The 72,089-nt window shown below is 37.3% G+C and overlaps 1 protein-coding gene across 1 annotated transcript; it reads left to right on the top strand.

The window, feature by feature from the left end:
- Positions 1 to 13,646: 13,646 nt before the first annotated feature.
- Positions 13,647 to 58,294, top strand: LOC150075972 (LETM1 domain-containing protein 1). The gene is made up of 9 exons (XM_090387133.1): positions 13,647 to 13,736; positions 19,048 to 19,211; positions 24,296 to 24,408; positions 30,961 to 31,043; positions 34,902 to 35,088; positions 42,517 to 42,618; positions 48,038 to 48,181; positions 50,491 to 50,587; positions 58,118 to 58,294. Exons 1-9 carry the CDS (start codon positions 13,654 to 13,656, stop codon positions 58,195 to 58,197), a joined length of 1,053 nt encoding a protein of 350 aa, XP_090243259.1. The 5' UTR covers positions 13,647 to 13,653; the 3' UTR covers positions 58,198 to 58,294.
- Positions 58,295 to 72,089: the final 13,795 nt, after the last annotated feature.

Consider the following 72,089-nt stretch of genomic DNA (forward strand, 5'->3'; position numbering starts at 1 on the left):
GCAACAATAAGCATTACCTAGAATTCGAACTCGAACCGGGATTATCTGTTTTTCTGCGCCACGCGTACTTATCAGAACTATTTCAGGAATAACACGAACAGATCTATTTGGGAAATCTTTAGGTTAATGCGACCAAGAGGAAGGCATTACGTGCAAGATATCACCAGGCTGCCACAAGATAAGGTAGGATGAGAATATCGAGTAACCGGCGCACACTTCGTAGAGGTTACACGTACGGTCAATGTTCGGAACTGCTAGTGTCTACTCCGAAAAATCTGGGTCAGCGATAATAATCGTCATTCAGAAGTCGCAATGTCGTCACAGTGACCTTAGAATGAAATTTTTTGTGCAAACACACCCGGATGACACACTTCCAACGAATGATTCATCGAGCTCTCTCTGTTTCACTGTGGTGCCCTCTTGGAGAAATAACATGTATTATTTTAATCGATGTGTTGTCGGTAGAGGCTCTTAAACTTTATTCGACTCGTACGTCCATCTCTGATATTCTGAAATCTCCACACTCCCCTATAGAGAAAAATAAAAAAAATCATTTTATGTTTTAAGAGTTTTAACACAAAAAAAAAAAAAAAAAATACTAGCTTATTTATTTAAATGACCTGAACGTCAATTTTAAAAAAATGTAGAAAATTAGCATTAGCATTAGTAGAGGCATATGATGCAAGAAAGCAAGCTTATGCAGCATCAGCCAAAAAATAAAAAAAAAAACTTCCACTTCACCCCTCCGTTCGTTCGAAATACCTGTCCAGCTGAGCCTTAAACTTATTTAGGCTATCAACTTCCACGACAAGGGATGGAAGTCTGTTCCACCAACCAACCACCCGCTGGCTGGCTAAAGGCAAATTTCCTCACGTCTGTCCTACATCTGTCTTTCCAGAATTTGAATTTATACCCTCTCAGGTGATTATTCTGAGCAAGAAGAAAAATCCCATCAGCATTGAGCATGCTTAAACCATTCAAGGCTTTATACACCTCTATCAGATCACCTCGCTGGTGCCTAGTCTCCAGACACTGTAATTTGCAAAATTTAAGCCTTTCTTCATAAGAGCACCCCTTTGTTCCATTCACTAATCTTGTTGCCCTTCTCTGTACTCATTCCAGCAGCTCTACTTATTTCTTGAAATGAGGCCTCCAGGCCTATATACAGTACTCTAGATGTGGCCTGACCATTGCCTTATACAAGGCAATAATCACCTCCTTATCCCTGCTAGAAAAATTCCTATATATCATTGACAAGACACCATGAGCTACTCTTGCAGCCCGTCTGCACTGCTCAGAGAACTTCATATCTGCCTGCACAATTACCCCCAGGTCCTTTTCATTCTCTACCACTGTCAGTGTAGTACCACACAGTTGATACATTGTCCTGGTGTTGCTGTTTCCCATATGTAGTACTTTACATTTGTCAATGTTAAACTTCATTTGCCACCTCTCAGCCCATCTGCTCAACCTTTCCAGATCCTGTTGCAGCAGCATAGTGTCAGTAGTGTCCTTAACAACCCTGCCAACCTTTGTATCGTCTGCAAACTTCGACATTAAGCTTGATATACCATCATCAATATCATTTATAAATACAGCAAACAAAAATGGACCCAACACTGAACCCTGAGAGACTCCACTAATAACATTAGTCCACGATAAGCAGTGTCCATTGATTACCACTCTCTGTCTTCTCCCCCTCAACCATCCCTTTATCCATAGCAGCAATTTGCCTCCAATGTCACACTGCTCCAATTTGTGCAGCAGTCTTGCATCTGCAACAGTATCAAAAGCCTTTCTAAGATCCAAATATATGATATCAAAGTTATTCCCAGCATCCAGTTCCTTTGTGGCCACATCACACTATCCAATCAAATTGGTCAGGCAAGACTTTCCCTTAACAAAACCATGCTGTGTCCGAGCTATAACTGAATTCTTGTCCAGATGATCCTGCAGTGCTTCTTTACCCAATGCCTCCATTAATTTTCCTGGAACAGAAGTTAAACTCACAGGTCCATAATTATTTGTGTCAGCCTTTGATCCTCCTTTGTGAATTGGGGTCACATTTGCACACCTCTAGTCTATGGGTACCTCCCTCGAGTCCAAGGAAGCTCTCATAATTATGGCTAAGGGTTTGCTTACTTCCTTTGCTGCCACCTTTAATATAACTGGATAGATCCCATCCACCCCAGGTGCCTTTCTTGTGTTTATCATCAACAATTTCTCCTCCACTTTACTCTCAGTTATTACAAGATTATCCAGCTTACTGCCAGAGTTGAATACAACTCTGGCATTCCCCTCCATGAATAACTCTTCATGTTTGAATGTAGATGCAAAATACTCATTCAGTTTGTTAGCTACCTGAGCAGGATCATCAACAGTTGAACTACCGATATCTAGTGGACCAATCTGCTTCATCCCCTTCCTTCTAGAATTTACATAAGAAAAGAACTCTTTTCTGTTTTTCTTTGCCAAAGATTTCTCGTAATCTGCCTTCGCCTGCCTAACCTCCTTTGTAGCATGGTTACAGACCAGCTTAGATCTATCATAGGCTTCCAGGTCACCCATTAATTTATATGTATTCCATACATTTTTCTTCTCTGCCATATGTCTTATTAGTTCATCTGACATCCATTTAGGCCTAAACCTTGAACAATATTTCTTAGTTGGTATGTAAAGCCTAGTAGCTTCCAAGATGAGTTCTTTGAATGCTTCCCATTTTGAATTTGCTGTTGGTAACATCATCAGTTGGTCCCACTGTATAGAATTTAAATACTGTCTCAGACCATCGTAGTCGCCTTTACGAAATCAAAAACCCTTCCCTTTACCCCTGATGGTTGTTACCTCTTTGAGTAAATCCCACTTCAGCACACTGTGATCAATGCCACCTAGTGGTTCCTTTATCTGCAGATTCTTAATGAACGAAGAATCACTACTGATAATCAGATCAAGACTATTATTACTCCCTCTAGTTGCCTCCCGAACATGCTGATGTAGAAAATAATCATCCAATAAATCCACAAAGGCCTTGCTATTGTGTGAGTGTCCAACCCACAAATTCCAGTCAATATCTGAGAAATTAAAATCCCCCATTATAAGACTCTCTGATTTACTGGCCCACTCTATTTCCCTGTACAGTTTCTTATTATACTCATCAGAGTCAGTAGGCCTATAGCACACTCCTACTCTCAATTTGATCTCCCAATGCTTATGTCACACCAAACTGACTCGACATTGCACTGCACTGTCCACCGATGTCGACTGGCTTCACTTCCTTGGATTTTATGTGTTTCTTAACTAATAGCATAACCCCTCCTCCCTTCCTATCCAGTCTATCCTTTCTGTAGACATTGTACTCCCCAAATTCCAGTTCTGCATTCCTTATATCTGTGTGACACCACGTCTCTGATATCCCAACAATATCCGCCTTTGATGTTTTGAGCAATACCTCAAATTCATCAAATTTATTTACCAAACTCCTAGCATTGGTGTACACGCAGGTATACATGCACCTGTTCTTTTTCTTAGCTACCCTAACACAACCCATGTGTTTACTTGTACTGCAATGACTTTCAGCAGTCTCTGAAATATCCTGCATCTTGTTTTCCAGGCTTCTGCTCATTCCAATAGAAGCAGTGCAAGAATCACTTTCACCTCTACCAGTGGCTACTCTTAATCGATTAGTCCTTGTATCTCCCCAAGCTAGCAGCTTTCCGGCCCACCTAACACTGCCTCGATAGCATCAGCAAATATTCTTGCACCCTTTCTATTTAAGTGTATCCCATCCCTGTAGAAGCAGTTTCTCCTATTAACAAGTACAGACCAGGCTGAAAAATATTCTACCCTTTGAGCCTTGCACAGTCTTTCCAGGCCCGAATTGATCGACAAGGCTCTCATCATATACTCCCTCCTATTGTGTCTGGGCAGAATTGCAGACACTATCAAATTCAACCCTAATTCACGACTTTTTTTCAACTGTGACCTGTACTTGTTAAGTAATTCCGCTGGTCTCCTACTCTTAATATCATTAGTGCCAACGTGTACAACTATATCACCTTTTGTGCCCTTAAGAGATGATATACGCTCTACAACGTCATCAACCTTTGCCCCTGGCAGGCATACCCTGGTCCTGTTCCACCTCTCCTTTTTACAAAGCATGTTCCCCGTTTCCCTGACAATAGTCACCAACAACTACTAGTTCCTGTGGGACCAGCGCATTCTGCGTTGGAGGTTGCTGCTGTGTTGCGTGATGACCAAGTGCAAGCTCTGGCGTTGATGTGGGCAGCTGAGAGCCTGATGGGCCCTCAATTTAGATTCTTCGAGGGCATCCACCCTGTCCTTCAAGCTCTCATATAGGCCCATAACAACGCTGAGTTGTCGCCTGATTTCCTTACACTCCTTACATCGTGCACACACAAAGACATCCCCCATGGCAATATCATGTCCAGTACCCGATTGTTCCGCAAACATCAAGCAAGCTGTGCATTTTAAAAGGCTGTAATTCAGAGGGCAACTGCTCCCCTCAGTTCTCCTCTGAGCCACAGCACTCCCATTAGCTTGAGCCTTTTGCTTTGCTGCTCTGGTCTGAGTCTTGATTTCGATTTAATTTCAATAAAACTTCAATTTCAGTACAAAATTATAACCCTAAACTTGTATCCCAACACAGCCATAACGCTATATATATTTTTCAGTATCGAGTATTATCTACGAGTTCCATTTATATAACTTCAGTATCAAGTTATGTATTAATTAATTATGTTACGTTTGTAATCTAAGTCGTTTATGTATTTAGTTGAAAAGTACAATTTAATTGACAATGAAGTTTAACAAGATTAATAGGTTTTACTGATTAATTGACAATATTATATTATATACTATATTATAGTATACTATACTATAGTATACTATACTATACTATACTAGCTCTATCTAGTTCGGGATATAACGTTGTGTCGTATAACTTCCAAATCTCGCTGTCTCAATTAACTTCCAAATCTCGCTGTCTCAATTAACTTCCAAATCTCGCTGTCTCAATTCAGAATAAACTAAGGATCCTGACTAGATACACTAAGTGGCCAATTTAACGATGCACCCACCTAATGAGCAGGCCTCGCCTCCTTTATCCCTCAAAAAAGTCTGAATTCCTCCTGGCATGGACTCAACAAGGTGTCGAAAGTGTGCCACAGTCCAATAACCAAAAGTCGAGAAAGGTTATTGAACCTGTCTCGATTTGCCCGAGACACTGACGTACGTGTAAACCTCCAAGAAGGTTGAAGTTTGCTGCTCACTACCACGCCAACATCAACGTCACTTAAATCATTCGTCTTTGCCCATTCTCGCTCTGAATTGCCCACGTGTACGACCCTAAGTATCTGTCCGACTGCTTTAGATTGCATGGTACGAGCAAGTGATGCTCTTAGTGAGGGAACTGCATTTGATGAAAAAGGGTAGGATAACCTAATATAGTGGCCACTCGATGAATCTATTTTAGAACAGTTTCATCCAATACATCCTTGTTAACTTGATACAATTAAGGTCCCCATCCCAAGAACTGTCTCAATGCAAAGACAGAATTGTTAAAGAATGCGATAGATTCCTTCAAGTTGCATTCATTACAACTAGCGGACAAAATTCTTCAACTCGTATAAAATATATCCACATTATTACCACGAAACCTCGTTTCTGGTCCAATACAATTTGGGTGAAACAGTTCTTTGAGTGTAGGCTACCAACGATGCACGTGACAAACCTAAACGTAGCCTTGGTTCGTTAAGTGCATCGCTAATGTCGTATATCATTAGTAAAAATAAGATATTTTATTTAAGGAACCCTTTGTTTGTTGTAAGGTTCCATATTGTCTGTAAGTTGTAAGTGTTCTGTGGTCGATTTTCTCGTTGGATGAAAAACCAGAGTTTTCGGAGGCAAAAACCATGCTACTCTCGCCTGAAATTGACTACCTCAGCCGCGTTGTGAAAAAGACACATAAAAATTCCTCATGTCATCGACGGAACTCGAACTCGGGTCTTTTCCACCCGGTGTGGAGAGGACAGCGATTCTACAAACTGTGATACCCTCAAGGGCTGTTATTAATTACGTAAAAATATATTTCAATCTCTGGAACCATTGCCTTCTGTCTACTACTGGTGTGTATCCTTTGCAATAGTTGATTGCGGGTGTCCCACTCTTTCAGCTTTCTGAGGAATGGACATGTTTGTCTCAACCTACTCTTGGAGAGATCTAACTCCTTTTCTCGTTCCCTTCTATTCTATCTCTAGGCCATCAAATATTCACGCTTTTTATATCCTACTTTGAACTTTAGTTGTCCCAATATAAGGACATTGCAGTTTGCATATACACTGCCATATCAAAAGTTAGGGGACATCCCCTCTGATTTCAGGAAATTGTGTACAGTTAAAAAAATCAATTATTTTTGCCGATGAAGGTGATTAGTGGGTTCACCTTTTGTGCGTTTTACTCCTCGAGAATTAAACCTTCCCAAAGAGATCATTAGCAACGTGTTGAAGGAAGTCTAGAGGTGACATTGGGCCCAAGAAATGCATTCTGAACAATAGCATTTTAACAATTGTATATTCTCATTCAAGGAGCTACATACCCAGATAATTAGATGCGTGGAGATCTTTCTCAGTTAGAGAGGCAGCAACATGATGAACCTGTAACTTGGTCAAGTTAAATTATGGCATTAAAAGGAACAGGATCTGAAACGCCTCAGGGCCTGATAAATTGCCCATACAAGCATACATACACTCCGCCTAATAGTTTAGAATCACGTTTCATTTTTCTTAATTTTCGAAGTTTTTATTAAAAGAAGATCAACTTGTTTACAATTTTATTAAAAAAATTATGTATAAGATTAAAAAAAAAACAAAAAAACTGAAATAATGTTTTCAGGACAAATGAACAACAGGACGACTGCGGGTAACAACGGAAGCACAAAATAAGACCATAGCACTGAATTCTAAACGTAATCGAAGACTTACTGCACCTAAAATCCGAGCTGAGTTCAATGGGAACAGAGAAACTGCAGTGTCTACAGAGAAACCCTTGGTGTAAAACTTTGTCTTAAACAAGCAGGACTTCATGGTTGAAAATCCTTATTAAAACCTGAAAATCGAAATGATTGGTCGAAAATCAAAATGAAAATGAAAGATATGATAGAGCCCTCAACATTGGTCAATTGAAGAGTGGAAACCGTACTGTGAATGAATAAATCCAAATTTGAAAATTGTGAATCCAAGTGTAGGGTTTATGTGAGATGATTAACTGAAATAAAAAATGCTGTCAGGTGTTTAGTGCCTACAGTCATGCAACGTGGTGATTCCATCATGATCTTGGGTTGCTTCTATTTTCCTGGAGTGGGTAACATTGTCATAATTGAAGCAATTTTAAGAACAGAAGACTATAAAAACATAATGCGATATTCTCTGGACTTCAACTTTGTCGAAGAAATTTTATATTACAACAGGGCGATGACCCGAAGCACAGCTCTGAGGTGTGCACGGACTTTCTAGCAACTAATCAACAGGATGGGATATTACCGATTATGGTGTGGCCACCCGAGTCGCCTGACTTAAAATCAATAGAGCTTTTATGGGATCATCTAAATCATCAAATCCGTGAAGTCTGCCCATCTTCACAAAATTATTGGGGAATCTTTCAGATCACTTGGAATAATGTTAGTCAAGACAATATTATAAAATTAACCGCCACTATTATGAAATGAAAAAAAAATTAACGAAAACTGTTGTCATACGCTGTGATTCCAAACTTTTAAGTGGGGGTGGACACTGAGTAGCCTCTTTATAATGTTCGTCTACCCTCTTCATGAAATAGAGAGCGCCTTCATTAACAGTATCTTGTATTCGTACCGTGCAATATAAAACATGCAGAGTTGCTGTATGTGTGCAATTCAGAGTAAGAATGGACAAGACGAAAGATTTAAGAGACTTTTAACATCTCTTGATAGTCAGTGCCAAACATGCCATTATGATTATCTTGGAAACTGCAAACCTGCTGTGGTTCTCATTAAAACTGCGCCTTGGATGTATCGAGATTGGTCGAATAACCAAATGACATAGAACCAAATGGGTTCCTGTAGTCAGAAACAGCTCGTTGATGAGTGAAGCCAACAGAGACTGACAAGACTTGTGCAATACAAATAGAAAGGTTACAGTCATGAAAATAATAATTCAGTGTAATAGTGGTAACCAGAGAGGCATTTCAGAATGCAAAACTTGTACTTTTCCTCGGATGGAATAGCGCACCCGACGACCCAATCGAGTTCCACTTCTATCAGCAGAACTGAAGGTGCAGTTACAGTGGGCTCGGGATTGGACAGTGAATGATTGAAAAAGCGTTGTCTCTTTCGACAAATCGCAGCTCACGCTGATAAAGAGGACCCGAATAAACTCTGTGAGACCATGGACCCATCCTGCCATGTATCAACAATCCAGATTGGCAGTGGGATTGGATTGCAATTTTTATATAAGGCATCTAAATAGTCACTTAAAGACAAGTTTATCTAGAGTTATTTGCAGAAGCCAGAAATTTGTAATCTAAAGGCAATATATATTAAGGTAAACTCTTTAACAGAACACATTGCCTTATGCATAAAGTAAATATTAAAAGAACCTGGTGTTACTTCTGGATATAGAGGAAGCTTTTGCCCGTGTATAGTTTGATGCAACTTTAATTCTGTACGTAATAGGGTACTTTGCTGTCGGAAGTTTACGGGATTATTTATGTAGCAAACACTTTCTCTTAAATGGTCACTGCTCTAGACCAGTAGTTTTGGCTAAGGGATTTAACACTGCTTAGGCTGCGCTCTTCTCCATAGCAGTCTAGCCCCTTTTTGACACACTAAATAGCATGCAACCAATCAGAAGTGTTCCTCTGCCATCACGCCACAGTATGATAAATGGGTAGCACTAGGATGATTTGTCGACAACATTGCGCAATGTTGGTTCAGCTCAAGGCCAGTTTTTCTCTGTTCAGGCATTTTGGACTATGTTAAATTTTGAGGAGGTATAAACAGGAAACCAAGTTGATATTGTATGGAGGAATCAGATCCTACCATAAATCAGGCAAACCGATTATATAATACAACTTTCACCATGCCTGGCTAACTCGGCTATAGCTCGGCTATAACTCGTCTTGAGCACCCAAAATATGTAAATATGTAAAATGTATACCAAAAAACTACCAAACTATTATATTTAGGCCACCCGAATAATTAAATTCATCTGCGTGCTGTGTCTGTTAATTGCGTGTGTTCTATGGTCGATTTGTCTGTTTGCTGGACGAAAAACCCAGTGCTATCTCCGCCTGTGACCGACTAACTCAGCACAGAGTGAAAAAAGCCATTGAAGTTCCTCGCGTCATCGACGGGATTCGAACACGGGCCTTTTCCACCCCGTGTGGGAGGACCGTTACGATACCACTGTGCTACGCGCGCAGACTGTAAAATGTATAAAAAAAAAAAAGCAGTAAAGTACAGCCATTATCAACCCACTGCAGGATGCAAGCCTCCTCGACAATTCATGTTGAGAGAAATGGACTATAATCTGCAACGCTGGTCCAGTGCGGGTTGGCAGATCGACCGTATTCAGGGGCTTGAACCCCGGTCTACTCAAAGAGCGTGTGCTACTGCACTCCCGCTCCTGACCACTCGACTACGGAGTGAATATATACAGTGCCTTTATACAAAAAAGAGCTTTTATTGAGTCATTTAATATTTTTCTGAAACCTTTTGCTTTTATGACGGCCTTCAATCTTCGTGGCATACTCTCAACCACCTTTTTATAAATGTCAGGTGATATGTTCCTCCATTCGGCCTTTAAGGCAACCACTAGTTCGGCCTTGTTCTTTGGGCGATCTCGACGTGCACGTACCCGACGATTTAATACATCCCAAAAATGCTCGATAGGGTTCGGATCAGTACTCTGGGCTGGCAAATCCAACTTTTCCTTATCCATGTCCTCAGACCACTCCGTTACGACCCAAGCAGTATGGCATGGCGCGTTGTCTTGCTGATACAGGTATGTATTGCCATAATGTTGGAAGTACATAATTGTCCAGGCTGTCATGGTATTGCACAGCATTCATGGTTTTGTGGATAACGACTAATAGGCCCAAGCCAAACCATGAAAGGAGTCCCATACCATGACACTGCCTCCACCAAACTTCGTTGTTGGGAGGATACAATCAGGAAGCAACTGTTCCCTGGCATTCGCCACACCAGGAATAGCCATCAGACTGGTAGAGTGCGAATCGTCTGTCCATGAGAATGTTTTCCACTGCTCTACAGTCCAGGATTCGCGCTCCTTACACGATTTTAATCGGCGTCTAGCATTCGTTGAGGTGATCAATTCTGTTGAACTGTTGAGGTAATTCTGTTGAATGTGTCATCTTGCATGCTCACATTTGTTATTATCTGTTCGAAGTCCAGTGTGCATATTTATATCAGGTTCTGTCACCTGTTGCATGCATAGGACCTGTTTTCCTATCAATGGAGGGTAGTGTCTAGATATTAATGGTAGGGCAGTGTGTATGTGAAAGGAAAATTACAAGCATAGCTACATACTTGTATGTATGTATGTAATTTTTTACATACACCGATATTAAAAAAATATATGAAAAAGTCAAATACAAAATACGTCTACCCATGAGTATATTGGCACATCTATTAGTATTAGTATATTCAATCCTCTGCAGTACAATAGAAGCCAGTACCAGTCATGGATTACAACTTAGAATTTTAACTCAGGATGGTGGTTGGATGCAACATCAGTAACCATCTTCACCTTAACTGCGACTTTTAACCTTTCCAAAATTCACTTCTGGGGATTTTATACAAAGATGGAAGACCATAGGTGATACTTCAAAAAAAAAAAAAAAAAAAAAACAGCTAAGTATGGCCTCACAAGCTCGCTGAACGTGTTCAACGAACCATTAGGCAGTTAGTTCCTTGCATCTGTAATCTATGGGAAAACATCATGGAGTAGATCGAAGAGGTCACATCGTCAATACCTCAATTATCCATAGGAACCTGTACATTCTTTGGTTGGTTAATTGGTTGTTATAGGGTTAAGATGCATTAACAACTTAGACAACATTGTGCTGTATATAATATGTGCGTAAATTGCGTGTTCTGTAGTTATTTTCTGTTTGCTGTACGAAAATCTGGAGTTCCCGGGAGAAAAAATCATGCTACCCTCGCATGAGACCGATTAAATCACCCACGTTGTGAAAAAGGTCCATTAAAATTCTTCCGTCATTGACTCGATTCCAACTTAGGTATTTTCCACCCGGTGTGGGCAGGATGGTGATAATACCAACTATACTACCCACGAGGGTGTACATCCTTTGTTCCAATTGTAGGGTAGCTGTACATCAGCTATCCTACCATTGCATAAGCTCGACAATACTAAATGACACTAGAGTGGTGTAGTTCTCTCCATTCATGGACTCCAGACCGGTGACAGAAAGTGCTAAGGAGGGTTGATTCTCACTATAGGGTGTTTCCTTCCGAGTGATGCATTTAGGTGTGGAGTCTGCCCGGATACACTTCCTGTCGGAGTGTATCGTCTCTACTCTGATGTTTGGTGGAGGAAGTCTAATAGTATGAGGATGTTTCATTGGTTCCGGTTTACAGATGCCATAGTTAATTACAGATGTTTTTGGAACTGCCAATGACTATCTTAATATTTTGGCAAACGTTTCTTTAAAGTCTAACAAAAATGCTTTAGGTTTAATTTTAAAAAGTTAATTTGCCATTCTACTGCATTCCAGCACTGGTTACATCTTGCTGGAAATGAAAACAGTTACTCTAAAATTTCCATGTATAGCCGTTTTTATAGACTATACGTTGTAACCTTCAATGGGAGTTTAAAAGAGCTATAAATGAGCACTTCTTTCGTGCATTTTCTGTGCAATAAATTTTTAAAATAAAAGTACAGGTAGATGTATATTTATGTCTCACTCCCACTCAGGTTAAATCCTTGAAGTAGATGTAGGGAAAATTTTACGTGAGAGAGCATGTACTATTTCACTTAAACCCTAGAAATGGGTATTATTAATAACAATAAATAAATATTAGTATTAACAACCCCAAGCATCTGCTCATAACGGGAAGTGTATTATGTCTGTTGAAGTATGGTCACCACCGATTTGCATATTGTGCGGGCTGAAGAATTCGGAATGATTCAAAGGATAAATACTATATTCTCATATGAGATCGACTAACTACAGCCTCTAATGAAGCAGACACTTCAGAAATTCCTCCAGTAGGCGACAGAAATCAAGCCAAAACAAGCAATAAACGACGATGCATCTTGCTGACTGAGAGAGAGAAAAAAAAAAGTCATATTACAGCTATCCAAGACCGAACTTATAAGCCCATGGATATTATGACCATGAATTGTGTTCTCTGGTCGATTTGCCTGTTTCGCTGGACGAAAACTCGAGTTTCCAGTTGAGAAAACCTTGTTGTCCACTCCTAAGAACGACTAACTTAACCACAGAGTGAAAAATGTCCATAAAAGTTTTTTGCGTCATTGACGGGATTCGAAATCGGACCTTTGCCACTCAATGTGGAGAGGTTGTTGCTGTCAGGTTTTAGGCCATGTTGCGCGGTATATAAAATGTCTATAAATTGCGTGTATTCTGTGTTCGATTTGCTGCTTGCTGGACGAAAATCCAGCGTTTCCGGTAGAAACAACCATTCTATCCTCGCCTAAGAACGACTAACAGCCATGTTGCGAAAAGACCCATAAAAATTCCTTGAGTCATTGTGATGAGATTCGAACTCAGGTCATTTTTACCCGGAGTGAAAGGACGGTGAATATACCAACTCTGCAACCTAGGAGGGCGCTGTGTATGCATTGCGCTAGAAGCTTTTAATTAGGTCAAATTCAAAATAGCTGCTGAGGCAAGCTCCGCCCACTCGGAGAAATTCTAGTTCAAAGGCGCCTGTGTAAAGTACAGCTACATACAGTATTTTTTATCCGTATTCTCAGTACTTAAATTCGCAACGATAATATTTGGAAACAAAAAATGATTGTTTTATAATCTATTCAACACATCGAAACATTACACGGCCAGTTCACACTGGTTCTGACATTCAGATGCAATGATTAATTATTATGTTTTCGAAACGGAGATTGGTAATAACCACCTCAACATTTAAAAAAAAAGAAGAACATTTTTTTTTTTTTTTTTGGAAGTTTGACAACTGGAACATTTAGAAATCTTAATTTAAAGAAGTAAAAAAAAAAAAGGAAGGGACAAACTTGCAGCTGGAACGATGCTTACTTATGGTAAATGTACTTCTTTATAGTACATTTACCATAAGTCAGATGCAACTGCTCACTTTACTTACAAACGATATTGTGTGCATTTTGTATGAACATGTTATCCTTTCTTTCACAGATTTCAAGATGGTTATTTCAGAAAAGTTAACTTCTCATTCTAATTATGAAGAAAGAGCGAAAGAATATACGCGTAAGAATAGATTTAATTTTCTGTATTATTTTTGAAACTAAAATACGAGTGGAAATTGGCGAATTGGGCTTCTTACCACACCCATTTCTATTACATCATCGGTTTCGCGTGCTCCAGGTGTCGTGTTTTTTAAAAATGGCGCTGTCAACTGATTTGTTAGGTGGGACTCTGTGTTGTGTTCGGAAATTTAAACCACGCAATATGGAAAGAATAGTTAGGTAAGGCAAATAATATGATATTTTATACTAATTTTGTAAGCAAGTGTAAGTATTTGTTTCCTTGATAAGTATAAATTTTATTTTTTGGTGAGATTTTTAAAGCCGATATATTTATAAGTCACGTAATGGGGCCATCTTATTGCGTCACTTTCTCAATAGAGGAAAACCTCGATATATTTTTAAGCTTGATAATTCTATATTTAATTAATTTAAATATTTAAGCCCAAAAAACTTTCTTTTAAAACTCTCATATCGTATTTTAATAATGACTGTACACTGTCTTAAGTACCTGACGCAGATGGATATCTATGCACTTTTCAAAGCACTAACACTGCGTAATTAGCAGTTCAATGTCATTTATGAATATAAATAAATTTCAAGATATAAATGCACATTATTATTGATAATAGGATTGGTATATATTTAATGTTATAAACTTGTCGGTACATTAACAGAAGGGCAACTAGATTTTTGAGGAGAATGAAGGGATCCTCTTACCTAGAGAGTAGTAGTGGCATGTGATGCAAGAAAGCAAGTGTATGAGCTTATGCAGCATCAGCCAAAAAAAAAAAAAAAAAAAAAAAATCACACCATTCCCTCCAAATGCCTGTCCAGTTCCTCCTTAAATTTATTCAACCTATCAACTTCCACAACGAAAAATGGAAGTTTGTTCCAGCAATTAACCACCTGCTGGCTAAAGGCAAATTTCCGCACATCTATTCTACATCTGTCCTTTCTTAATTTGAATTTATGCCCCCTTAGGTTCGTAATCTGAACAAGTGGAAGGATCCCATCAGAATTCAGCGTGCTCAACCCATTCAAGGCCTTATACACCTCAATCAGATCACCGCGCAGGTGCCTAGTCTCTAGCCACTGCAATTTGCAGAACTTAAGCCCCTCTTGGTAAGAGGATCCCTTCATTCCCCCTCACCAATCTTGTTGCCCTTCTCTGTACACGCTCAAGTAAATCTACATCCTTCCTAAAATGAGGCCTCCAGACCTGTACGCAGTACTCAAGGCGTGGCCTGACCATTGCCTTATACAGAGGGACAATCACCTCCTTCTCCCTGCTAGCAAAATTCCTATATATCATTGACAAAACCCCATGACCTGCCCTGGCAGCTTGTCTGCATTGCTCAGAAAACTTCATATCTGACTACACAATTACTCCCAGGTCTTTTTCATTTTCTACCACCTTAAGTGTAGTACCACACAGTTGGTACGTTTCTCTGGGGTTACTTCTTCCCATATGCAGTACTTTGCATTTGTGAAGGTTAAACTTCAGTTGCCACTTAGCCCATCTGCCCAAATTATCTAGATCCTGTTGCAGTAGCACACTGCCATTACTGTCATTAACAACCCTGCCAACCTTTGTATCATCTGCAAACTTCGACATTAAGCCTGATATACCTTCATCAATATCATTTATAAATATACAAAATAACAGTGGACCCAACACCGAACCCTGTGGGACTCCACTAATGTCATGCCCTTTGGCTTGCTTAAAGTACCTTGGTCTCTTCCCAAATATTGAAGGACAAAGCAACTTGGCATATTCCCATGATGGTAACAGGCAAAAGCCACAGATAATTTCTTATTTCAACTGGTTAATTTTTCATTTACAACAAATATGAAGTTTAAAATAATATATGCTTACTCAGCTCTAAATAGGTGTGCCAGTATCAGCCCAACCTTTCACACTTAAGATGATTCCTAATTGTAATCTGCATCCAAACTCTGTGTAATCCTCTGTAACTCATGCCTAATCAATGATAATCAATATATTAGATGTAACAGATATTTTTTATTTGCAGTCTTGCTGTGAACTTCCTGATTAAATTAACTATGTACTGTACCACAAATGATAACCACTATAATTAATTATATGTACCTTTTTGCTTGTCTTTTAACTCTTAAATGCTATACCTATAACTTTATTATTATATAGCTCTGTTGGAAACCTAAATCAGGAGTGACCCTCCTCTTTTCTCTTCGTGGTGTCTCAGGAAGACACTTATCCTGATACCCTCTGTATGTACTGAAATTAACTAATTGGCTGTAAACATGATCCCACTTGCAAATCTGGAGATTATAGGTGCAACTTTGAAGTGCTCAGTAGCAGAAGACTTCTCTTGAATAATTATAGAGGTGGTGTTTTGTGTATACAGAAATTCTTTGGAAAATTTTTCAAATTATATGGCTCATTTCAAGTTAAAACAAATCTGTAATTGAACTGCCATCAAGGTGTTTTAGAACTATGAAAAACCATACTGTAAATCTTTAAGAAAAAAAAGACTGTGTACCATCTGTATTCAACTAAAATTCTTTGGAAAAGCACTAATATTTTGAGCTATGCATTAAAAAAAAAAAATCTACCCACCACACGGCCAGATGTGATTTTCACGTGATCATCTGTTCATTCATGGGGTAGCCTGCATACTGCTCATTTTCAGGCATCAGTGAAGTTACAAGGTAGTGCACACACTCTAATTTTATTAAATATATCCTTATTTTATGTTGCATCCTTTATAATAATTATGAGGCTAAGTGCTCTGTTCCAAGTGTTTTAACCATTCTTGCTGAAAATATAACTGTCATTTTTGCATGTTCGGTTATTACTATATTTAATACATATAGTTTATACACATATATTAAACTTTAAAAATGCCTGTAGAACATTAATATGAAGAAGTACATTTATGAAAATAGAATCCCAGTAGCCTGAACTAGAACAAAATCCGGCCATATTCAATTATTTTATATGGAATAACGATTTCCAAGGTACAAGTTTTCTTTTTATGACATTATTTCCTGAATACGTTAATTTCCTAACTTCAGTGATACCTGTATTCACTTGTAGCAACACTTTCATTATTCGCATGTGATAGAGATGAAGATGATTCCCATGGCATGTCTGCCAGTGAGATAGGTTCACCTGAATATAGATGGTGTAAAGTGTGCCCATTGTAGTCTGTACTAATACTTGGGTCATTATGCATATTTTCACCATATTTCTTTCCCTCCCATAACTGAACATCATATGCTGTTGTGTTGCTCTTGTTGTTAACTTTGCTGTTTTATTGATCAGCAGAATTAAATATTGGCATCTATATATGTCACCTAACACTCCTCAAAAATCAGAAACACATCAGCAGTCCTTTGCATATTTATTATATCCCAGAAGTTGTTGTGCATAATGTTTGAGATCAGTTGCACACTACAGCAATGTATAACTAGTCAGTTATAGAGAAAATGCAGCTGCAGCCCATTCTGAATGAAAACGACAAACTTTATTGTGTATAGTCAGAATGGGTGCACAAGGCACAAATCCTCTCAAGCTGTAACTTGAAAACAAACCACAGAAATGATGTTGATGTTATCTAGCTCACCCATATTAATTGGACATCTGACTCAAATTGGTCTTCAGGGGTCTGTCCCCCACTCCTCAAAAAATGAATGCAATTAATCATTCTGAAATTCACATCCAAGAAAAATTAATGATATACAGTATCATTAGAAATATCTCTGAGAATTGTTGTAAGAGTGTTAACCAGGACTAAATAAATTTTTAATTATTAAATAATTAAAAATGTGGTGGTTTAAATTAAAAACAGTAGAGAAAGAGATCTGGGAGTTATTATTTCATTTTATAAATAAAATAAGATACTGAAAAGATTAAGATGCAGGCCTCTATAGCAAAATAGAGTTAGCATTAGTAATGGCAAATGATGCAAGAAAGCATGCTTATAATAAAGCATTAGGCAAAAAAAAAAAAAAAAAATTCCATGTCACCTGCCCATTCCCTCCAACTCCAATAATTTATCTAGTTCTTCCTTGAATTTATTCAAACTACCCACTTCCACACCAACAGATGGAAGTTTGTTCCAACAATCAACCACCTGCTGACTGAAGGCAAACCATTCTCCTCAATTTGAATTTATATCTCCTCGTGTAGACAGAGAAAAAGGGAAAATGCTATCAGCATTGAGCTTGCTCAATCTATTCAAAGCCTTAAACACCTCAGTCAGATAACCTTGCAGATGCCTAATGTCCAGATGTGGCAATTTGCTGACCATTCTTCTCAGTGAGACCACCAATCTCATTGCCCTTCTCTGCACCCATTCCCTGGTCTTGGTGCATTATAGCCTTAGTTGCTAATGCACCAATAAAATCCAAACCAAACCAAACCACCCATTCCAGCAAATCTACATCCTTCCAAAAATTAGGTCTCCAGACCTATATGCAGTACTCAAGATGTGGTACAATGAGATAATCACCTCCTTATCCTTTCTAGCAAAGGTTTTGTATATCATTGACAAAACCCCATGAACTATCCTGACAGGATGTGTACACTGCTCATATTATTTCACAATTATTCCCAGATCTTCATTTTCAGCTACCCTGAGTGTAGATTAATGTACACAGTTTGTACATTAATCTACCCATGTGTAGTACCTTGCATGTATCAATAGTTTGTCTCGATGTTAAACTTCAATTGCCATTTCTGAGCCCATCTGTCTAACTTTTCTAGATTTTGTTGCAGATCTACCACTCTACTAACCTTTGCGTCATTTGCAAACTTAGACATTAAGTCTGATATATCTTCATCAATCATTAATAAATATAGAAAACAATAGGCCCCGCAGAACCTTGGAGGGCTCCACTAAAACAGTTTATGCATTTCATTTACATGTAATGTTTTTAGGCGTAAATTTCTAATTCTTCTGTATTTGATTGATTTTTGATTTATACCTGGAAATTTGAACTTATATGAACCAACAATTTTAGTGCCCTTTATAACATTGGGTGAAATCTGTTTTGCAGCTAATAAAATCAAAGTTAAAATTAAATTTTATAGGTGCACTTTATAATTATTATATTTATGTTTAGCAATTTATTCTGACTGTAATTTCACAAGATTTTAATGGCTTCCTATAAACCATGTCTAAAATTGTGAAGTATGTGTCCTATTAAGTATAAATCTGTTTGGAAGCTAATAAAATATAATTATATAAAAAAAAATGAAAACATGGGGCAATGTTAGTCTCTTTACATTTATATATTTTTACAGTCTTTTTATATTTATATAAAAATATATTAAATAGTTTAACTGTAGTATAGTTCAAAAAGTAGGAAAATTATCACCAGGAATCTATCAGACCCCATCCTCTCTAATGTGTGTACGTACAATTTGCAACATTTCATTTTGTAAAAGCCAGTTTCTTGATTTATTTATCATTACTAAAATATAATTAAGTTATAATGAAATAGATTTTTATTTGTTCTTCTAATTTTTGTCATTCCTTGTCAGGTTTTATTGTGAAAAGTCATCTCCAGGTAGTAAATATGTAAAACCTCTTCATGGCATTAGACAGTATTTGGTACAAAAGTATTTGCGTGTTGTAACTGGATATGAAAAAGCTCTACAAACAAAATTTCCCAAAGTATTTCGTATTTATCAAGTATTTTCAGTAGGTAAGTATATTTTCCTATTAAGTATATATTCATTTTAATTATTTTTATGGAAAAATAATGGTAATTTTTGCCATAATTTTAAATAGACATTTTCATGAGAAATTCCCTGAGCATCATCCTGATAATACTGAGAATTCTGAACAGCAGACTGTACACAGTACCAAACAGTTGCCTACCTTTATTTTGGCTATAAATCTGATGCATTTGTATAGATGTTGTGCTTTAAATCTAAAGCACAACATCTAAACACAATATGGCTGAAAATTGAAGCATCTTGAGTACTATAAAATAAATCTTATCAGAACTGATGATAATGAATAAGCTTTATTAAAAATGTTATGGATAAAATAAAACAAGTAAAACTTTTAGAATAAAAGCACACAAAAATATTACAAAATCATTAAAAACAGTAATGATAAGGAGATTTAAGAAAAATTGATAAAGGAAGAAGAAAAGCAGAAGGGGTGGGGAGAAACAGAGAGAATAGGAATAAAAGAAAGGAAAAACATCTGTCAGATTCTGAGAAATCTGGATGATGTGTATTAGCTAAAGTATATGCATTCCTCCAACACTCATTATGTTGTAAAATAATTACTCCATAACAAGGATCACCAGGCCACCTACTTGAAATAGCAGTACAATATGATACATAATGGGGACACACAGCAGGCAGGTCTGAAGGAAAGTTCAACTGCCTTGTCTTTTGGCAGTTAATATGTTGATGGTCAAATGAATATAGCAGAGCCTTTACCCCAATAACTTCCATTAAACTAAGTTTTAACTGTAGTTTGATCCCTTTGATAACCAAATAAATCTTAAGAGCCTCCTTGAAAGGTACTGAAAATGCAGGGCATTATCAGGAATTTTGTTCTTCGGGAGCATTTTCATATCATTTGGGTACCACTAGCACTCTTTGTACCTATTGCTGCATTAAATAATGTAAATGTTATTCCTAATATTAAGAATGTAGTCACAAAACAGAAATTTTAATTATTTAAAGTTGGTATTAATATTCTATATTTAAGACTTCAGTTAGTACATCTTAATCTTCTTTGACTATCAGTGAAAGTGACTATATAATTTATATAATGCAATGCTATTTCCAAACTGCCTTCTGTGATAGGGTCTTTATCATTCTGCATGAGTTTTAGATATTAATATACACATGCCATTTTGGGTATTAATATACACATGCCATTTTGGGTATTAATATACACATGCCATTTTGGGTATTAATATACACACAGAATGTAAATTGGCCTCTGAATGGATATACAATCGTACTTGTAGAGATGATACTGACAAAACTATATAAACCGTAATACCATAAAACTGCTGCCCTCATGGGTAGCACACTGCATATAAGCACTATCCCCCTCCCCATGCCTGTGGAAATGACCTCGGTTCAAATTCCATATGATGCGAGCAATTTTATGGGCTTTTTCAAAACATGGCTCATTTGAACGGTCTTAGACAAGGATAGCATGGTTGTTTCCCCTGGAAATTCTAAATGGGAAGTCTTCAAGGAATTAATCTTGGAAGCTACTAGGCTTTTCATAATAACTAAGAAATACTGTTCAAGATTTAGACCTAAATGGATGTCAGATGAACTAATGAGGCTCGGCAGAGAAGAAAAATGCGTGGGATGTATATAAATTATCAGGTGACACAGAAGCGTATGGCAGATATCAGCTAGTCTGTAATCAAGTTACAAAGGAGGTTAGGCAAGCAAAGGCTGATTACAAGAAATCTTTGGCAAACGATGCGAAGAAAAAACAGACTTTTTTACTTATGTAAATTCTAGAACAAAGGGGATGAATCAAATTGGTCCACTTGATGTTGGCGGTTTGACTGTTGATGATCCTGCTCAGATAGCTGATAAACTGAATGAGTATTTTGCATCTACATTTGCACACGAGGAATTCTGTAAGGAAGGGGAGGACAGAAGTTTGCTAAACTCTAACAGGGAGCTAAATGATTTTGTAATAACAGAGAGCAAAGGGAGGAGAAATTGTTGAAGTTAAACATAAAAAAGGCACCTGGGGCAGATGGAATCTATCCAGTTATATTAAAGGAGGCAGCGAGGGAAAGAAGCACACCCTTAGCCATAATTATGAGAGCATCCTTAGATTCAGGGGAGGTCCCCATGAACTGGAGATGTGAAAATGTATCCCCAATTCACAAAGATGGTTCAAAGGGTGACACAAATAATTATAGACCTGTTAGTTTAATTTCTGTTCTGGGGAAAATAATGGAGTCACTAGTTAAAAAAGTGATGCAGGATCACCTAGACAAGACTGCAGTAATAGCTCAGATACAGCATGGGTTTGTTAAGGGGAGGTCTTGTCTGATCAATTTGATTGGATACTATGATGTGGAGGTGCCTCCATAGCCAGGTGGGCAGGAGCGGTAGTGTGTAGCACACGCTTCTTGATTAGACCGGGGTTCGAGCCCGTGACTACCAAATATGGAGGATGCGGAAAGGTCAGGAATGACCACCGCATATCCCCGGAGCAATATAGCCTTAGTTGCTAATGCTCCTAAAAACCAAATAACAACAACAACTATGATGTGGTCCCAAAGGAACTGGATGCAAAAAATAATTTTGATATCATATACTTGGATTTCAGGAAAGCCTTTGATACTATTGCACATGGAAGACCGCTGTACAAATTGGAGCAGTGTGACATTAAGGGCAAGTTGCTACAATGGATAAAGAGATGGTTGAGTGGGAGATGGCAGAGAGTAGTAATAAATGGACACTGCTCTACATGGAATAATGTTATTAGTGGAGTCCTCCAGGGTTTAGTGCTGGGCCTATTGTTGTTTTGTGTATTTATCAATGATATCGATGAAGGTATATCAGGTTTAATGTCCAAGTTTGCTGATGATAAAAAGGTTGGCAGGGTTGATAATGACTGTAAAGACTGTATGCTACTGCAACAGGATCTAGAAAAGTTAGGCAAATGGCCTGAGACATGGCAACTGAAGTTTAACATTGACAAATGCAAAGTACTGCATATGGATAGCAGTAACCCAAGAGAAACGTACTAACTGTGAGGTACTACACTCAGGAGGTGGAGAATGAAAAAGACCTGGGTGTAATTGTGCAGTCAGATATGAAGTTCTCTGACAGTGCAGACAGGCTGCCAAAGCAGGTCACGGAGTTTTATCAATGATATATAGGAATTTTGCAAGCAGAAACAAGGAAGTGATTATCCCTTTGTATAAGGCAATAGTCAGGCCACACCTTGAGTACTGCATACAGATCTAGAGGCCTCATTTTAGGATGGATGTGGAATTGGTAGAACGAGTACAGAGAAAGGCAACAAAATTGGTGAGAGGAACAGAGGGATGCTCTTACCAAGAAAGGCTTAAGTTCTGCAAGTTGCAGCAACTGGAGACTAGGCATCTGCTAGGTTATCTGATTGAGGTGTATAAGGCCTTGAATGGTTTGAGCAGACTAAGTGCTGATGGGATACTTCCACTTGCTGAGATTAAGAAACTGTGGGGTTATAGATTGAAATTGAGGAAAGACAGTTGTGGAATAGATGTGCAGAAGTTTGCCAGTAGGTAGTTGATTGCTGGAACAGACTTCCATCTGTTGTTGTGGAAATTGATAGTTTAAATAAATTTAAGGCTAAACTAGACAAACATTTGGAAAGACTGGATGGGTGAAATGGGAAGGTTTTTTTTTTTTTGGCTAATATTGTATAAGCTTGGTTTTTTGCATCATATGCCTCAACTAATGCTAACTCAGATTTTTCATCCTGCAAATGGGCAGATAAACCACAGAATACACCCAATTTACAGACATAACGTATATGGCACAATATGGCCTAAGTAACTGATGCACCCGAAACCCAACAACATAAAACTGCCATGCAACTGCATGAGTAACCATTGTACCAACTATTCAAGGACAGATCATGTATAGCTACAGTTAGTGATGTGCATAATTGAATTTGAATGATTAATAATCATGAGATTTTGATATATTAATTTATTTTTGAAATAATCAAAATATTCATCTGTTAAAAATCATTGTTAAGTTCATTCAAAATTTGGTGGTTTAATTTAGTAGCATTTAAAATTTGTGTCAGTATATATCTTATATAGAGTTAAACTTTGGCAGACAGCACCCAGCACAAATTGCCTCTGGTGCACCCTCCCTCCACCAGAAAAACACTATATATGGTGTTTTTTAGTCATAAGTGAATAAAATTAAAGGACATAAAAAAAAAAAAAAAAATTTAACATAACTTTAACTGAATACACTGTTAAAATATATACAAAAATTTACACCTTCCTGTTCCAGCATTCCCACTTGGTTCCTTCCAAGTGAGATTTTCTCCAAATATGTGAAAATAACAAGGGAAAAAAATCTGTTATTTTTCAAACATTAACATATTTTTTTTGTTGAATAGTAATTGGTAATTTTGTAATTCTGTATTTTTATGAAAAACAAAGTCAAAATTTCTCAAAAATTGTGGGTGCTTGAAAATAATTTTCCCATATTTGAAATCAACAACAAGAAACAAGTTAGGTAATGTATGCTTTGCCTTACATTTCAGCTACTTTCAGTTATAAAATAACAGCTACTTTCTTTCAATTATAAAAAATTTCAATTATAAAAAATAAATTTCTATATTGTACTCAAGAAGTATTTACCAATACCACACTGGACAATATTTACATGATCAGTAGCCATAAGATGGGATTTGTGTAGTAGTTATTTTTTCTTGGGGGGTGGGGGGGTTAATGTATATGGGTTAACCTGCTGCTATGAAATTTCGTACAAAGATCCAGAAGAATATTAATATTACAAAGTTTAAAGTTTTTAAATTTTTATTCTTTATTTATTATTTTTTTTAACTTTACATAGATTTCAGGATAATCCAGTACAAATTGTGTTTGTAATCCAGGTTTGGGTCAAAACTTGCAGATTGCTATGTTTGCATTAAACTTTAACTTTTTTTTACATGTCATTATTTTGTTATCGGGATTTGCCTATTATATACTCTCTTATAGTAAATAAATAATTTTTAGAATTATATAATAATTATTCCTTATTCTTTTTTTAGGTACTGTTGAATTATATCGTGACATCAAGGAGTATTTGAAAATATCACAAGAACTAATGTTCACTAAATCTGTAAGAGATCTTACAAGGAAAGAACTGGAAAAATATTTCCAGGTATGTTTATAAACTTATATAATTTATATTAGATAATGCACGAGATGTATGGCTCTTGTGGATGTAAAATATATATCTTGGTTGAATATCATATTATCGTGTAACTTTGTATAGCTGTTCACTCTGTACAAATCACAAATCCACCCTACCATGGAATATTGTTCCCACATATGGGGCAGTCCCCCCCCCAAAACCTTTCTCAGGCTTCTAATTCCATTCAAAAGAAGGCAGTTAGGTTAATTAATGACATCTATATCAAAGTCTCTCCATTCTCTGTCTTGTAGACATTCTGTTTCTGCTGCATGCCTTTTCTATAGATACTTTTTTTTCCTTTCTTTTTCCTCATTTATTCATTCAACTTCCATTTTCTGGAACAACCTTCCCTCATACTATGTATAAATATAGTGCAAATGCATCAGAAATACATAGCTATATCTGAATAAATCAGAATCAGTTTTACCAATATTCTGATTTATTCAGATATAGCTATGTATTTCTGATGCATTTGCACTATATTTATACATAGTCTAGACTCCTTCATAGCTTGAGGCTTATGCCCTAAACGCTTGAGCCTTCCCTCATACATATTTCCTTAAAATTTCAATCTACAGAAATTCAATTCTAATCAAGTATTTTCTTAATCAATTCAACGAGTATCTTCTTTCATCTTCTCAACCTTCAAAGTACTACAGGTTCTAATACCTTTTGTGCTTGGGATTTTCATAAAAAAAAATATGTGCTGTCCATTATTCCCTCATTATAAGAAGACAAAATGCATGACACTTAACAAGCTATTGCCATGCTGCAGTCATCTAACCAATTACTAAATTTAAAATTTTGACTTAATATACATAGAACTTGAACCACTCTCATCTGCTTATTTATTGGTAATTGAAAACAATTGTCACATACCAATAGTTAAGGTCAAGGAGCTCTAGCTGTGTCCTGTGGAATATTACATTTTTATATTGCTTTGTATGTTATATTAAAAAAATAAATAAATAACCCTGTGACCACACACACCAGATGGCACCTCCATAGCCAGGTGGGAAGGAGCAGCAGTGCGTAACACATGCTTCTTGATTAGACCGGGGTTCGATCCCATCACCACCAAATATGGAGGATGTGGAAAGGTCAGGGAATGACCACCGCATATTCCCAGAGCAATATGGCCTTAGTTGCTAATGCTCCTAAAAACCAAATAACAAAAAAACACACCAGATGATTATCTTGAGCCTATACATATCGGTTTACAGTACTAGCTGTCTCTGAGTGCATATTTTAAGCATTTATAACAACAATTTTTAACTGATTTCACTTAGTGTTTCATATACAGATCCAACACTAATGCTATATATATTGTAGTGCTGGATCCTTAGTATATTATTTAACTATGTTAGTATTATTTCTTGACTACATAAGTTGTTGTCCTCCCAAAACTATTTTTGATCAAATTACCCATAATGTAACTTCCCATGAAATTTATGCAGACTTGTGTCTGCAAAGCTTTTTAACAATGATATTGATGAAGATATATCAAATTTAATGTTGAAGTTTGCAGATGATACAAAAGTTGGAAGGGTTGTTAATGACAGTAATGGCAGTGCGCTACTGCAACAGGATCTATAAAATTTGGGCAGATGGGCTGAAAAGTGGCAACTGAAGTTTAACATTGACAAATGAAAAGTACTGCATATGGGTAGAAGTAACACCAGAGAAACATACCAACTATGTGATACTACACTTAGGGTGGTAGAAAATGGAAAAGACCTGGGAGTAATTGTGCAGTCAGATATGAAATTTTCTGAGCAGGCTGCCAGAGCAGGTCAAGGGGTATTGTCAATGAAATACAGGAATTTTACTAGTTGGGAAAAGGTGATTATCCCTTTGTGTAAGGCAATGGTCAGGCCGCACTTTGAGTAGTGCATACAGGTCTGGAGGCCTCATTTTAGGAAGGATGTAGAGTTGCTTAAGTGTGTACAGAGAAGGGCAACAAAATGGGTGAGGGAAACGAAGGGGGATCTCTTACCAAGAAAGGCTTAAGTTCTGTAGATTGCAACGGCTGGAGACTTGTCACCTGTGAGGTGATCTGATTGACGTGTACAAGGCCTTGAATGGGTTTAGCACACTGAATCCTAATGAGATTCTTCTGCTTGCTCAGATTATGAACCTGGGGGGGGGCCATAAATTCAAATTGAGGAAAGATAGTTGTAGAATAGGTGGAAATTTGCCTGTAGCCAGCGTTTAGTTGATTGCTGGAACAAACTTCCATCAGTCATGTCATTGTGGAAGTTGATAGCTTAAATAAATTCAAGGAGGAGCTGGACAAACTTCTAGAGGGAATGGATATGTGAAATTGTTTTTATTTATTTTTTTTTTTTTGGATGATGCTACATAAACTCATACGCTTGCTTTCTTGCATCACATGCCTCCATTACTACTACTGCTACTACAAGTATTTTAGCTTTCATCATATAGTCCTTTCCATATTGTCATGTCAGGGAATTGTCTGGAGCTCACTGTCACACTAAAGTGAGGCTCAACTATATCTCTGTTGCATGATTATTACCAAGAAAAAATGTCGTGCCACTTTTTGACAGGAAATTGTGTTGTCTCTTGCCACTCCATCCATTACATATCTTTTTACAATGATACATACTAATAATGTGTATATTCCTCTCTCTGTTACCATTTTTATTCAGCCAGTTTAAAGTGATATGAGTATAGCAGTGTTTGTGTGTACTAGTTTGCACACGTGAACTCCCATTTGATATACTGCTATTATAAATTGTCCATTGTGGATGTACATAAAGAACGGGGGGAGACGCATGTGTTCATTCAGTCTTTAGCTTTGGGTTGCAAAGGAGTTCAATTAAGTTTTGTGTATATGAAAGTTTCATAGGCTCTGGAACCTGTGTCCTGTCATATGAAAGTATTTGATGGTATGCAAATTCCATTAACTTCCCACAGGAAAATACAGTGCTCTGAAAGTGATACATGTTATGTTCTTCTATCAAGGACTTGTGATTGACCATCTTATGCCACTTTATTAATTGTGCCTATTATGCAGAATTACCATGTGGTAAGTTGTGACCTGTGTTGCAGTGGAAGTAACCTCCTGAATTACTGGAACATGATGTAATTTACCTTCAGGATGATAAGTATCACACTCATTGCCATAGGAATATTCAACAGTTTCTGCAGACTTGGAGTTGGGAAGTGCTTGCACACCCTCCTTATTCCTCAAACCAGTCACTGTGATTATTTTTTAATCACTCAAGTGAAGGAGCTACCTCAGGAGCATCTGTTGGAATCTGCAAATTCCATCAACATAGCTGTCAGAGGATAATAACATCATCACCTGTGCACAGTTAATCACAGCACTGCAGTTGATTGTCTACATCACCAGTAGAAAGACAATGTTGATGGTAATTACAGTGAGCTGAGGATAGATGCAGGTTGTGACATGCCAGTTCTTTTGATTCCATATGTCAGTAGTAAGTACTAATCATGTACAGGAAACTTCTGAATTGATCCTTATACATTCTAACACTAATTACTAAGAGTAAAACACTTCAAATATTTCAGTTTATTTTTATCAGAAATCTGATATAAAATTTATTTTTATGTTGTATCATATTGACAAATATGGACACTCCTCTACATAAATTGAATATGCAATCTGTGTTCCGGTCATATATCACTTGCCTAAAGGAAAAAATAATCCTGTAGGCAGCTTATCTCAATTTTATATATTGAGATATAGAATTGAATTCTTACCATAGCTTGCACATGATGTAATTTTCCTTAAATAAGAATTCTCTTTCTTGGTAATTTGTTTAGATGAATTGTTCTTGAATTCAATGAGTTTTACTATTTGAGAATCATGGGTAGATAAATTAGAGATATTAAATACACCTAGCCCTCAATTTATGAAAATGATGAATTCCTGAAAATCATTTCATTATATGAAAATTCCTAAATTTAAAGGGCATTTTCAGTTAAGTTAAATAATAAAATTCATATTGTGTTCCAAAGTACTAAAACATCATCAGTTAGAAACTAAATTATATTTACAGAAAGTTTTTTTATCTTATTTTATGGTTACACCTAGTTTAATTGAATGTAACCTGTTAATAATGATTAATCCATTCTAATAGCTCATTAGTGTCTTGTTAGTTAGTTTTCAAAGTCCAGCTTGTTTGCCAGCTTCATACCTCTATTCATTAATGACAATAATGAAGCCACCAAGTCATACACGTCCTTCATTCATATGTGCAGTTCATAGTAGTAGACTGGTGATTTTGTAGTAGCAAAAACATCTTTATAGTTTCAAAAGTATGAAATGTTAAAAGGTCTTACAGTGAAAATTAATAAAAAGGTTTATGCAAATCAAAAAATGGGTGAACAGTGAAATGGCTTGTTTAGCTTAAACTTTTTTATGAAATACTTGAAAAGACCCTTCTATGAATTACAATGGGGTTTAAGGTTGACCTGGACTTTTTTTATATACAAAAAAACACATACATACACTGAGTGATCACTGAATTATGACTACCTACCTAATACTTCGTAGGTCCTCCTTTTTCCCTCAGTACAGCAGCTATCTGACGTGGCATTGATTCAATAAGATGTCGGAAGCATTTGGGAGGTATGGCCAACCAAGCTGTGTGTAAGGCAGTCAGCAGTGGAGGCATTGGTGTATTCAGACTGAATGCCTGATATGCCTTTCCATTGTGTCCCACAAGTGCTCTATGGGATCGATATTCGGGGGAGTTTGGAGGCCAGTCGATTCGGGGGAGTTTGGAGGCCAGTGCTGGAAGTCAGAACTGTGTTCCTCAAACCACTCCTGCACAACAAGTGCCCAATGGCTCGGCGCATTGTCATCTTGGAAGACACCATTGCCATTCGTGAAAAAGTGTAACATAGTGGGGTGTACACAGTCAGCAAGCAGTTGACGATACCGGAGACCACTGATACATTGTTCTACATGCACCAGGGGTCCAAGTTCCTGCCAGTGAAACATGTCCCACACCATAAAACTGCCTCCATCAGTCTGCACTTTTGATACCATGCATGATGCATCAAGAGCCTCATGTTGTTGACGCCAAATCCGTACACGACCATCCACCATGTGGAGTAAACAACATGACTCATCCGACTAGCACACCATCCAGTCTGCTAACATCCAACTTGCATGCTCTTTGCACCAGGTGAGTCTTTTACGCCGATGAACCTTGGTTAGGAGAGAATGCCGTAGGGGTCGTCTGCTGGTATAGCCCATATGTGTGACGCATGGCCATGCCAGATACTGTTCTGCATTGGCCCATGTTGTATTGGGTAGTCAACTATTCAACTGTGCTGCGCCTGTTTGCCTGTACAAGTCGTCAGACCCAGCACTCACCTCTAACATCAACCTTTCGCTGACCTTTGCAGTTTTGCCGTCAGGTCGTTGTTTGACCATTTTTACGCCAGACCTGGTACACTTTAACTATAGCGGCTCTCGAACACCCCACCAGTTCAGCCGTTTGGGAAATCAAGGCACCAGCTCATCGAGCACCCACAATCTGTCCTTTATCAAAGTCCAATAAATCCTTCCTTTTACCCTCTGGTCAACAGGTCGCATTCAGTTTTCATAGGGGTGGTCATAATTCAGTAATCGCTCAGTGTACCATACATCACCAAACTTATTACTCATTTTCAAGATACTTTCCCTCTCCACTGACATATTTTTCTATTGCTGTTGCCATGTGTTGCACTGATGCCAGTTGACAGCATAGAAATAAGTGGTCTGGTTGTGTAGCCGATTTAGGATACAGTGCTTGAATTTGTCAGTTGTCCCAAATTTCTGCCCTCTTAGGTTCTCCTTCATTGGCCAAAACAGATGATTGCTGGAAAATCTCAAAAGTGATTTTCCACCCCAAGTGTTTGTCATCATCAAATTTGCATAAATTGGATGTGCATTGCCATGCATCAGAATGATTCCCTTTCACAGTTTCCCAGGTGTTTTCTTGCAAATTGCTGTATACATATCATTGAAAAATAAGCTGCTTTAATAGTGCACATTAGCCATTTCTTGATGATCTGCATTTCTGGTACACAGAATTATACAGTTGTCTGCTGCACATGAGCATGCAGTAGGTTAGTATCTTTTTTACTATCTTCAGAAAACTTGTTGCACTAATCATACAATATGTGATAGGGTCTCTTCCCTGTATTGTGCAACCTGTGGAGAATTTCAGCCAGATTTACTTTCTCCTTTAACAGAAATTTTGACGATACTGCACTTTGTACACTCAGAGTAATAGTCTGATGCCATCTTATTCTGCCCCAAATGCAAGTGATAGAGGGCATAGATTTGTGTCAGGGACTGTAAACATTGTTCTCACCATCTTTTAAAAAGAGCATTTTGTTCTTCCGGTGCACACACCTTTTGTTTAAAAAAAAAAAAAATGTGGTCCAGTTCAACCTTGAGCCACTGTTACATATATATATGTAGTTTGAATTAGATATTTTATACTAATCCACCTTTAATGTATTTATTTCTTCTAGACTCCTAAGGAAATGAGGAAGGTGGCACCTGTCCTTCTAATAGCAATACTTCCCTTTGCTAATTATGTGATATTTCCTCTAGCGTAAGTATCAGAGTATTATTCATTAGCAGTTAATTTTTATGTGCATTTGTTATGCTGACATAATAATTAGAATAATGAATCCTTCTCAAACCAAAAAAATGATTAACATTGAATAAAAGCACTATTTTTTGCCACTAATGTTGACATTTCTGCTGTTGCATATTAAGCAGGTCCATCTCTCTCTAGTATGTAAATCCATTTCTTACACAGATTTTAGTAATTTAGTCACTACCTAACCTGTGTATCCTGTGAAACCTTAATCTGTATTACACTTTTTTCAGCTTACCTTACTATTCTGATCACTTTAATTTTTCAAACCTAAACCACCACACCTACTGTTATCAAATAGATTATAGCACAGTATCTTCTTGCACTCTCTTAAAATGGACAACCTTACTATTAGTATTAACAATGGGAAAATAATGTAAGGAGGCCAGGCATACAAAAAAATGAGTTAAACTTTATTAAGAGACCCTTACAAATGGATCTTTGAGAAAGCAAATGATGCACAGATATAGTTCTATCCACTGCTTCACGCTGATTGGCTGCTAATCACTATGATTTTCACTTAAATTGAATGCTGTTCTGCAAGCGAGTGTAGCCGGCAGGAATACAGTAGGCAAGTCAGTAAACCACAGCAGACTGAAACAGTGTTAAGAAAACTCGTACTACAAGTAGAAGTTTTCTTAGCAGACTCACTTCTACCAGTGAAAAAGGTTAGGTTAGCTTATACCACCAAATTTGGGGTGGATTCAAGCATCCCGAACTTGGTGGCACGAACTAACCTAACCTTTCTTACCGAAGTTGAACTAGTCAGGTTACAACATACCACTAAATTCAGGATGGATTCAAGGGGAAAAAAAGGTGCATACTAAACATTGTGAATACCGTTTTTTGCTCGAATCCGTCCCGACTTTGGTGGCATTAACTAACCTAACCTTTCTTACTACAGACTCTGCAGGAATGTACACTAAACATTGTTTTTTTATGAATCTGCCCTGAATTTGGTGGTCTAATCTAACCTGACCTTTTTTCACTAGTGGAAATGAGTCTTTTAAGAAAACGTCTACTTGTCATATGAGTTTTCTATCATATTCCTGCCAGCTATACTCACTTGCAGAATGGCATTCACTCTAACTGAAAATCCTGATTATTAGCAGCCAGTTAGCACGAAGAGGTGGATGGAGCGACATCTGTCTATCATTTGCTCTCGCAAAGATCCATGGGTAAGGGTCTGTTGGTAAAGTTCAACCAAAAAAAGTTACCTTATTTCTTCCAAGTATTTGTACGCCCCTTTCCTTAATTTACAAAAGCTCTCAACTTCTACAAAACTAGATGGCAAGTTATTCTAAAAGTTAATAACCTTCCTGTAAGTTAAAATAATTTTTTATATATATCCAGTCTATAACTATCCTTCCTAAATTTAAGTACATATCTTCTAGTATTACTCTTTGTGCCCCTTGTGAAAGAAAATTATATTTTAATTATTAGTCTCTCTCAGTATCTAACACCCCTTGATACTCTTGCTGGAATGTGGTCTCCAAACCTTATATAGTAATAATAACTCAGGTTTTTTTGATGCACCTAGAACTGATTTTTTATTTGTAAAAGTGGGACTTTTACCTACAGTGTCAAAGTACAAGGGCTGTTCAATAATGAATGATCATAAATTTTTTTTTTACAACATACCTTTATTAATCATCTATATTTTGATTGTCCTTTTCAAAATAGGCCCCATTTGATGAAATGCACTTACTCCAATGTTTCTGTTGTTCTTCAAAAACATGGTGGAAGACATTTTCTGACTTGCATTTGTGAATCACCTCCGATGTCTGTATAACTTCTTCACAACTGTAAATGGTTTCCTCACAGATCCTTCTTTACTTTAGAACTTTAGAGATAAAAAAAATTGCAGTGTGCAAGATCAGAGCTGTAGGGCAGATGAGGAACACATTTAATATTAATGCTGGCAAAGTACTTGATGCGATTATTTTATATTGTTTTTCCCTCTTCTTAAATAACTGTTAAAAATATGAAAATGATATTCATTTATTTATATCACTTTAACCTCAATGGTTTCACTCCTAAACATCCACATGGATAGAGGGTATACATTAAATAAGCAGATTAATTAAAACTATTTATAGATTTGGAAAATAATTCAAAAATTTTACACAGCTCTTAAATAGCTTGTTACAAAATGGTGATTTAAGTAAATTTAAGCTAACTTATAATATCTAAAGGAAAACATTAGTTCTAGATATCAATGAGTGCATATATTTTAGTCAGAATTTGCTTTCTATATGCTTTGTCTTCATCACGCTTTTCAGAGTTTAATCCAAACTGATCGTATATGGGGAGAGTGCTAGCAGGAAACATGATCTAGTCTTGATAAATTACATAGAGTCTTAATGGAAGTAGTGGTTTACTGTTATATCTTGGCATTTGGCCTGGAATATGTCAGGCAAGTGCAATCTGATTAGCTTAAGAGAGTGTACTGGTTCTTGATGAAAATTTGAAATTTCCATGGGATGGTATTGAGATTCACGTGAAGGACAGTCCTGGAGATAGTGAATGTGTGTGAATGATATATAATAGTGTTATTACATAACATTATGATATTATATATTTTATTTTTTGAGTCCATACAATATATTTCTCACTGGTAAAAAACAATGAAAAGTGTTCATAAATGGTAAACATTTAAGAGTTGAGTAAATTTTGATTCAGTTATACATTTCGTACTTGCCTTATGAAAAATAATGTACTCTTGATGTGGGTTAAAGTATCTTAATTAATCCATTTTCCCTTTTAGTATTTTGAAAGCAAGTTTAACAGTGGCAGGCTGAACTGCAGTCTTGCACTGTTTTAACCATTATTTGCTTTTTTTTTTTTTTTTTCACCAGTAATTATTAGCAAGGTTAAGACTTTATAACAGCAGAAAGGAACTCTAATCATATAAAAATATTGAAGGAAAAAATTAAAGAGAAATTTAGGATCAGCAAGTAACATCCTATTTCTCTTATACATTACACATGATTGGGTTAAGCTTAACAACAGGTTACCTATTATTTTTTTTTTGCATGTCAGTGTACTTCAGCCATCTGTTAGGAGCAAGTGAAACACATCATAAACTGTGGTGGGTCCATATAAATATATCCACCCTTGACCAATTGAAGGTCCTTGAAATATTAGCATTGCCATTTAAACTTCTGATTCAGTAAAAGCTGATAATTTTGTTTTATAAAGGACCACTGTAATTGCGTAAGCCTTTTTCTTAATGAAAATATTAGGCATATCATTTAAATTGGCTCCAAGCCCGACTGCAAAATACAGTCGATCTGCCAGCCCACACTGGACCAGCGTGGTAGATTATGGTCCATTTCCGTCAACATGAATTGTTGAGCAGGCTTCCATCCTGCAGTGGATTAATAATGTCTGCTGCTTAGATTGGCGTGGTTGTTATACAAGCTTCTGTGGTACTTTATAGTGATAACCATGGTTTGTTTTGTGAAGTAACTGTTTATTAATAATATTTTAGTGGTGAAGTGGATTATTTCTACCAAAAGGTCTACAAACTGTTTTCATGTTTTAACTGCCATCTAAAACTTACTTGGTGAGCTCTCTCTCTCTCTCTCTCTGTGTATTATTTTGAGCTTTGTTTATTGCTAATAGGTGCCATTTAATTCAGAATGTTTCTGATTTTAGATGCAATGTCACTGGTAAATAAATAAGCTGATACATTCTGCATCTCTGAATTTCATATAAATGAAAAATAGGTTCTTCAAATAAATTATTATTAGGTTTTTAGAGATGACTATAGTATATTGTTAAATATAACAAAAAATTTTCTTTTAGCTATCTGTTTCCTCGATATCTCCTCTCCTCTCACTTCTGGAGTCTACAACAAAAGGTGGACTTTGCTGTATATTATCAACGAAAAAAGTTGTACAACTACAGACCAGTGTTTCGACATTTACAAGCTAAGGTAGATAATCTAGAGAATGAAGAACTAAAAGAAATTTGTTCCAAGATCCTGTACAAGGTGGGAGGATGACTCCTCTGAGGGTCAGTAAATGCATAATTCAGTTCATATACCTGTAAAACTCTAAAAAAAGGATCTGTCTTCTGTCTATAATTTTATGTAACTATGGCCTTACAACATAAGTTTTTTTATGCTCTGAAACTAAGATATATAAACAATTTTTTTTTGTGGTGACCCCCCCGCCCCAAAAGTGAAAGGTATTGGAACCTATAGTACTCTATTACCATAAGTGGGTTAAACGTTGAGAAAAGAAGACATCTGTTGATGCTGGATTTCAATTTCTGTAGATTGTAATTTTCGCTATGTACATATATACAAAGGAAGGTTAGCATCAGCATTAATAAAGGCATATGATGCAAGAAAGCAAGCTTATATAACATCAGCCAAAAAAAACACCCCTTCTCATTTCACCCATCCACTCGCTCCAAATGTTTGTCTAGTTCTGCCTTGAATCTATTTAAGCTATCAACTTCTACAATGACAGATGGAAGTTTGTTCCAGCAATCAATCACCCGCTGGCTAAAGGCAAACTTCCACACATCTATCCTACAACTGTCTTTCCTCAATTTGAATTTATGCCCTCTCAGATGATTATTCAGAGCAAGAGGAAGAATCCCATCAGCATTGAACATGCTCAAACAATTCAAGGCTTTATACACCTCAATCAGATTGCCTTGCAGGTGCCTAATCTCCAGACACTGTAATTTGCAAAACTTAAGCCTTTCTTCGTAAGAGCAACCATTTGTTCCATTCACTAATCTTGTTGCCCTTCTCTGTACTTGTTCCAGCAGCTCTACATCCTTCTTAAAATGAGGCCTCCAGACCTGTATACAGTACTCAAGGTGTGGCCTGACCATTGCCTTATACAAGGGGATAATCACCTTATTCCTGCTAGAAAAAATCCTGTATATCATTGACAAGACACCGTGAGCTACTCTAGCAGACTGTCTGCACTGCTCAGAAAACTTCATATCTACCTGCACAATTACCTCCAGGTCCTTTTCATTCTCTACCACTGTCAGTGTAGTACCACACAGTTGATACGTTACTCTGGTGTTACTGCTTCCCATATGCAGTACAGTCAGTCCTCATATAGCACGATAGTTGTGTTCCTAGAAATCCTCATGCAATGCAAAATTGTGCAATATAAACAACAGGCCCTATGTGAAAAATGGGGTTAGGCGCCGACCACCCAAGATTGAACACACATTTGTAACTAAAACATTGCTAAACAATAAATAATCGTAAAAAAATACTTACGTATTTTATTTCGACTATTATATAATAAAACATTGCTAATGCTTTTGCTTCTATATTAAGCAGACTTGTTCTTTGTTTGATCTTCTATCCAAACAGATGACAGCCATTCCATCTCTTCCAATTCTTTGTGTTTTGATCTAATGGATTTTGTTACACTTTGAGTTGTTCTATGAAAGTTTTTATTTTTTCTGCATTCTTTCTAATTCTCGGCATTACCTCATTTAGGCCTGTAGCACATGCAATATCACATGGTCTTTTATTTCGCTCAAAGTGTTTCACAATTTCATATTTTTTCTCTATCAACAGAGGCGGACTGGCCATAAGCCTTACTGGGAAACCCTGGTGGGCCGGAGGCCAGAAGACGATAGAGGCCAGTGTGATTTTGGCCATAAACACTAGTATGAAGTTGCTATAAATTTTCCCAGGTAAGAATTTTTGACCCAGTCCGCCTGTCTATCGATATTGCTTCTCTTTTTCTCTCTGAATCTGTAGTGTCTTCACCAGGATGCTTCCTTTTCACACCTTTTAAGTATTTTATTCATTTTTAGGGAATAAAGCACAATTACAAAGTGTAGAGGCACGCTTGATACACATAAACAAAGCTGCACGTGTGTAGCAACTGAATAAACATCACCATAAAGCTCACATTTTACTAAAGCACATTTCTGGGGCTTACTACCATAAATCAATAAAAACAATTTCCAGTTGCGTTTCTGCTAGTGGAATCGGTTATAAACTGGTAGTAAACTCGATCTAATTGCATTTGCGATAATACCGATAGCTGGAATAGTGTGGGTTTTTACATTATTATGGTGAAATGTGTTTCCCCTTCACTGATATAAAAAACATAAATACATTTTCAGAATCTTCTCTTCATTCCTATCGTGTTGCATTCAGTTGGGGTGATTACATTCGACTGCCATTTCTTGTAAACACAAAGGCGAATCATGCATAAGCAAATTCGGTTCGTGTTATACACGATATCGTTCCCCTATTTATAAATTGTGTATGATCAAATTCATGTAGTGTAAACATGTGTTATACGAGGACTGACTGTACTTTACATTTGTCAATGTTAAACTTCAGTTGCCACCTCTCAACTCATCTACTCAACTTTTCTAGATCCTTTTGCAGTAGCGTACTGTCATTAGCAACCCTGCCGACCTTCTTATTGTCTCAAAATTTGGACATTAAGCCTGATATACCATCATCAGTATCATTAATAAATACAGAAAACAACAATGGACCCAACACTGAACCTTGGGGAACTCCACTAATAACATTAATCCACGAAGAGCAGTGTTCATTGATTACCACTCTCTGTCTTCTCCCACTCAACCATCCCTTTATTGATACCAGCAATTTGCCTCCAATACCACACTGCTCCAATTTGTGCAGCAGTCTTCCATGTGCAACAGTATCAGAAGCCTTTCTAAGATCCAAATATATGATATCAAAATTATTCTTAGCATCCAGTTCTTTTGTAACCACATCATAGTATCCAATCAAATTGGTTAGGCATGATTTCCCCTTAACAAACCCATGCTGTGTCCGAGCTATAACTGATGTCTTGTCTAGATGATCCTGCCATGCTTCTTTAATCAATGCCTCCATTAATTTCCCTGGAACAGAAATTAAACTAGCAGGTCTGTAATTACTTGTGTCGCCCTTTGATCCTCCTTTGTGAATTGGGGTCACATTTGCACATCTCCAGTTCATGGGTACCACCCCTGAGTCTAAGGAAGCTCTCATAATTATCGCTAAGGATTTGCTTACTTCCTTTGCTGCCTCTTTTAATATTACTGGATATATCCCATCCACCCCAGGTGCCTTTCCTATGTTTATCTTCAAAAACTTCTCTTCCACTTTCCTCTTAGTTATTACAAAATCATCTAGCTCACGTCCACAGTTTAATTCACCTCTGGCATTCCCCTCCCTAAATAACTCGTGTGAATGTAGATGCAAAATACTCATTTAGTTTGTTAGCTACCTGAGCAGGATCATCAACAGTTGAACGATCGATATCAAGTGGACCAATCTGATTCATCCCCTTCCTTTTATAGTTTACATAAGTAAAGAACTCTTTGCTGTTTTTCTTTGCATCCTTTGCCAAAGATTTCTCGTAATCTGCCTTTGCCTACTTAACCTCCTTTGTGACTTGGTTGCAGACCAGCTTATATCTATCATAGGCTTCCGTGTCACCTGTTAATTTATATCCCATGTATTTTTCTTCTCTGCCACATGGCTCATTAGTTCATCTGACATCCATTTAGGCCTAAACTGTGAACAATATTTCTAAGTTGGTATGAAAAGCCTAGTAGCTTCCAAAATTAATTCTTTGAATGCTTTCCATTTTGAATTTGCTGTTAATAACATCATCAGTTGGTCCCACCATATAAAATTTAAATACTGTCTCAGACCACCTAAGTCACCTTTATGAAAGCAAAAACCCTTCCCTTTACCCCCGATGGTACTTGCATCTGAGTAAATCCCACTTCAGTACACTGATCACTGCCACGTACTGGTTCCTTTATCTGCAGATTCTTAATGCACGAAGAATCACTAGAGGGAGTAATAATAGTCTTGATCTGATAATCAGATCAAGACTATTATTACTCCCTCTAGTTGCCTCCCGAACATGCTGATATAGAAAACAATCATTCAATAAATCTACAAAAGCCTTGCTAGTGTGTGAGTGACCAACCCACAAATTCCAGTCAATATCTGGGAAATTAAAATACCCCATTATAAGACACCCTGATTTACTGGCCCACACTATTTCTCTGTACAGTTCTTTATTATACTCATCAGAGTCGTTAGGCCTTTAACACACTCCTACTCTCAATTTTGCTTTCCCAGTGCTTATGTCACACCAAACTGACTCAACACTGCACTCTCCAACCATGTCAACTGGCTGTACTTCCTTGGATTTTATGTTTCTTAACTAATAGCATAACCCCTCCTCTCTTCCTATCCTGTCTATCCTTCTTGTACACATTACACTCCCCAAATTCCAGTTCTGCATTCCTTATATCTGTGTGATACCACATCTCTGTTATCCCAATAATATCTGCCTTTGATGTTTTGACCAACACCTCAAATTCATCAAATTTATTTACCAAACTCCTAGCATTCGTGTACACGCAAATATACATGCACGTGTTCCTATTCTTAGCTACCCTAACACACAACCCATTTATTTACTTGTTCCGCAATGACTCCCAACAGTCTCTGAAATCCCATGCACCTTGTTTTCCAGGCTGCTGTTCATTCCAATAGAAGCAGTGCAAGAATCACTTTCACTTCTTCCAGTGACTACTGTTAATCTATTAGTCCAAGTATCCCCCAAAGCTAGCAGTTTTCCGACTCACCTAACACTGCCTCGATAGCATCAGCAAATATTCTTGCACTCTTTCTATTGGGTCCAAGTTGTTCTGAAAAACAGAAGTAGAGATAGAAAAGTAAAACTTATTTTATTGATTTCATAATAGTGAATGCTCTGGTTTTTAACCTGTAATAGCTGTGCTGTTTGTTTTCAAGAATACAGTTAAACCTCCCATAATCCATTATTTAGCAACACCAATATTTCTGGCTATGGGAAAGTCCAGAACCCTCCCCCCAGGAATTAGAAGATTTAATTGGCCATTTGCCAATGTGTACATTACAATAGAGATTTCACCTGAAAGTCATAATTTTTTACGTTTTCCAATGGCACTGAGAAATTTGTTAGACCCTGGAATTGTCTGGTTACTATTCTTGAATAGCAGAATATAGGAATGTGACCTTTCAGAAGGCATATACAGATCATTATCTATTGTGGAAAAGGGGTGTATTGTCTAGCACACTTGACATTACAAGAAGAAGAACTCTTTATTGCATACAAAAGGCACACGCCATACAGAATACCCTTCATGGCTACAAGCCAGAGGTAGGATTTTGGCAGGGTAATTGTGTGAAACCTTTTGCTTCTCCCCTTCCAAAATATACATATTGTGTGTGATATATTTTGAAAGGGAAAATAACTTATTTTTATAATACTGTATACAATAAGTTGCACTGTAGAAATGAAATGCTTTTCATTTCTGTACTGCAAGAGTTGAACTGTAAATTGATGCTGATAGTAAAGGCATATGCTTGGACTTGTTTAAAAGAAAGAGATGAAATTATAGATGCTAATTCAGAAGAACAGTGCCTGTGGAAATGTCTATATAAAAGAATGTCTGTGTCATTGTGGCATAAAGAAGGAAAACACACATTTCAGACAAAATCTGTAGGTAATGGTTGGATTTAAAAGTCAAATTTACCTTTAGAGACAGTAAGCTGAACCTTTGTTGCAGCAGCTGAATCTAGTAATGTACTACTACAATTTGTGTAACTTTCAGTTAGGCCTTGTGTAGCTGCCAAAAACTAACCAAAATTATGCAACAGTTATTATTATTGTTATTTTTTGGTTTTTAGGAGCATTAGCAACTAAGGCCATATTGCTCTGGGAATATGCGGTGGCCATTCCCTGACCTTTCCGCATCCTCCGTATTTGGTGGTGATGGGCTCGAACCCCGGTCTAATCAAGAAGCGTGTGCTACGCAGTGCTGCTCCTTCCCACCTGGCTACAGAGGCACCTATGCAACAGTTGTGCTGGTAGTATCCATCATGTGGTATTGTAAAATATTAATGGTCTGGAATGATTGTAGTGTACATTTAAAGAGCTTGAAGGTCCAGTGAAATTATTTGGAGAATTTTTGGTGCTGCAGCAACTTAGGCCCTATTGTGCCCAATACATAATAGTCCAATGGAATGATTTTATGTTTGCAAGTATTAATTCATATAGGATCAATATCCACATGCATAACTGATAATTGAAATAGGCATTACTTATGACTGTATTAGGGAATATGTCAATTAAAAAAAAAAAAAAAAAAAAGTCTTGAATTCTTTCCTGTGAAAGAATGTATTAGTAGCTAAACTGAACTGTTTTCTGAGATGAAATTGAAATTAATGAGATAAATTAATCTAATCACATTACATCATAGTATAAATAATGATCAATTTATAAGGGCTGTACCAAGAATTATATCTGTTGTTCCATTAGATTTCTTTGATTATTGATTATTGTTGATTTCTTTCTTTTTTATAGTAACAAATACTTTTATTGAAATAAGGTTATTCATGGAATTGAACATTTGAAATCCTTGTTCAAAATGGGGACTGTTTTTAAGATCAGAGTATAAGTGATAGTTGTAATAAATGTGTAGACATATTTGAACTGTGCACTTATATTTTAGAAGGGTAAAGCCACAGCCATTACTTTCATTAAAACTCATATTTTTTTGGGAAAAAAAAAATATACAAGATTGAGCTGCATATGATTTCTTGCCAATCTGTTGAGTACAAGTAAATCACCCACAACAAATCCAGAAATCACTCTAAATTTTGGCGGCCACATAAGGAGTTAATTTGCAATTTAGCTAATCTAGAAAACAGCTCAGACCATTTAAAGTTATTCGTAACTTTGGCTAGGAAAAGCTTAATGTGGATAGCACAGAGTCACTGCAGGCACATCAGGCATTAGACTCAGCTATCCAAGGATTTAATGAGTATGCCAAGTTAGTTAAAAACATTAAACATCTACATAACCTGCATGAACAAACGTACTGTAAATGAGCAGTTCTGACTATTGATTATAAAATAAAACTGAAAATGTAATCTACTGTGATCCCTAGAATTCCAAAATCACTGTTTGGAAAATGGAATCTTGAGTTGTGTTACATTCACTGGTCAAGTCCAATGCAGTAGTGAATTCGAGCATTAGTAAAACATGGGAGTTCGTGTCCAAGATTCAGATTACTTAAAGTTCATTAATATTTTATATTATAAGGCTATGAAATTATACCTTATTATAATTGTGTTAGTGCTGAATTCATGGGCCTTTCCATTCATGAGTTTGTTTTTGATTTTCAACAGCAAATAAGCTTGACTTTGTTAGATTCTTCACTTATTGAATTAGACAATCATAGTAAATCTAAGCAGATCATAGATATTAGGAATTATGCCCATGAATGTTAAGGTAGAATGGTTAATTGGCATCAACACAAGAAATTCATTTTAACTGAAGCATTTATACAAAATTGATACAAATTACAAACATGAAGCATTTTGTTTCCCTGCTAGGTAGGTAGTGGTGTCCATCCCAGTGTCGATAACATCCTGAAAGCGAAGAAGCTATTTACAGACAAACCATATAGTATTTCAAAATTAACTGGTAGTCACTTGGTAAGTAAACATAGAAAAATTAGCTGCATGATAAATATCTTTGTTTGTTTATTCATATTTTTTAAAATTATATACAGTATAATAACTACTAGTAAAAGGGTGTTTTCTTTTATCTTCAGTAATTTTTGTACGAATTCTTATAGCATGTGAATGCAAATCAAAATTGAATTGAAACTGAATATGTGAAAAATATGATATTAGTATTAGTATTAGTATTAGTAACGGCCGTATGGTGCAAGAAAGCCTATGGCTTATGCTGCACCAGCCAAAAAAAAAAAAAAAAAAAAAAAAAAAATCCGAACAAAACAATGATATAAACAAAAATTAAATAAATAAATAAATAATAATAATTAATAAATAAATAAAAATAATAAAATGAAATAAAAAATAAATAAAAAGGAAATTAATCCTATCATCCTATGCGCTTCCCTTACCCGAAAGTACTATCCAGATGACCTTTGAATTTCCCCAAACTGTCGGCCTCTACCACCCATGAAGGCAACTTATTCCAATAATTTATAACTCGCTGGCTAAAATAAAACTTCCTGCAGTCCAATCTAAACATTTCCCCCCGTAACTTGAATTTATGTCCCCTAGTTCTAGCATCATTTATAATCTTGAAAATTTCGTCCTCATTCATTTTACTGATGCCTCTCAGAGCCTTAAACACCTCAATCAAATCTCCTCTAAGGTGTCTAGTTTCCAAACTCTGCAACCCACATATTCGAAGTCTTTCTTCATAAGGACGCCCTTTTGCCGATCTCACCAGGCGAGTTACCCTTCTTTGCACCCTTTCAAGAAGCTCGATGTCTTTCTTTAGGTGCGGTCTCCATACTTGAACACAGTATTCCAAGTGTGGTCTAACATAAGCCTTATATAATGGGATTATCACGTCCCTATCTCTACTTGCAAAAGTTCGATAGATCATCGATAGGACACCATGGGCCTTCCTTGCAACCTGTTTACAATGCTCAGAGAATTTCATGTCTGACCGTATCGTAACACCCAAGTCCCTTTCCTCCAGTACTGGGTTTAGTTGAACTCCACCAAGTGAATAAGTTATTTTGGGATTACTGTTTCCCAGGTGTAATACCTTACACTTTGTTGGATTAAAGCACAGCTGCCATTTTTCTGACCATTCCTGAAGTCTATCTAGGTCTCTCTGAAGAAGCTCAGCTTGACAGTGATCATTAACTACTCTACCAATTTTAACATCATCTGCAAATTTAGACATCACGCCCTCTATCCCTTCATCAATGTCGTTTATGAAAATTAAAAACAACAGTGGTCCTAATACTGATCCTTGGGGAATCCCACTTCTTACATCAACCCAATCTGAGGAATAGCCATTTATCACAACCCTCTGCCTCCTGCCCTGAAGCCATCCTTCTATCCATCTAAGGATTTTCCCAGTGATTCCAACCTGTTCTAGCTTATAAAGCAACCGCTCATGTGGGACTGAGTCAAAAGCTTTGCTGAAATCTAAATAAACAATGTCGAAATTATTCCCTAAATCCAGCTCGTGAGTGACCCTTTCGAAATAGTGAACCAGATTTGTTAAACATGATTTTCCCTTTACAAAACCATGCTGAGTATCCTTGAGAATTTCAATTCGATCCAAATGATCCTGAATTCCACCCTTGATCATTGCCTCCATGATTTTCCCTACTACTGAAGTCAGACTGACAGGTCGATAATTTCCCACTTCACTTTTAGAGCCACCCTTATGTATGGGAGATACATTGGCACTTTTCCAATCCAAGGGAATCTCCCCAGAGTCTAGTGATGCTCGCATAACCAGCCTCAGTGGTTCAATGCACTCGCTTGCCGCCTCTCTCAAGATTATAGGGTATATTCCATCAACTCCAGGAGCCTTACTGGTCTGTAGGCTTGAAAGTTTTTTCATTAAATAATCTTGCGAAATTTCAATATCATTAATTACATATTTTTTAACTTCGCTCCCACAATTTCCCATTGCCACAAAAGGCTTTTCATTTGTAAATATCGATGCAAAATAACTGTTGAGTTCATCTGCAACGGCAGCTGGTGTATTTATTACTATCCCCTTTCCCTTACGTAAAGGTCCGATCTGGTTTGTCCTGCTCTTCTTGGCATTTATATATGTGAAGAATTCTTTATCCCCCCTCTTTGCTCTGTTTGCTAGTGATTTCTCATAAACTGCCTTTGCCTGTCGAACCTTTTCTGTGGCTCTATTACACATCACCTTGTAGCTGTTATAGGCTTCAGTACTTTTTATTGCTCTGTAACTTTTCCATGCCACCTTTTTCTGCTCAAGTAATGTGGCAACTTCTCTATTCATCCAACTTGGAACCCTTCTCGTGGAGTATTTTTTTAATGGTATATACGCATTCAAGGCATCTGTGATTAATGTTTTAAAAGCGTACCACAGTTCAATTGTATTCATTCTCTGCGCGATATCTACCCAGTTAATAGAGGCCATGTAGTACCTTAAGGCATCATAATTTCCTTTTCTGAAATTAAAACCCATTCCTTTGCCTTTTACTTCTGCTACCTCTCTCGTCATCATCCACCGTAGAACTCCGTGATCACTTCCTGCTACTGGTTCCTCTACTGTCAGCCCTGTTATGTCATCTGATTCATGTGTGATGATGAGGTCTAGGATATTCTTTTCTCTAGTACTTTCCCTGACATATTGATACAAATAACAGTCATCTAGTTGATTTAAAAATTTTGTTCCCCATGTCGAGTTTCCTTCCCATTTACTCCAATCAATTAGAGGCAAATTGAAATCACCCATAATAAGACATTGACGCTTACTTGCCCATTCCATTTGCATGTAGAGGCTTTTGTCATAGTCTTCACAATCACCTGGTCTATAGATTACTCCTACTCGCATTGTACCTTTGTTTCCAACTATCTCACACCATACAGACTCTATACTAGCATGTGAAATGTCTGAATCCGGGAAAGCTATCGTCGCACTCAGGCTGCTTCTGATAAGAAGCATTACCCCACCACCCCTTCTATCCACTCTATCCTTCCTAAATACATTATACAAGCCGTACTGAAACTCATCATCCCCAATTTCCGGGTGGCACCACGTCTCTGTAAGCCCTATTATGTCCGCGTTACTTATTTTAACCAGCAGTTCGAATTCGCTCATTTTATTGACGACACTTCTAACGTTACTGTATAAACAATTAAGATTTACTGTTCTTGTATATTTAACAACCCTAACACAACCCTTGAAGTTTTTTAGGCTCTCTTCCCTGATATTAGCTACCCGCTCACGTGAAACGTCTTTGCCCCAAGAACATCTAGTTAATACGTCGAGTTGGGGTAACAGATAAGAACTCTTAAGGTATGTGCAAGAGTTACATTGACCAATATTATCAGATAAACGCGTGTCAGTATTACCCACATCCCCCCTAACTAGCAGTTTCCCTGAGCCTTTAAGGTATCCTCAATAATACTGGCAAAAACTTTTGCACCACCTTTGTTTAAGTGTATCCCGTCTCTACAAAACAAATTCCTTCTACCTACAAGTGTGGGCCATGCTGATAGAAATTTACCCCCTAAAGCCTTGCAGATTCCTTCAAGTCTTGAGTTAATCCACAAGGCTCTTAACATATACTCCCTCCTATCGTGTCTGGGCAGAATTGCAGACACATAGACATTATGGCCTAGCTCGCGACATTTCCTCAGCATGGTCCTGTATTTTTCCAACAAATCGTCAGATCGTGTACGTTTAATATTATTTGTTCCCACATGAATAATAATATTTTCTTTACCCCCTTTAAAATCTGACAGTCTGTTGGTGACATCATCAATAGTTGCTCCCGGCAGACATACCCTGGTTCTGCTCCACCTATCTTTATTACAAAAAATATTCCCCGTTTCCCTGACAATGGAGTCTCCTAATAAAACAATGTCCTTTTTAACCAGGGTAGTTTGCACTTGGTTTTTCTGTTTTGAGGCTCGAATCGGGTGTGCATCACTTGGTAGATTGCTGGAGTTTTGAGTCCCTGACGAGCTCCCAGAAGCATTATTTTCGAGGGCAAGCACTCGTTTTTTCAGGGATTCAAATTGTTCCATCAGTGCACCAAATTGTAATTTAAGATCGGTGCACTCCTTACATCGATCACAAAGAAAAGAATCCCCAGGTGAGGTAGGATTAGTCACCAGGTCGACCTTGGAAAACATTCCACAGGTTCCACAACGGATTAAATCATGACTCACCCGTAAATCGCCATCTGCTATTTCCGTGTGAGTCACGGTACCCTGTGACGTGTTTAAGGCAGATCTCGTAACTACCATTATAAAATTAAATAAATATCAATGAAAGTAACTTTAAAAAATTATATCTATAATATTATTAAAATCAAACAGTTACAGGAAAACCTATAACAAAATAATCCAACAATATCTAAATAAATCAAATATTTAAAAGCACTATCCAAAAGTAAACCACTTAACTGAGGAGCCCTGTCTAAGCGCGTCCGCTCACCTCGAATGCCAACGTACGAATTTGATATTATACTTTCCGAATATTATACTTTCCAGTGACAGAAAAGAGATTTTATTCCCTTCAAAGTAATATTATCAGCACATACACACTTCATTGTGCCATTTAGTGCTAGAAGCTCTCAGACTCAGTTCTGGAATCAGCAAAAGCTTCTCTAACATTTTGATTGTGTTCACATCTTTGAACCTATTACAAAGTTTTTTTTTTTTTTTTTTTTTTTCCTTCTAGTTTAAGGGAACACCTGACAAAGTTTAAAAAAGTTAAAAGTCTGACAAAGTTTAAAAACTTCTAGTTTAAAAAAGCCACCTGACATGGCATAAAAAATACCTACCTCTTTTTCACAGCTATTTCACAAATAGTCAATCTTCTGTCAATTTCACACTGAAATATGTACTTCAGCTATTGTTTTGCCATTTCTACTAGTTGAGTCACATTCAGAATTCTTGTTGCTTTCAGCAGATATCCCACCCATTTAAAAAAAAAAAACTTGTGAATGCTCATTGTTTCATCCCTAATTTCTAATTAACATATGCAGTATCACGTCAGATAACATTCATTAAAGCAGTGCCACTGTGCATTGTGATTTATCAGAGTTATACATTCAGTGTTGATATGTTTTGATTAGCCCTCATGTGCTGCCCCATATAGTCAAAATATTCAAACTCAGAAACTCATTCTTTGCCAGTATGTCATAACTGGTTTTATCCATTTGATGCTTGGCTGCATTTCTTGATGTTTCAATAACCATTGTGATCATCTTATTATATGCAGAAGTATAATATTAGATTATGATACAGAAGCAAAATAGATACAACATTTAAGTATAGTACGATGGTTCTAAATTATTGTTTTATTATGATATTTGTAAAGTTAAAGGTGATTCAAATGACATTTTTATTATTTGATTTGTAGAGGTGTTTGTGTCGTATGCATGGCCTTTCAGCTCTTCCAGGAAAACGTGGCCGTCTGTGGTCACATGCAGGTTTTATCAGAGAAATGGACCTTGCTATAGATAGGGAAGACCCAAGTTCTATGACAATGGATGAATTGCGATGGGTATGAAATTTTTGTTATTTTAGCCAGAAGTTGAACGTTTGCAATTAAAGAATGAAACATTATTTACTTGAGGAATTCTGAATTTAATATATGTAGAATATGTGATTATTGTATATGTAGAAAATTTTTATTGGTATAAAAATTGCAGCCAAATATAATAATATATGCTTCCTACAGATATGTACTCAGTGAACCTACAAATATGCACCCATTCATAAAATGAGTCATCCTGATTTATACACATTCATCTATTACATAGTTTTATTTTAACTAAGGCATTGATCTGAAAATAGTTTTGGTTTTTGTTTCAGTCCTGGTCTCACTCTGGCAGTCACTAAAAGAGAACCAACAACTTATTTTACCTCTACTACATTATTTGTGGGGGGGGGGATTTCTTTAACCCTTTCTTACATTGTTTTTCCTGAACATGTAGCTTGGTTTGATGAGTTTTGTTATGGAATTCTGAAGTAATGTAAAAATGAAAAATTTGTATGTAAATGCTTGTAAATATGCATTTATTCTTATTTTGGCTGAATTACTCAATGTTACAATAAAATTAATGTTAAAAATCAAATCAGAATTTTTTTTTTTTTTTTTATTTGTAAAAAAGACTATCCTTACTTTTTATTGATATAGTAATATCTTATACATCTATATGTATTGCTGGATTAAATTTTATCAACTTTGATGTAAATTCCAAAGAATTTATTCAATTTCAGCTTTTATAAGCCCACTTTGACAACTGAACTATCTTTCAAATCTATTTTATGCTGCCATCTGTAATAAACTGTATCTACAGTTACTTGAAAACACAGCTAAGAGATGACAGTACATAAACAGTTGCATTGTTTTAAACAGCCTGCAAAAACCTGCAATATTTATTTTTATTTTGTCAGTTGAGGTTTGCTGTAACAATGATAATATGTTTAAATAACTTAAATGATAAACATGTAAAGTGAGATAAAATATTTTAAGATTTTAATGAATTTTACTTTGTTAGTTTCCTGCAAACACGTATTAAAATGTTTATATACTGTTCGTGTAGGACTAGATGAAAGTTTCATGAAATCCTGGAGAAAAATAATTTATGGAGGAAAAATTAATTAAATATATTCCTGTTAGTTGTTGTTATTATTTATGAGGTATTGTAAATTTTATAAATATATCAGAATGTTAGCATTCTTTTATGAATTACTTTCATTGTTGTATTCTTAACATTAGGCAAAGTGCAAAGGGCAAACCACTCCCGATTGTCCAGTGCAAAATTCAACTATATTCACATTTTTAACTAGTATAGATTTTATACAAAAATTTTACCTAGCTCTTGATGATTTTAAAAATTACTGGACACTGCATGTTGACACATATGTACTTGAAGATTTTTTTAATTCAGTTGAATAAAAAAAAATATCCCTGACTTTGAGAACCAATTTCTTTCATTTTGATGGAAGAAAACTGAATAATATTTTTCTGAATAATTTTTTATGAAGCAACCATTGCCAGCAAGCAGCTATTGTGAGAAGAAAGCCCAAAAATGTCCCTGCTCTCTTCAATTCAGATTGACTCTCCAATAATTTTTGGATTCAATTCATTAAGGCTGTAGGTAAAGCCAGCAACAAATGTATTAATATAATTTATTAATTTATAGATAATCACATAGGTACTTCTTGGGAGGATCTCCTTTGAACAATTTGGGCAGGTACCCATACTGTCAGGATGAGCAGAACCAGATTTACACATCACATTCCCCTAGGTACACAAGTTATGTCACCCCAACAATGGCTTTCCATCCATTTGAAAATGTCTGGGTTTAGTTTCCCTTCTTGATTGGAGGAATTATATAAAGGCTTTTAATTCAGAAGCTGTAATTAACCAATCTCCAACAGAGATATAGGTTTCTTGGAGATTTATTCAGGTTTTTTACATCCCAAATATTAAAACTAGCCTGTGAACCCTGCACATCATAGGAACACTTCCTGTCCTGCCCATCTAGTTGGCCAGGAAGTTTAAATGACTGTAATAGTAGGCTTCACTACATATACTCTTAAATAGGTTGTATGACTAAATGTTGAAAGAAGAAACATGTGTAGTTTAACTTTAAAATATACCTTGAAAAAATGCCATTTAATATATGTGAGAGTCTCCTAAAATTTCTTAAAGAGTTCAAGAATCTTCACAAAAATTAAGGGGTGCTATTTAAGTAGTTTGTTTTAATTTAGCTTTTAGTTGTTTGAATTAAATTAAGAGATATTAAAGTAGAAAACCAAAACATATTATTTCCAAGTCCCGTCTTTTTGTCTTTACTACAGGCCTGTTTTCTAAGAGGTTTAAATCCACTTGGGTTACCAAGAGAGGAGCTGATCACTTGGCTGCAGAGATGGGTTACTATATCAAAAAATATAGATAGTAAGGTGTTCCAAGTAATTAGAATTGTTTGTGTGTGAATGCATGTTATTTTAGAGAGAGAAAGAATGTTAATAGAAAGTTCTTGTTAAAAAGAAGTTTGGACTACATTATAGTGCAGTCACAGTAATCTGAACTAATTAATGCAGGGGCATTCAAATTATCAAAATATTTCAGTTAAAAGAATTTTATATATGTAAATTATCAATTTATATATGTATTTGTTATTCAAAATGTATTATAATATGATATTCACTTTTTAATAACAAAATCTGATTTTTGACTGTTTTACTTTGCTTAGCCTTCCCTCTAAGACACATTTTCAGAGCTGACATAAAAGCAGGAGCTGCTGAGTTGGATTGTTATTTTCTTCAACCCATTCAATACATCAATTGATCCTCTTCATCCTCATTTTTGCCATTAATCCAATCTATAGCCTTTTCTTTGATGCCACCTGTTTATTGGCTCATTTGTTTATCACATCATCAACCAATATTAGTTCTTCACTATCCCCAACTTCATTGTCCCAAGTTTCTAAATCTTTTAAAATCATCCAGTTTCAGCCATAATTTTTCAATAGTCTTAATAAGCTTGAATAATGCAGAATCCCTCACTTCAGCTAGAGAAAATATCATATTTTTTTAAAGTTCTTTTTTAATATGGTAATGATAGCTTCACTTTGCACTACTACATGAGAAGATTTTTACAGTACTGTAATTTGATTACCTGAATTAAAATTTTGTAAATTAGCTGCATTAGAGGAGTGCAATTAGGAGGAAGAAACATTATTAATGTGTGGCTATCATCTTTCTGTAGCTTATCTATGTCTGGATGATCTGGTGCTTGGTCAAGAATGACAGAGATTTTTCAGCATTTTCATTTCTTTTTGGTGTCTTTTACAAAAATTAATTCAAAGTGAAACTATTTGTTGAACAGATCTGTTTTACAGAGCCTTTGTTTTGTGGCCATTGTAGAGAACAGGATGTTGTCAGTTTCTGAAAGCTCATGGTGTCTACAGTTTTCCTATTGCCAATAATTATAACTTGTGGCTTCCAGTGGAGGTTGCACAAGGCATGGGCATCACTTTCCCTTTGCTAGCTTGTCTGACCTTAGTTCATAGGAACAAAGATTCTGGTGCAGAATTGTGTTGATTTTATGAACTAAAGTTTTCTTTGGTAAGCTCTCCAAAATAAGCTGCCCTCATCAGCAATATAAACTTGTTCAGAATTCAAACCCAGTTTAGTTATTTTTTAAATAAATTATGTCAAAAAGGTTCTATAGCAGCAAGCAGTATCACTAGAAAGTATTAGTATTGCTGTTGTTGTTGTTGTTTGGTTTTTAGGAGCATTAGCAACTAAGGCCATATTGCTCCGGGATATGCAGTGGTCATTTCCTGACCTTTCCGCATCCTCCGTATTTGGTGGTGACAGTCTCGAACCCCGGTCTAATCAAGAAGCGTGTGCTACGCACTGCTGCTCTTCCCACCTGGCTACGGAGGCGCCAGTATTAGTATTAGTAATGGCCACATGGTGCAAAGAAGCCTATAGCTTATGCTGCACCAACCAAAAAAATAAATAAATAAGATAAATAAATAATAACAAAATAAATAACAAAAAATAAATAAAATAATAATAATAAAAATTAATAAGAGAAAAGGAAATGGACAACCTATGCATTTCCCTCCTCCCTTAGGTAATTATCCAGCTGACCTTTGAATTTTGAATTTTCCCAATGCCTCTACCACCCATATAGGTACTTTATTCCAGTAATTTATAACTTGCTGGCTAAAATAAAACTTCCTGCAATCCAGTCTAAACAACTCCCCGCACCCGTAACTTGAAATTATGCCCCTAGTTCTAGAATCATTTATAACCATGAAAATTTCATCCTTATTCATTTTGCTTATGCCTCTCAGAGCCTTAAACACCTCAATCAAGTCTCCTCTGAGGTGCCTAGTTTCTAAGCTCTGCAACCCACATATTCGAAGTCATTCTTCATATGGACACCCTTTTGCCGATCTCACCAGGTGAGTTACCCGTCTTTGGACCCTTTCAAGAAGCACAATGTCTTTCTTTAGGTGCGGCCTCCATACTCGAACACAGTATTCCAAGTGTTGTCTAACAATAGCCTTATATAATGGGATTATGACATCCTTATCTCTACTAGTGATTGTTCAATAAATCATCGATAGGACACCATGGGCCCTCCTTGCAACCAGTCTATAATGCTCAGAGAACTTCATATCTGACCATATCATAATACCCAAGTCCCTTTCCTCCACTACCGGCTTTAGTTCAACTCCGCTAAGTGTATAAGTTATTTTGGGGTTACCATTCCCCAGTTGCAATATCTTACACTTTGCTGGTTAAAGCAGAGCTGCCATTTTTCTGACCATCTCTGAAGTCTATCTAGGTCATTCTGAAGAAGCTCTGCTTGACGGCAGTCATTAACTACTCTACCAATCTTTACATCATCTGCAAATTTAGACATCACGCCCACTATCCCTTCATCAATGTCATTTATGAAAATCAAAAACAACAACAGTCCTAATACTGATCCTTGGTGAACCCCACTTCTTATATCAACCCAATCTGAAGAATAACCATTTATCACAGCCTTCTGCCCTGAAGCCGCTCTACTATCCATCTAAGGATTTTCCCTGTGATTCCAACCTGTTCCAGCTTATAAAGTAACTGCTCATGTGGGACTGAGTCAAATGCTTTGCTGAAATCCAAATAAACAATGTCAAAATTATTCCCCAAGTCCAGCTCTTGAGTGACCATGTCAAAATAGCTAACCAGATTAGTTAAACATGATTTTCCCTTTACAAAACCATGCTGAGTATCCTTCAGAATTCCATTTCTATCTAAATGATCCTGAATTCCACCCTTGTCCATCGTCTCCATGATTTTCCCTACTACTGAAGTGAAGTTAGACTAATCGGCTGGTAATTTCCTACTTTACTCTTAGAACCGCTTTTATATATTGGAGATACATTTGCACTTTTCCAATCCAACAGAATCATTCCCAAGTCCAGTGATGCTCTCATAATTAGCCTCAGTGGTTCAGTGCACTCACTTTCCCCATCCCTTAAGATTATAGGGTAAATGCTATCAACCCCAGAAGCCTTACTGGCCTGTAGGCTCAAGTTTTTTCATTAAATAAATGTGAAATTTCAACATCATTAATTACAGTTTTTTCAACTTCACTCCCATAATTTCTCATTGACATAAAGAGTTCTTCTTCTGTAAATATTGATGCAAAGTAACTGTTGAGTTCATCTGCAACATCAGCTGGGGTATCTAATACTATCCCACATCCATTACATAAGGGTCCAATCTGGTTTGTCCTTCTATTCTTTTCACTTATATATGTGAAGATTTCCTTATCCCCCCTTTTGCTCTCTTTACCAGTGATTTCTCATAATCTGCCTTTGCCAGCCTAACCCTTTCTGTGGCATTATTACTGATCAGATTGTAGCTGTTATAGGCTTCAGTACTTTTTATTGCTCTGTAACTTTTCCATGCCGTCTTTTTCTGCTCAAGTAATTTGGCAACTTCGTTATTCATCTAACTTGGAATCCTTGTGGAGTATTTTTTTAATGGTATATACACATTCAAGGCTTCTGTGATTAATGTTTTAAAGCTATACCATAATCCAATTGTATTCGTTCTCTGTAAGATATCTACCCAGTTAATAGATGCCATATAGCACCTTAAGGCATCGTAATTTCCTTTCCTGGAATTATAATCCATTCCTTTGCTTTTAACTACTGCTACCTCTCTCTTCATCGTCCACTGCAGAACTCCATGATCACTTCCTGTACTGTCAACCCTATTATGTCATCTGGTTCATGGGTGATGATGAGGTCTAGAGTATTCTTTTCCCTAGTGCTTTCCCTGACATGTTGATACAAATAGCAATCATCTAGTTGATTTAAAAATTTTGTTTCCCGAGTGGAGTTTCCATTCCATTTGCATGTAGAGGCTCTCATCATAATCTTCACAATCACCTGGCCTGTAGATTACTGCCACTCTCATTATACCTTTGCTTCCAACTATTTCACACCATACAGATTCTATACTATCATGCAAAACATTTGAATCCGGGAAAGCTTTTGTCGTGCTCAGGCTACTTTTGATCAGAAGCATGACCACCACATTTCTATCTTCCCTGTCCTTCCTAAATACATTGTACATACCATACTGAAACTCATCATCCCTTATCTCCGCATGGCACTGCGTTTCTGTAAGCCCTATTATTTCAGCATTACTTGCCCTAACCAGCAGTTCGAATTCACTCATTTTATTGACGACACTTCTGATATTATTGTATAAACACATAGACATTGTGATCTAACTTGCAAAATTTCTTCAGCATGGTCCTATATTTGTCTAACAAATCATCAGATTGTGTATGCTTAATGTCATTAGTCCCCACATGAATAATAATATTCTCTTTTTCTCCCTTAAAATCTCAGTCTGTTGATGACATCATTCATAGTTGCTCCTGGCAGACATACCCTGGTTCTAGTCCACCTATCCTTATTACAAAAAATATTTCCCATTTCCCTGACAATGGAGTCTCCTAATAGTACTTTTGAACCAGAGTAGTTTGCATGTGGTTATTCTGTTCTGGGGCCCGAATCGGAAGTGCATCACTTGGTACATTGCTAGAGTCTTTAGTCGCTCATGAGCTCTCATTTCCATTATTCTCAAGGGCAAGCACCCGTTTTTTCAATGACTCAAATTGTAACTTAAGATCGATGCATTCCTTACAACAGTGACCAAGAAAAGATTCTCCAACTGAGCTAGAAATATCCACTACTTCGACCTTGGAATATATGCCACAGGTTCTGCAAAGGATAAATTCTTGGCTCACCCGGAAATCAACATCAGCTATTTCCATGAGTCATGGTACCCTCTGACGAAGTGTTCAAGGCAGAACTTGTAATAACCATTATGAAATTTACTAATTATTAATAAAAGAAACGTTTAAAAAATTATATTTAAAATATAAAAAACTAAATCAAACTATTACAGGAAAAAAAACTTATTAAAATAAATTTTACAATATAATAAAAAACCTTTGAAATCCTTCTCTACTTCACTAATCCTGCTTTAATCCCCTCTTATCTATACTTCTTTAATGTTGCTATGAAGTGCTGTAATGTCTTGCACTGATTATGCACAAATACCAAGTTCCTTAGTCCTTTTTAATCTGTTAATCCACTTCTTGCTAGCTATGAAATTATCATTTTTTTGAAATTTGCAAATAAAAAATTTTTGCCTTTCATTCATAAAATCTCACCAGATATCAGTGTTACATGATCACTCTTGAAGGAACTACATGTACAAGGCAGTTCCCACTAATGGAATATTCACTGTTTAAATGTTTGCAATTATTTGATCCTAGGCAACCGCTTTCAACAATTTCTGCACTACAGGAATAATGTTATGTCCATTTATTTTGTAAATTGTATTTCCTTTTGTACACTGTATTTTTGTTTTCTAAATTAACTGTTTTGATTTTGCCAGGCCACTTTTAAATGACAAAGAATTTTAATACATTTATTATAGATGGAAGTATTTGTTTTATTGCTTTATGTTGCTATCTTTTCAGATTATTAAGGAGGACTGGACATTTTGAAAAATGTAAATTGTGATTTTAGTGGAACAAAGTTTTTCATAATTAAAATATGGTAGAACCTCATAAATCCAGCAACATTGGGATTCTTGCCAGATATTTGAAAGTAATACTACAATAAACTTTGTAAAGTTCCACACCCTACAGTCTGGGCATATTCACTGCTTCCTTACACAAATACGTGCCATCGGGATTTTAAACCACTTGGAGGGAAACCACACTCCTTTTAGAATTTTTTCTTCCAATTGGACAGAGGAAAAACCAATATTTTTGTCAACATTTACCAGAGACTGACTAATTCAGTAATAGTGAGAAGAAGCAAAATGTCTTGCCCTCTCCAATCTAGATTGACTCATTTCCATGGTTTTCAATCCTGGGTGGAAAAGGTCATTAGAAAAGCCAACAGTGAAAGTGTTAAGTAGGCAGTCTGGCATCAGTATCAAAAGCTGCATTTGTCAATCCATATTAAAAAGAATTACATTCTTTCTTCCTTTATGAAATGCCTTCAGGACCATATTGTCCTTTAATCTGTTATAATTTTTAAACGAGTTGACCTTGCACTACTCTTAAACCATGGCTCTCTAGTTGGTTAATTGTCCATTTGTTTAAAAACTCGACCACAAAGAAGATGGAATGGTTACCTTACCTAAATCAAACAAGCAGAATGCTTAATTGGGGAAAAGAAGAAGATAGGATTTAAACTCTATAGATAATATGATGGTCTTAAATCTCACTGCACTACAAACTTGCCTTTGCAGCTTGCCTTGATAGTGCATTACTTTCAAACAATTACCAGCCATTTGGTTAAAAGAGTACACTTCTATGATAGCATGTTTCAGGATTAACTAACTAAATTTGTAGGTGGTTTCTAGCGACAATGCATAGACAAAGGAGTTGTAAAGATGTTAGTTAGATGTGAGCTGCCGTGCAATATGCAAAATAAGCTTTCAAAATTATAGTTATAAAGCTGTCTGTTTAAAATAGTGCAATGCCAGGGCAACTCATTGCATAGGGTAAGTTTGTTCTACAAGAATTAATACTATTAGATTATCCACACAGTTTAAATCACGCCACCTGGAAAAACAGAAGATAAAATGACTAGATTGCCATTATAAATGTTAACAGATGTAAATAAGTTCAATTGTTTGTGTTTAATAATTATTGACAATTGCTCCTCTAAAATTGATCATCCACTTAGGTACCTCTCTAAGGTCTGGAAAATTTTAAAATCCGGCACCTCTCAATTCCCAAGGGTGCTAGATATTAAAGAATTTACTGCATGTCTCTGCTGTAATAGAGTTCCTAGATCATCAACTACTGAACAAATATTACAAAATGTAATCTTTCTATATAAGCACTGACAGTTATAGTGTGTCTTATTTGGCAAACTTTCCTGAATGTCACATTTTAAGCCTTAATTGGAAGGGGGTGGTAAGGAACACATGTGGTGGCAGTTATATTAATATGATTAATCTTGTTAATAATATTAGTAGTACAGCACAATATGATCTTAAATGTTGATGCATTATATAAATAATAACTTTGTTATAGCTTTCTAAATTTATAAAGCAATACTTTATAAATTTATTTATCATTCAAACTCGTATACTATAACTGATCGTTGTTTTTTAATAGTCTCCATGATGTGCCTTTCAGTGCTTGCTCCTAATCCTGTTTGACAGCTACTATTATTAAAAGTATATTTAAACAGTTTATGTCCTAGGTTCATTAAGGTTAGACTATAGGCTTTTCTTGAATAACTAGATGTAAAAATTAAAATTGAATCTAGACTTTTATCTCAATAAAATTTTGCATTTTAATTATTTTCTGAAAATTTCAAAATTTTGGGAAGTGAATCACTGTTAGTACTTTGCATTTTATTTTCAGGTCATGGACTTTCCCTTCTTCTACATTGTCCAGTTTTGTTAGCCTACAACTACTCAAGTAATTGGCGGCTGATTCATTGACCCAAAGTCTTCTGGTTCAATAGAAAAACATATCTAGTCCATCTTTATTTTGACCACAGTGTGACCTACTTTTGTAGTCTCGTTACAGTTATTTATATCGAACCATAGTTTTAAAATAATGTCCTAAGTTGCAATAAAAAATTTTATTCTTTCCTTGCAAGTGTGTTTTGTAGTTACAGTTTTTACCATCATAAAGAAATTTTAAAAAAATGACAGAAATAGGAAGTGTAACACTAGAAAAAATATAAAAAGTGTAGTGCAGTAGCATAACTCTTTGCTTAATTTAAGTGTCATACCTTTTGTTTTAGCTGTATGGGACAAATAGAGTTTTGTTGTGGTGCCTGTTAGATTTATATCACATTCACATACATTGCACACGAGTGTAAAAATTACCTGTTTAGATTTTAATTTACAAGTTGAACTAACTCACCTAAGCCACCACCCATGATACAAATTATATTTTTAAAGTATTTGTATTTTTTGTTAATACTAATCTGTAACTATAGTACTAACCCCTAACATTTACCGGTTCAAATTTTTAAAAATAATTTTATTACAAAATATAAAGATATGAGTAATTATTGTTAATGAATAAAACAAAAACAATTATTTAAAAATAAGAGTTAGCAATGGCTTTATTTACAATGCTTGAATTTTACTTTAGTAGCAACATCTTTCTCTAGAATGCAATACTTTATAAAACCTTTTAATGGACATGATGGCATAAACCTTTGATGGTTAGAGTCTGCCTTGTTACTCATAATTTTAGCTTGACAATAAAATAGTTCTGAAAATTTGATTTTATTATAATTTTGAATATATGCTGGTAATTGTTAGAAGTTTAGTACTTTAAAAAAATCCATATGAAAGGCAATACTTTTGAAGTATTTTGTTCCCTTCCCCAATCTAGCTGTCCTTCTCTGCACCTGTTCCAGCTGATCTACATCCTTAAGTGAGGCCTCCAGACTTGTATACAATACCCTAGATGCAGCCCAACCATGGCCTTGTACAAAGGGATAATTTTACCCTTATCCCTACTAAATTTCTTGTGTATCATTGACAAAACCCCATGAGCTGTCCTGGCAACATGTCTGCACTGCTCAGAGAATTTCATATCTCACTGCACAATTACTCCCATGTCTTTTTCATTTTCTATTTCCCAGTGTAGTTCCACACAGTCGATAGGTTACTCTGAGATTACTGTTACCCATGTGCATTTGCAATACCCATATCATTTGTAAACTTAGATATTAAGCCTGATAACCTTCATCAATATCATTAATGAATATTGAAAACAACAATAGGTCCAGCACTGAACCCTGGGAAACTCCACATAGATACAAAATAACATTAGTCCATGAAGAGCAGTGCTCATCGATAACCACTCTGTCTTCTTCCACTTAACCATCTCTTTAACCATAGCAGTAACTTACCATTAATGGCGCATTGCTCCAGTTTATACAGCAATCTTTTATGTACAACAGTATCAAAAGCCTGCCTGAAATCCAAGTATACGATGCCAAAATTATTTTTTGTATCCAGTTTCTTGGTCACTACATCATAGTAACCTATGAAATTGGTTAGACAAGATCACCCCTTAACAAATCCATGCTGTGGCGCATTATTTTCCCTGGAACAAATCTTAGCCTGGCAGGTCTGTAATTACTTATGTCACCTTTCAATCCCCCTTTATCAATTGGAGATACATTTTCACATCTCCAGTCCATAAAGACCACTCCTGAATCCAAAAAGTCTCTCATAATTATGGCTAAGGATTTGCTACCTCCCTTAATATAAGATTGGATAGATCCCATCTACCCCAGGTGCCTTTTTTATGTTCAGCTTCAACAGTTTTTCATCCATTTTCCTTTCAGTTATCACAAAGTCATTTAGCTCCCCGTTGGAGTTTGATAAACTTCTGACATCCCCTCCTGTAAAGAATTCCTTGTGTGAATGTAGACGCAAAATATCTTCCATTTGTCAGCAACCTATGCAAGGTCGTCAACAGTTAACCGAGTGACATCAATTGGCTGAATGTGATTCAACTCCTTCATTCTACTGTTAATATAAGCATAGAAGTCTCTGCTGCTTTTCTTGACATTCTTCCCCAGAGACTTCATGATTGCAGACTAATTTATATCTACCATAGGCTTCTGTATCACCTCCTAACTTATATGCATCCCATGCATTTTTCTTCTCTGCCATGTGTCTCAATAGTTCATCTTGCATCCATTTAGACATTGAACAGTATTTCTTTGTTTGTATGAAAAGGCTAGTAACTTCTTTGATTACTTTCCTGAATACTTCCCATTTAGAATTTGCTGTTTGTAACATCAGTTGGTCCTACTGCACAGAATTTAAAAACTGGTTGCGGCCACTGTAGTCATCCTTACGAAAGCAAAAACCTTTACCCTTGGCAGTAGTTATGTCTTTAATTCCACATTAGTACAGTATTTCTAAGTTATTATGAAAAGCCTAGTAGCTTCCAATATTAATTCATTGAATGCTTCCCATTTAGAATTTGCTGTTGGTAATATCAGTTGGTCCCACTGTATAGAATTTAAAAACTGTCTGAGACCACTAGTCACTGGGTGTCTTACGTACAGATTCTTAATGCATGTAGAGTCATTCATGATATGCTGCTGTAGAAAACAGCCATCCAATAAATCCACAAAAGTCGCTGTGTGTGACAAACCCACAAATTCCAGTCATCTGGAAAGTTAAAATTCCTCATTATTATGAGACATTCTGATTTGATGGCCCACTCTGTTTCTCTGTATGGTATACGCATCGCAGTCATTAGTCCTATAACACTCCTACTTTCAATTTTGTTTTCCCAGTGCTCGTATCACACCAGAGTGACTCAACATTGTACTGGTTGCCCATGTAGACTAGATGCACTGCCTTAGATTTAATATGATTCCTAACTAAGAGCATAATTCCCTCCACCCTTCCTGTATGCATTATATACAGTAAGAACATGCATGGGCTTCATGAGATCACTCCACACTTTCACCCTACAGTTGGGGCAACTGTAATCTGGTATGACAAGTCTCGATTTACACTTTGTTGCACCAATGGTAGGGTGAAAGTGTGGAGTGACCTCATGAAGCCCATGCATCCATACTGTCTTGTGTCCGTGACTCAAGCTGCTGGAGGTGGTATCATGTTGTGGGGTTACGGACTGGGTCCCTATCAACAGACCATTCAACAGTTTCATATAATTAGATCTTGTTACCTCTAATGAATGTCTTATCACATTGGACTAACTTCACCTTCAATACTTCATTTTACCCGAATTGCAATGGATCCTTTCAAGACAGTGCAACTATCCACTGCAAAAATTGTATCTGAATGGTTTGAGTAACATTCCCGAGATTTCCAATACCTATCCTGGCTACTTAATTCTCCAGATCTGAATCTATTTAAGGATGGGATGTGTTGAAAAGGCCAGTTTAGCTTTGCAGTTCTCTGACCACAATGCGGCAGCTGACAGATATCCTGATGGAAGAATGGTCACACCTGGAGCTAGACTTCCTCAGATACCTAGTTGAATCCATGTCACATGTACAGCTGAAGGTGTGCCTATTAGATACTGAATAAAAGTTTTTAAATTTTTGGCCAGTGAGTGACTCTCTCTCCTATGCAAGTTATATACAGATTACTGTACTGTTTCTCTCAACATCACAACCACAGTCACTGCAGTGTTATCACTAAGAATGCATGGAACAGGTAACTACGCTTCTAAACTGAACAGGCTCCAACAAATAGACAGGCTGTTATCCAGCTCTGCACTTCAACTAATTAATCAGCAAATCTCTCTCAGGCAAATCCTACAGAACTGAAATAGCCAACCTGGGCCTTTAGATCTGGTTCACTATTTCACTTTATCTCCAAATACGACTTGAGTTCCAAAGATTGCCAATTTTTTTGTATTGATTATTCTAATGTTTGTAGCATCTGTAAATTTTGTTAATTGCTGCCCCTAGCAAAAAGGCTGTGATGGGCTTCCTTGTATTTTTAGCAATAAACAGTTATTTATTAAATAGCAATATACTTTTTTTATGAAAACCCCAAACACGAGAGGTATTAGAACCTATAGTACTTAGTACCATGCTTGGGTTGGAGGTTGAGAAGATGAAAGAAGATATTTGTTAACATTGGACTTGAACTTCTGTAGACTGTAATTTTCAGGAAATAATGTGTGAAGGAAGGTTGTTCCAGAAAAAGGCAGCTGAATGAATAAACAACGAAGATGAAAAGTTGGTTCTGTGAATTTGAAGTTGGACAGTAAATAGATGTTGGCTGGTGGTGGCATGTGTTCGGACTGTTTTGAAAGAGAGAGTGGGAATTATAAAAGCCAATTCAGAAGAACAGTGCCCATGGAAGTATCGGTAGAAAAGGCATGCAGCAGAAACAGAACGTCTATGAGACAGAGAGTGGAGAGACTCTGTTAGAGAGGAGTCATTAATTAACATAACTGCCCTCTTCTGAATGGGATCAAGAAGCCTGAGAGAGGTTTTGGAGGCACCGCCCCACTTCTCCATGAGTGCAGTGTTTTTATTTAGAGTAGTGCAATCCAAAGACAACTCGTCGCAAAATATCTCCACAAGATGAGAACCATGCAATAAGCAGTAAAGCTATACACTAATTGTACAATAATGTTAGAAATTTAAACACACCAGCACATCGACCTTTGATGAAAAGCAATTTCCCATTAAAACTCTGGATACAACTGATATTTCTTTTCCTAATACCACACAATGCATAGGCCAATGACAAGCAATAGATTCACAAAGTATAATTGATACTTTGTGAATCAACCCTCATATTAGCATTAGTAGAGGCATACGATGCAAGAAAGCAAGCTTATGCAGCATCAGCCAAAAAAAAAAAAAAACTCTCCCATTTCATTCGTTCCAAATGCCTGTCCAGCTGAGCCTTAAATTTATTTAGGCTATTAGCTTCCACAACAAAAGATGGAAGCCTGTTCCACCAATCAACTACCCGCTGACTAAAGGCAAATTTCCGCACATCTATTCTACAACTATCTTTCCTCAATTTGAAACTGTGCCCCCTCAGGTTCTTAGTCTAAGCAAGACGAAGAATCCCATCAGCATTCAGCGTGCTCAACCCATTCAAGGCCTTATACACCTCAATCAGATCACCTTGCAGGTGCCTACTCTCCAGGTCTGGTCTTGGCGCATTATAGCCTTAGTAGCTAATGCGCCAATAAAATCAAAACCAACCAACCAACCAACTCTCAGGTGCTGCAGTTTGCAGAACTTAAGCCTTTCTTGGTAAGAGCACCCCTTTGCTCTCCTCACCAATCTTGTTGCCCTTCTTTGTACTCGTTCTAGCAACTCTACATCCTTCCTAAAATGAGGCCTCCAGACCTGTACACAGTACTCTAGGTGTGGCCTGACCATTGTCTTGTATAACGGGATTATCACCTCCCTGTTCCTGCTAGCAAAATTCCTATATATCACTGACAAGACTGCATGACCTGCCCTAGCAGCCTGTCTGCACTGCTCAGTGAATTTCATATTTGGTTGCACAATTATACTGTACCTCCGCTTCTGTAAATGTAATGTTCCCTCCAACCACCCGCATACACCTCCACCTCCTGGCAATGAATCCACCAACTGCCCTCTTTTGCCTCTACCATGTCTTATGGCATTCCCATCAACACTCCCTCATATCCTACCACCACCACCCATGTGGTGCTTGACGCACCTAATCCACCACCTTGGTTGTAAAGAAGCCAGTTGATCTTTGCAATTAATCACCACAATCGGAACGAAACCATTCAGAATAGTTTTGAAATAATTCAGCCAATAAATTCCCACCAGCCACCACTTCACATAACCACAGTACCCTAAGGAACTATATTCATGACTAGTTCCCTACAGGTACCAACTCCTCTTCTACCTTTAAAAATTGTACGCTTGTTGTGGGAGACTGGAAATCGTGATGTGAGCCCCCCAGCTGTCTTTGATATTTTCATTGTTATTTAAATCCATAACCCATCAATGTCTGTATCTGTGCTAGCACGAATACATTCTAGTATTATATAACCAATTATGCCATAACTACCCATATAACTAGTATTTTCACTTCGGTGGACAGCTCAATGCCTGTTTCTACCAATCTCTCTTCCTCTGCTCCAACATACTGTCTTTGATATTTTCATTGTTCTAGCTGTTTCCCTGTGCTAGCATGAATACATTCTAGTATAATCGAGCCAATTATGCCATAACTAGTATTTTCACTTTCACTTTCACTTTGGTGGACAGCTCGACACCAGTTTCTTCTACTCTCTCCTCCACTCCAGCGAATTTTTAATGGGATGATTATTGCAGTAGCATTTCCGGTATAATACTTTATCGAACTCTGTGACATGTCATAGAGTTCAGTAATGAACAGTGAAAATCTCCACTGAGTTGATTACTATAGCAACAACGTTATTCCAATTTTAAGGACGCATGCTCAAATGCCAAGGTATTTGTATTGCAAGATCCTCTATTGCAATCCATTTGTATTGCAAGATCCTCTGTCTCAGAGGATCTTGCAATAAAAATGGATATCGTTTGCAAACAAGACATATGTCTAATCGCAGGAAAAAATATACGGCCATGCCAAAAGTATTCGGTCATAATTAACTTTTAGTAAAACGCGAGTTTTAGTGAACAAACTAATAAAATATAAGGCCACCTTTGTTCGCAGTGACAACACTTTCGACAGGAGAAATCTCATTCCTCCATTAGTGCAATCACCAGTACAGCTCTAGAAGAGGGCGAATTAGATGATCGAGCATTTCAATTCATAAGGCTATTAGTAATACAAAGGTATTCGGTTAAATCTATGTTTAGACTTGGTCAGCCAGACGATTTAGCTTCGTTTCCTCAAACCAGTTTTCGCAATGCTCGTTGTATGGTATGGAAAATTGTCATGGTGGAATATGGAAGAGGTCCATTTCCACAGAACTGCCGCACTTTGGCAGTTCTGTGGAAATTAGCCCCTCTCATACTTCGGCTACGGTACACGTTATAAGGTTCAAGTGTCTTCATACCTCACGCGTATAAACCTGTTCCTGCTTTGCAAACATTGTACTGTTCACTACATTGGGAGGATGTGTCCGCATACTTTTGGCAGGGTAGTGTATATAATACTAATTGTAAAAATAGTTTCATAATTTTTCATTAGTCGCATGCGTGGTGGACTAGTCCGGTCAACTGCGCATGCAAGGCTACCTTGGAAATGTCTATATTTCAATCTTCTCGATGACGGATTGTGAGGTATTTGACCATTTGCAGTTCTATGACAAACGAATAAATTCACTAGCAAGGACAAGCCACGAAGTTATCCTTAGGTTCTACAACAAATAAACAGCACGGTTCATATCTGAAGTGCGTGTGTATATATATTTATTGTATATACATATTTATTTATTTTTTTTTTTTGTCATACTAAAGCCACCCAAGTTCGACCTTATAAGCCTATATGTATTATATCCATAAATTGTGTGTTCTCTTGGTTGATTTTCCCGTTATGCTGGACGATAAACCCGAGTTTTCTGGCTGAGAAAACCTTGCTCTTCACTTCTGAGACCGACTGACTTAACCACACAGTGAAAAAATACCCATAAAAGTTCCTCGCATCATTAACGGGATTCGAACCCTGGCCTTTGTGGATGATGGTGATTATAACCACTGTGCTAAGAGATATCTACTTGCTGTTTGTTAGGGGTGTACCTAAAAAAGTGGGCACTCAGTGTATATGTACTATTTTTCAAATGCAGATGCTGTTGTAGTGTTCTTCCAACGGGACGGAAGGTCCATAAAATTGCCTCCCTCTTTTCTAAACCATTGAGTACCAAATATCTTCTGTAATCATCTAATTTGTCCCTATCGCTTACTTTCAGGTTTAGCATCATATGACAACGCGAAAATATATATATATTTATAAACACTAAAAATCAGGCAGACTACAAACCAGAGCCAACTTTCTCTGTCAGAATCTGTCATCATTCCATTTGATAGTTAAAATGTTCGAAGAGCAGCTATGCACATGCGTGGGCTATTTGTATATATATAAATACAAATAGATATTTCCTTTTATTTTTTTCAGAGTTCTTGTGCCAGATATTAAACTCTTGTTTCCATTTTTCCAGTAATGCATCCAATAATGTTCATTCCTAGTGTTGTCTTACTGCACCATTCACTGCACACACACAGCAAGGCTACACTGGATAGCTGTCGTTGTGAGGTGCTCAAACATCCTCTCTACAGTTCGCATCTTTCTCCTTGTGGTTATCATACATTTGATCCTTACCAAAAGGGAAAAAAAAATACCCTCAATGATAAGCATTTGTAAAGACTACGATGACAAGATGGGCAGTCTATTGAACTGTACAACCACACCGACATCTGGTTGGAACAAACGTCTAAACACCTGTGGTTATTATAAATGATCTTATAAATAAATGATCTTTAGCAGCATGAAGCAATATATCGGTGCTTCGTTGCATCATTGGGCTTTGCTAATATATATTCTCTGTGAGTAGTTGGAAAATAGCTTATAAATAGCGTAATTAGCATATTTGCCTATGTATACAGGGATTTATTTTACATCGATTAAAACATGTTATAATAAAGTAAACTTAGCTTTTTAACTTGCATTCAAGTGGCAAAATCCAAATATGGAGTGTTGTTATTCCTCTTTAAAGCGAGTAACCTTTTTGCTTTCGATCTGGTTTATGCTTTCTGCTCTTGTACTGATATTTATGGTGTTTGGAAAGTGTTTGTTCATGCTTGGAATTCTGTATAAGGGAAGCTCGTGCCAAGGCGAGAAACTTCTCATGGGAATTACATTTAAGCAGCATCTTGTCTGTAACCTGCGTGTGTTTAGAACACATTTTTATGCAAAACATCTTGTAAATATTTTGCATAAATATCTACAAGATATAAATAATTATAACACGGACCGATGCGGATATGGGGGCAAAGAGAACTGGTTCCATACAGTCTGACTGCACTCAATATGAAGAGCCGCGAGCACAACTGAAAACTATTGTGACAAACCTTTTACCCTAGCCATATTGACCAATTTATTGTGACGGTTGACAACCTGAGGGCCTTCCAAACATTTGCCAAGGAAGTTTTCACCAGACGCAGACACCTAAACCTGACTAGAACTAATGACCACCAACCTAGGACTTGAGCTGACTGCAAATTGATAAATGTCCTATCATAGTTTTTTTTTTTTTTTTTTTTGCGTTCTCCCCTGGCCTGGGGCTCCCCCTTCACCTTACTCTAGTTTTCTTTTCCTCCCTGGGAAACTCGTTCCCCAGGGAGGGGGGGGCGAACAGATAGTAGGGGAGGCCTTGCCTTTCGGGCGACTAGGTACGAGTACCTGGAAGCGGAAGTCTAGGTGATCACTGCTTCCAGCTATCCAAAAGGCCAATACACAACACTACACTACAGAACACGCAAACAAGCTCACAGACAAAATTTTTCTGTTCAATTGCTTTCTCCCGTGCGGGATGAAAAACTTTTTTCTTTTCTCTCTCTCTCTCTCTCTCTCTCTCTCTCTCTCTCTCTCTGTCCTTTTCCCCTATCCTAGTTCAACCAGCACAGGACCCTTAGTCCTGTGCAGGATGGAATTTTTTTTTTTTATTGTTACACCACACGCACTGGCCTTACCTTGACAGAGTCTGTAAAAACTAAACAGAAGGCGGAGATGAACTTATGTTCTAGGAACCGCCCATACAAAAATACAAATACAAGTCCCTCATGAGAGGTTATTGTATATGCTGGAACGTGTTGGGATTACTAGAAAAATTCCAAGATGGATTGCTGGGTGGCTGCAGTGCAGAAGGCAGGAGGTTATGATTAACGGATATTCTTCGGATTGGTGTAACGTCAGAAGTAGGATTCCCCAAGGATCGGTTCTTAGACCACTGTTGTTTCTGATTTTCATTAACTACATCGACCAAGGAATAGAAAGCGTGATGTCAAAATTTGAAGACGATGTACACTGAAAGGACAGAATTCATTGGATACCTGGTTCCTGGGCAACACGACACTGTCATCCCCTCTCGCTAGTAGACCTCTTGGCAGATATATAGGCCACTGCCTTCACGTAGACGGTAAGTCGATGTCAGTACGGATAAACGTCGTGAGTTAACCGACTTTTAAAAATGGATGATAGTGGGTGCTCGACGCATGGGATACTTTATCGTGGAGGTGGTACAGAAATTGCACTATCCCCGTTCGACAGTATCAAGAGTGCATCGGGAATACGCCATTTCCGGAATAACATCTCATCGTGGACAGCGCTGTGGATGGAAAAAGGTGATGCATGAACGTGGCCGTCGACGTCAGTCTCGCATTGTTTCAGCCCACCGGGAGCGACAGTGATACAAATCACCACCGACTTCAACGAGGGAAGTTCCAGAAACATCTCCACAAGACCATCAGGTGATCATTAGGCACCATGGGTTATGGGAGCTGCCGACCCACCAGAGTCCTATTGCTAACATCACGACACAGGACTCTACGCCTCAACTGGGCGAAGGAACATCGGCATTGGATCTTGTATAATTGGAGACGGGTCTGCTGGTCCTATGATTCCAGTTATTTCGAGCGGATGGGAGGGTGCGTATCTGGTGGAAACTGCAGGAATGAACTGTTCAAGCAGGTGGACGGTCGGTAATGGTCTGGGGCGTGTTCAACTAGCACAAGTTGGGACCTCTGGTACGTCTAGACGCATCTCTGAATGGTCCAGGTTACGTGTCTATCCTTACAGATCACCTGCATCCCTTCATGGTCATCGTGCACCCACAGGGCAATACGCTCTTCCAGCAGGAAAACGCGCCTCCCCAGAGAACTGAGGTGACTAGAATATGATTCGAAGAGCATTCCGCAGATTTTATCACCATGGAATGGCCTACCCGTTCACTGTACATGAACCCTGTGGAGCACCACTGGGATTCTGTGGAAAGGTCCGTTCCAGCTTGAGATCCTCCACCCAGGAATGCGACGGAATTATGGACAGAGGTGCAGCAAGCATGGATGGAAATATCTGTGGAATGTTTTCGTGAACTAATGGACGCAATGCCTCACCGTATGACTGCCTTTACCCGGTTTTCTGTTTGCTAGACTAAAAACCGAGTTTCCAGGAGGAAATACCATACTAATCTCGTCTGAGACCGATTAACTCAGCCAAGTTGTGAAAAAGGCTAATGAAAAATCCTCACGTCATTGACGGGACTCAAACTGAGGTCTTTTCCACCCGGTGTGGTATTTCTTCCAAAAATGTTTAAAACATTTTTGGAAAATATTTCTTCCGATAAATTCCTGCCAGTCCCCACTAACGCTGCCTCCATAGCCACGATGTCCTAGTGAAAAATGAACTTGGTACCCTACAGGCATCGCCTTCTCCTTCAAACCTACCTAAACCAACCGAGCCCTATTTTTTTTTTTTTTTATTAATTCCCTTTAATTCTACAATGGCAAAGGTTAATCCAAACATAAATAATCAACATAACATCAATTACGTCTAACCATGGTCATCCGCTGATGAGCCCCCCCCCCAGCAGCTCAACGTCCCTTGCAGTGCCCAGACCACCAACATTGTCAAATCGGCCGCTATTATCCCGATTGTACGGAGGAGGGTCACTGAAGTGCGACACCACACCCCCTTATAGGAGACAGTAATTGTTGAGACAACAGGTTGGATGTTATCAAACCCCAAGGCTATTATTGCATTCTTTAAACTAGTATTTCTATTATAATACTCTTTCTTCCTTCTAAGCAATACCTCAAGTTCCTCTCCTGTTCCCACCACTTGTGCACTTAAAAGGAACAGGGACCCACCTCTTCCACACAGAAGGTCCGGTTTGCGAATACCTTCCTCACTGATAAAGCGTGGTTCTTTTCTGACTAGCCATCCTTTCTGCTGGAGTCTATTTTCCACAATGTCCACAATGGCATCATGTCGTTGCACTCTCAAACTGTGTGTACAGATGCACCTCTGTAATTATTATTATTATTAAAATCAGTTTATTTCCCAAGAAACCTTGGGTCACCCCGGGACGGCTCTGTGCCAGAAGGGTGTGAGTACAGACTAAGGTGCGAGGAACACAATGTACAATAAACAAGAGTACATGCGTGCTCGACCCGAGACTTTTACAGGATTAAATATACAATAATGTACAAAATATACAGTAATATACAAAATATATGATTGCATGAAGACAGAAAGTCTTCATGCAATGAAGGGTAATGTGTGGGCGAGCGACTCGACCGCATTGCATCCAGCCTTGCATATTCCCTCCGTACTACATCCTCTTGATGTTCTGGAGAAGAGCGTTAATCCTCGTTCTTATGAGTTCAATATACGCATGGCTGGACAACAATTTGGTTCTGTCGCCCACCCACCGGTGCTGAGAACAGACCTTTCCCGATTCTCTTAGACCCCGACCATCAAAGGATTCGTGTAAGAGGCGGGTCCACCGCCCCTTCACCGATGCCTTAGTCTCCAATCTAACTGCCCCATCTTGTTGTAACTTCTGAATGTTTCTCAATTATACTGTACCTTAATATGTGTCAGATTTACAATATGTCTAGTCAAGGCTGAAGATCAGTACTGGAGCTTCTCCAACCTATTCTTCTTCAGGAGAGCGATGGTTTATCGATAGCACGGAATCTCCCAAACCCCCCCTCCGAGATATCAGCATAGATGTTAGCCAAGACTGTATCATGTGGCAGCGGAGCCATTCTCTGACCGCAGACCTCACTTGAGTATCTAAAGTATTTAGCCTTCTGGCCGTAATTCTACCCAGAACTAAACTATGAAACAGCCTTGGTATTACATACGTTCTGAGGAGAAATACCCTTTGCTGTGGCTTCAGCGGAGCTTTCCTCAAACGCTTCAGCATATCTACCAAGGAGGCTCCGGCCATTGCTCCCCACGAAGGGGGGGGGGGTAAACTACGTTTGTCATTCATCAAAATGGTTGCTTCAATGATAGGGTGGACACGACATCCACTGCTACTGTTGACTGAGGTATTAGAACATGTGATGTTCAACGATTCCAACCAGGCGCGTCGCCGATAGTGGCGGGACTTATCTACAATCACGACATCGCGGTGTGGGTTAATGTCGTTGTGGGTTGACCAGAAGTATTCGGCAATGGCCGAGTGTTCTATGTCCGCTAAGCGGATGGCTCTTTCGTGTTCCGAAAGACGTTTTCCGAGCTGCCTCCCAGTTTCCCCAATGTAGCAGCTAGTGCAGTCAGAGATTATGAGACGATAGCCCTGCTGCTCCTGCAGGACACTTCTGTTCACCAACGCTTAACCATTCCTCCCATCAAAACCTTGGAACGATGGGAGTCGAACGTAAACATCCTCGTCAATAGTTGGTTTAAACAGAAGAAAATAACAGAATCCACACGTAATCGCCTTTGTGCTTCCGGCTGCCAGATTCCACAATTCTACGGACTACCGAAGATTCACAAAGACGGTATACCGTTAAGATCCATTGTCTCCTGTTGTGGCTCGCCGAGTTATGAATTAGCGAAGTTTGACTCTGGGCTCCTTTCTCCCCTAGTAGGCAAGGCCATCAACACCGTTTCCAACAGCAGTGAATTTATAGAACGGATCCGAATCCTATCCATCTCAGAAAATCAAAACATGGCATCATTTGATGTAGTGTCACTTTTCACCTCCGTCCCAGTGGAACTTGCCATCGCATGTGCAAAGGAACTCTTGGATAACGACCAAACCCTTGGCAGCAGGACGAACTAACACCAGACAATATCTCCACCGCCCTCATACTGTGCTTAACAGGTGGCGCAGTTATGTTCAGCGACTCCATTTACCAACAGGT

This window comes from Mastigoproctus giganteus, chromosome 13 (assembly GCF_048544385.1).
Source record: "Mastigoproctus giganteus isolate SK-2022 chromosome 13, ASM4854438v1, whole genome shotgun sequence".
NCBI lineage: Eukaryota > Metazoa > Arthropoda > Arachnida > Uropygi > Thelyphonidae > Mastigoproctus > Mastigoproctus giganteus.

Excerpts from the sequence above, each read along its gene's own strand:
- LOC150075972 (XM_090387133.1), top strand. The coding sequence starts at position 13,654 with ATGGCGCTGTCAACTGATTTGTTAGGTGGGACTCTGTGTTGTGTTCGG. Across the intron at positions 13,737-19,047 it reads AATATGGAAAGAATAGTTAG|GTTTTATTGTGAAAAGTCAT; the intron begins GTAAGGCAAATA and ends ATTCCTTGTCAG. Across the intron at positions 50,588-58,117 it reads TATATCAAAAAATATAGATA|GTCATGGACTTTCCCTTCTT; the intron begins GTAAGGTGTTCC and ends TTTTATTTTCAG.